We start from the raw sequence: 72,089 nt of genomic DNA on the forward strand, positions 1-72,089 counted from the left end.
TGAACATAATAGGAACATAACATAATCTATAATCAAAGCCAGGTAGGACTAGATATTCATACCTGAGGTCGGCCACAGATGCGCCGCTACACCTGACGCCTAAGCTGAAACGCCTCGGAAAATAGTATGTCTCCCTTAAACATATGTCTCCTTCAAACCAGAACATAGCAGCGCCTAACATTGCTGTTGTTAGGCAGAAATAGGTGTAGCGGTGGTGTCGCCGGAGTGGAATCACGAAGGGCTATCTTCTTCACAATATTCATTCATTGTCAACCCATTACTACCCAAAGGTCTCAGGGTGAGAGGGGCTTATGCCATTATCCACGATGGCCAAATGCGGATTAGTAGACTTATAATACCGTAGGGAATTTTGTTCGAAATCTTACGTGTTTCCTTAACATATTTTTTTCACAACACTGAGAAGACTTTGTCAGAAGCAAGTGTGATAATGTATTTCTAATACACACATAATTTCGAAAAATCATCTCTAAATTATCACTGCTTCTTAATTTTCAGCGACATTCGAGTGAAATCGGTTGTACCAATCCGGTTGACTTAACATACATTTGAGATTTTTTATTGTTTAAGACTTCTCAGGTATGCAGGTTTCCTCACGACGTTTTCGTTCACCGTTAAGGAAGTGATAATTGAAGCTCTTACCAGCATCGAATAAAGCTTGATACGTATGTTCAAAAATTTTTCTGGACGCAACATCCATGGCGTTACTGAGACGATGATACACTTTGAAAAACTGCGCGTCAAACAAATCCAGCCCTCCAACTTTTCCGGTTGCATTTATTACTTCAGGATAATCGACTTTCCAGCGAGGATTGTCTGTAGTCACTGGATTTTGCTGGTATAAAATAGTTGAAATATGAAAATATGAAGCGATTTGAAGTGTCTGAATGCCGGTTGACTCAAATATGAGGCGATCATCTTTGTTTTAAGTCCCAACGCAGTTAACTTTTGAAAGATACGATTTTAATCATCATCAGACAGATTATACCGATTTTATTAATAGAACAGTACATTATAAAAGTACATTCTAATAATGCATTTTTATGTAGTGATGGAGAGAACTGAGAAATATGTTTGGGTACGTTAGATACACTAGATTGGTTTAATGTAGGTATAGTCCGCGCCAAACTGCTAATCCGCTATAAATTTGTTGCGAGCACGTATAGTAATACAATTTGCTATGGCGACGCGATTCATTTCTATGTTCAGAGCGGACTAGCAGTTTAACGCGGATTATACCTAACATTTTCATAGCTTAAATATATCCAGAAAGAAGTACGTGTATGTTAGTGAGTATGTTATTAATGATTATATTCGAAGGGACATTTTACCTTGTTATACAAAATATGGGATAATTCCTTGACGTTATTGGCATTTGGGTATGCACCCGACATGCCGGAGATGACGACTTTGTCGCGGTTAGTGAAGCCTGATGCCATTTTGCGCTGGTTACCCTGAGAATATCGGAACTTGATAATTATATTATTTTTTACTATGTAACGGGTACTCACGTTATGCGATTTTTAATTTATTGCCGATATTTGCATAGATCGTAGTCACGGCGAAACTGCGGTAGCGAGGAGAAACCTTTGACAAGTACTATTGGTAGATTAATCTATCTACCTTACGTCTAGTTCGAAATAAATAAAGAAATTAAAATATCGCATATCATGAGTACCCGTTACACATAATTTTAATTGAAAGTTTATGATTAGGTACATTGTTGTCAACCCATTACTGTTCTACTGTTCTCAATTCTCAGCCCGAACCGCCCGGCCAGCGACCCCGGGAAGGCCGGCGGTATGTGTGGTCGCAGACCTTCGTACGCACCAATCGGTGTGGTGTAGAGATGTGCCGAGTCAGGTCGACTCGAGTCAGTACTCGAGTACTTACATAAACTCGCATACTCGAGTACCAATAGTGATACTCGAGTACCAGTAATACTCGAATACTGACGATACTCGTACACTACAACTACTACTCGTACAAGTAAAAACTTGTTTAATTTTGTGTAGTGAGTGGCGTTTTTTTTTTTTTTGCTCTACCGTGCTATTGGACTGTATGTTGTGCAAAGTACTCGAGTACTTTGTGATTACTTTGGACTCGAGTACTGACTCGATTCTTTTTTATATGAGTACTAAAGTACTCGATACCAAAAATGGCCGACTCGGCACATCATTAGCGGACCGGTCACCATACCGGTCTGACGCGCAGAAGGTCCCGGGTTTGATCCCCGACCAGAGAGAAATCTAAATGATGAATTTAGGTTTGTTTCTGGGTCTGGGTGTTTGTGTATTTGTCTTTGTGTGTATCATGGCACCACGATACAGGGAATCCTACTGTGGGGCTGTGAGTGTAGAAAGCGTTATTAAAGCGTTGTAAGTGAAGGTTTCTTAACGTTTTCCTTCACTGCTATAGTATAGCACTATATAGTAATATAATGTCAAAAATCTGACGTTGAGAGCCTGGGATCAAAACTTCAATTGAGAGGACCAGATTCAACTACTAGGTTGATTAATTCAGTCTATTATTACATGATATTCTCATTTGATTGAATTGGTATATCTATTTAAAAAACCTTTATCTTTATAGAAACTTTTTTAAAATACTAAACAATTATAAATGGTACCATAACTACCTGTATAGGGCATAGGGCAATATTCGTTCATATTTACAAATTTCTTTTTTGTGGAAATATTTTGTGAAAAATGAAAAAAATGTGGGCAAATACTTACTCGTACTTGTTTCTATAGTCACCTTAGAGCTCTGCACAAAAAGCACCAATTGAACGAATCAACCCGTTCCATAACTTATATTTACGTGAAATATTAGCATTTGCCATAACACAATGTTGAATTTATTTCAATAATTAATTACCGTTATGCATTCGGCATATTTCACAATGCAATGATGTTCATTTTTAGGGTTCCGCGACCAACCGGTTATAACGGAACCCTCTTATTAAGCCTCCGCCGACTGCCCGCCTGTCACAGGGTTCTATCTCCTGAATATTAGTAGACACTTGATTTTTTTTACAGATTAGTATTATTGTGGCCGCTGTGTATATAATAGGTATACAGTTTTAAGTCACTTCTATAGCTGCTATTATAATAAAAATATAATTGGTGGTACGGAACCCTCGGGGTGCTAGTTTGACTCACACTTGAACAATTATTATTCTTTATTCATTATTAATCATGAAATTATGATTTTGCCGAACCTGTATAATGATCATATATTCGTGGTTTTAATTACATGTAATTAAGTTAATTTTAGGATTCCGTACTAGAAAACAAATAACGCAACCCTTATTTGTTTTTGGATTTGTGTTTGGATCACTCGTGCCTCTATACGACAGTCCGTTACAGGAACTTAGCTCCAAAACTACTGAACCTGATGCGATGATTTTGTTATTGTAAAATAGGAGTATCAGTTGAGCATACAGTCCACCTGATGGTAAGTGGGTACTGTAGCCCATGAACATCTGTTATCACCTGAAGACTAAGCTGGAACGCCTCGGAAAAGTATGTCTCCCTTACCACACCCTTCGAACCAGAACATAGCAGCGCTTAACACTACTGTGATTCGATACCTGCATAGAACTTGCTGAACAAACTTCTTTTTCTTGTTGAACATTTTCTTTTTTAGATAAATGGGTCAGGACCAAATTTTTGACGGATTCAGAAAAACTGAAGTGTCCGACTCATAAGTGACAAAAACTTGCGTACTTTACACGCCTAAAAATAATTTGGCATATTTTATAATAATATCTTATGTTACTGTTAACAGTCTCATTCATCAAATAACTTAATTTGAAGCTTAATTTCTTTAAAAATAATATAATATCGAACTCTTTATATTTTTGCGCCATACAAAATACGCATGTCCTTGCTTGACTACCTAAGAATATTTTGGCCGAAGTTTTTGTTTGACGTAAGCTAGCATTCATACCTTGATATTATTAAATCCTTATAAACACCAGTAATCGTTTTCATTAACAATAGCACAATAACCATTGATAATATAGTTTTTACAATTAATTTTACATACGTCCCAAAATTCTTTCCATTGTAACACACCTGTTGTGCGACGCTATTATGTCCAAACCAAAAATCAGATTTAGGATTTAGTTGATTATTTAAGTATGGCAACATTGGCTTCAAGTATTGGCAACAACATTTTGGATAAACCGCCATGTTTTTTAAATGTCAGTTGACATTTTGTTTGTGTCGTCAGCGCGTGTCGTTAAGATTTCCGGACTTTAGGTGAGTAAAACTTTAATATTTTTTATGATTTTCTAGAAATTGAATTATATTTATTCATTCCTGTTATCTTTATTGTTAAATAGGAAGCAGAAGTGTTCAATTAATGGTTCAGTTTGTTAATTATTGCAAGTATTAGGTTATGTCGTGAACAATTTTCATTCCATTGTGCGATTTGTGACACGAAATTGTGCGACGTGTCACAAGGGAAATTTCTAAAGTTATGTTTACAATAATTCTTATGTCATTAACGAATTTAGTATTTTATTCGAAAATGTTTAAATATATTAACTTCCTACATTATTTTAAATTACTACGCCAGAGGCCTAAAGGAGGGTACCTATTGTATTAGTTGGTATGTTTTGAGATGCTACTGGGTCTTATTAAAATTCTCATAATTTTGTATTTTATTAATAGTTATTTTTTGCCACATTTGTTGTCACGTTATATTTCTTGCCTGTTCCGATGTTTGTAAATCTCAGTATTTTTTTCATCTCAAGCATGTTTATTAATAAATTTAAAATAGATAGGGTACCTACTTTTTGGGACTTGTAATTTAAGAAAAAAAGTTTTTCTATAAAAGGTTTTGCTTAGTCTTAGCTTTTCTTAGTTTTTATTTATTCTTAGCGAGCTTGCTCATGAGGCGATTCGTGCGATTTGCAATTTCTACTTACTAAAAATGAAAATTGTCCTTGCGTCGCGTCGGTCAAATTGCATCACATCGCGTCATCAGCAAGCTCGCTTAGGCTCAAAACTCAGTTTTATAATGCATTAAAGTATTAGACTCTTTAATTTCTTGGGAATATGATTTAACGCCTCCGCTGGCCGTCTGGCCGCTGCCTTTTGATGAGTTTTTAGCCTTAAAAGTATGTTCATTGCAACAGTGAAAATTCTTTTAAATAATTCTGATAGGTTTATGTTTTTTCTCGATTCTTCGTGTGAAGTTAAGCAAGTCAAATTAGCAGTTAATGTTATTTGTCAAGACCGAGTACCTTTTTCTTTTCAGATGCTGAGCGATGTCGAAAGTACCGGGAGAAACTAAAAAGGGAAAATCCCCAAAAATTTTAAGAAATGAAGAAGAAAAACTTGGAAAGAACGAAAGCTAAAAAACGAAAAATAGGCGATATGAGCGAAAATGAAAAACAAGATGTGAGAAAACAATGGAGAGATGCTAAACGTAAAAAACTTAACATAAATGAACCAGTGGCAATCGAATGTAAAAGAGCACGTCGTTGCTATCGTTTATATCGTGTATATCGTCGTTGCTATATTTTATAGGATACAATTAAGTAAGTAAAGTTGTTAATAAAAGCAGTAAATGGACCAATGACTATTTAATTGTATAAGAATTTTGAATGTTTAAAATTATTGTTGTAAGTGTAAGAAAAAACAAGCAGTGTTTTAGTTTTCGATTTATTAAATTTTTCTTGAAAGATGATGTTTTTTTTTTTATATTCCACTTTTCTTAAAATCTTATGACTATTTGCACACACCCTTATAATTCTATTGTGCTACATTTATTTTCCAGTGTGACATATTCCGTTGTGATTTCCGTTGTGCAATTACGTCAAAAATTTGGTCCTGACCCAAATGTAAAGCAAGATACTGGAGCTAATGCTTTATTAATTATATGTAAAAATGATGGCATTAAGAAAAGTGAATAATTATTATTTAAAAAAAGACAAACCCACTGAGTTTCTTACCGGATCTTCTCAGTAGAGGTCGCGTTCCGATCCGGTAGTAGTTTAAGAAAAATATTGTACCTGACAATTTGTAGGTGCCTTCGTTGGCCTATACAAAATAAATATATTTCATTTCATTTCAGACATATAAGCAATTTCCAGCTCCGTGTAACAATCTTCAAGGTAAAGTAAAACGCATTTATATAAAACACAAATTTATTTCCATTCTAAGCAACTTTGAATTACAAAATAACAACAGCTATACATATATTTTGCTTGCCTTAAAGTTATTACCTTAACACAATTAAAAATTATACCTCATTATGTTAGTTAATTTTAACTAAAAATAAATGAATAATTAATTTATTTTAATTTGAAACCCTGCAAACTATCTATCTATCTATGTAGACATAAAAACAAGAAAAGGTCAAATGCCTTTGAGAATGTATGTATTATTTTATTTATTTCATTGGTTGCTTATTTTATCAAAATGCATGAGAACAAAAATGCAATAAGGTTTGAATGATAACGAAATATATAATAGCGATTTCTTTAACCATATATATTTTATAAATATAGTAATTAATCATTTAATAGGACTTTGAATAGCATCTTGACATCCAAGTGCAATTGTTATTAAATGATTTTGGTAATTTCGTTGTACAGATACAAATACAATGTTTGAAATGATAAATGATTTGAACCACTATAATTGTCCGAAAGATATCTGCTATATCGGAGTCTATGCGTCAAGTGAATAGAAGGTTCTCACTGGGGTTATTTTTCTACCACATTATTCCAAACATTTGTTTAGTATTTTTAAGGATTTAAATAATTTGTAAAAAAAGATGCTAGAAAGAATTTTCTAGTGTTTTGGTGGAGTATGGTATGATGGACTAGAGGGATGGTAGTGTTAGGACTTGATGTGGTAAAGTTAGGTAGTATTTTGCCTTATGATTGACTACTGTAGTGTATGATAAATCATAGCAGTGTGTCAAGGTGCGGAGTAATAGTGGGAGTATGTTAGTGCATAGTGAAGTCGGAGTGGAAATATATTGAATTTGACGGAGCTTAGTATACTTTATCAGGCTGCCATTTATAGTGGGAACTAATTGCGGGGTATGTTTCGGTGTGTAACGTAAAGCTGGGTAAATCTGGTAATTTGTGAGGTATATTGGAGTATGGGAGGCTACGGAATTTGGAAGTATTATGGGGTATGCAGAGCGCTATGACATGGGGCTATCCAAAAAAGGTGCACAAAAGAGTTCTCCTTCAAAGCCGGCGGTGCATTGGCGACTCCTCTGGTGCTGCAAATGTTCATAGGCGACGTTGACTACTTTCCATCAGGTAGCACGTTCGCTTTATCCTTACGCTGTTTGTCCACCAACCACCGATACCGAGCCGATACCGATAATTAATGACTGCGCCGAAGTAGCGTACATACATTTACTAAGCAGCTTGTCCACCGAACGTCCTCAAATATGTATAAAAAAAAGTATGGTAGGATATGAAATTTGGAAGTATTGTGGGGGTACTACAGCATCGTGTGGGGTACAGTGTGGTACGGGTGTATTAAGGTGTGCATCGTTCCAGGAAGCGCGGGTAGAGGCAGACGTCGCGGATGTGGTGTCGCGCGAGCAGCCAGCACAGGAAGCGCTCCAGCCCCAGCCCGTAGCCGCCGTGCGGCACCGAGCCGAACTTGCGCTGGTCCGTGTACCAGTAGTAGGGGGACGGGTCGATCTGCTCCCGCTTGTAACCTGACACACACGTGATAGATTATAATAAATAATAAAAATAATAAACGCTTTCTACACTCACAGCCCCACACTAGGATTCCGTGTGTCGTGGGTGCCATGGACACACACATAGACAAATACACAAACACCCAGACCCAGAAACAGAAATCTTAATTCATCATTTAGATATCTGTCTGGCCGGGGATCGAACCCGGGATCCTTTGCGCGTCAGAGCGGTATGGTGGCCGCTCCGCCACGCGGGTCGTCATTATGCTATAGGTGTAAAAACTACAGCAAGATAGAGCAATAGGAACATGACACAAGATTTACTGACATTTCCAGTAAATTTTGATGGGATAATTTCATTGTTCTGATCTGCATACAATAAACCAAGTAATTTCTAAAAAAGTCATGATCGACTCATTACAAGGCGCCATTTATTTTTATTGAACGTTACTCATGTTGCCACAGACAAGATAATATTTTCTTATGCAATTTAATTAGCGTATTTATACATACATACATATCGTAACTCGGCTGCGCAAACACAGGCCGTCAATCATAATTATATCTAATAATATTATCTTGTCTACCATGGCTCAAGCTTGGTAAATATAAATGAACTTTAAGCGTAGTATTGTATTACAGTGCAGTCAGTGCATTCGTGTGCATTTGTATCCAGATACAGGTCCAATTTTAATAAGCTCGATCTATCACTATGCCAAACTAAACACAGCAGAAATTACACTGCTGTTATAAGAGAAACATAAGTCTTGCGGACATCACACGTTTCTTCCTAATATCCTTCCACCAACGTACCTTCCATAAGCTCCTCATGGTCCCATATCCTCATGGAGCCGCCCACGATCTCCCCGACGCCCGGCATCAGCACATCAACAGACTCTGTGAGCCGGCGGTCGTCCGCACAGCGCGACATGTAGAACGACTTGATCTCCGCCGGAAACTTGCACAGCAGGATTGGTACGCCGATCGCGTCTGTCATCTTACGTTCCGGCATCTCTGGGATGTCCTATAAATATAAGAAAATGCATACTATTTAATATTTTATAAAAGGTATGGGGTATCTGTTAAGCAATGCTTGTGTTAGGTACACCCCGGTCCAACATCGTACATTGAAATAAAAACTCATAGCTAAAATAATACATTTTTTTTTATTATATAAGAGTAGCAGACGAGCATGCAGTCCACCTGATGTTAAGTGGCTACTACCGCTCATGGACATCTGTAATCAACCCGAGATAGGATTAGATATTCCTACCTGAGCTACCCCTGAGGACTAAGCTGGAACGCCTCGGAAAAGTCTGTCTCCCTGACCACACCCTTCAAACCGGAACACAGCAGCGCCTAACACTGCTGTTATTAGGTAGAAATAGGTGTGGCGGTGGTGCCGCCGGAGTCGAACCACAAAGGATTCTACCACCTTATATGAAAACACAATATGAGTGCAAGTCTGCATGCGCGTATGTGTATATACAGGGTGAATTTTTAAAACGGGCCTTCAGGGCCAAATCCGAAACTATAAGGATTAGCGAAAAATGCTGAGAGGAGTTACGAGGCCGATTTTGATAAAAACTAAAACTGCATCATTACTTTTTTAAAATAACTTTTTCCCTAGCCGGGAATCGAACGAGTTCGTTTTGAAAAAAAATACACCCTCTATATTATTCCACTATCTGATAGTGTTGCTTATAAGGATCAAAATCTGGGAAGTAATGATAAGTGACAAACTAAAGGAAAAGCCTCAATTTTAAGAAAATACATATATTTTTTATATTAATTTGGCAGTTAAGTTCCCGCCATTCATCAATTTAAACATTTCGTGTATTAACAATTTTTTGGCTCAATGTTTCAAATCATTCGAAATGGACGTTTTGTTCTTCAAGAATTTATATTTTTATGTCCGACTTAGTTAAGGTTACTTTTAGGACCATTATAATAGATTTAACTCGCTATGGGCCGAGTATCGTTTTGTACAGATGTAAAATTGACAATTTGCGAGAATGTCTTTTTCGAGTCAAATCCGAGTGATAACTAAACAAAGAGATATAGAAAATTATATTTACAGTTGAAACGTAGTTATAAACAACAAACAATAACAATTTACTATTTAATCACTTATCTATTTTTATTAAAAAATAAATCCTAAAAACGGCGGTAATTTACTTGCCAAACTATTACTTACTCATACTAAGCCGTATGTCACGGTTATAACATCGAATAATTAGTTGATTAACCAACAAATTCTTCAATGGTATGACTTACGTATGTTTCTAAAGAATTACACATAAATCATTTGTTATGTATAATCCTTAAAGATTAGTATGGCAATGTATGGAAAAATATATATTTTCTTCAAAATTTTCCTTTTTCTTTAATTTGTCACATAACATTACTTCCCAGAATTTTATCCTTATAAGCGACACTATCAGATGGTGGGATAATATAGAGGGTGTATTTTTTTTCAAAATGAACTCGTTCGATTCCCGGCTAGGGAAAAAGTTATTTTAAAAAAGTAATGATGCAGTTTTAGTTTTTATCAAAATCGGCCTCGTAACTCCTTTCAGCATTTTTCGCTAATCCTTATAGTTTCGGATTTGGCCCTGAAGGCCCGTTTTAAAAATTCACCCTGTATACGTATTTATCCTACGCAATTAAACCTTATATCAAATTTTGTATTTCCTCAGTAGTAAGAGATTTTAACCAACTATTTAAAAGTTTTTTGCATTCATAGACTTTCGTATTATATTTTTTTTGGTTATCGTTAATTAAGTCATAAAGAAGATTTTCGAGTAGCATTTTTGCAAACAGGGTGTTTTGGTTTGACACATATAGTTAATTCAGGTTATTAAATAATGGAATTATATTTATAAAGTTACTAATACCAAATAATTATTTAAAAAAAACTTAGCCATTTAGGCTGCAGGATGTGTCAAAAAATGTGGACATACATCCTTGCTAATATTATAAATCCGAAAGTAACTCTGTCTGTCTGTCTTTGTTTGTCTCTTCTTCACGGCTAAACCACTAAACCGATTTTAATGAAATTTTGTACAAAGATAGTCTAAAACCCGAGAAAGGATATATGATAGTTTTTATCCCGGAAATCCTAAGGGAACTAGGGATGGCGATCTAAGATCAATTAATCAGAGAATCGATCTTTTGGATCAAAAAGTCGACTATTTTAATCCATATTAGTAAGGATTGCATCGTAAACTATGCATTTGATCAAGTGATGATCTTGAGCAAAGTTGTTGACCATGAGCTCACGAAGGTTTCAGAGTTGGTACGACCAATTTTCGCCAGATGGCGCCACTGTTACTCCAATGAAGGTACAAATTTTCAGTTTTATGTATGGTAGTATGTCATATTATTTTCTTTTAAACGCGGGCGAAGTCGCGGCCAAAAACGAGTACATAATATGGTAGACATAGTAACTACTCACTGTATATGAACCTATATTAATCGTAGATATACTTTAACCATTATAATATGCATATTGAAGGTTATTATGTCATTATTTCGTAACTTAATTAACCATATCAATTGTGTCAATACTTTTCTACACGTTCTGTACAAAAATTAAAAATCTTACGAAATGTAGATAAATAACTGAAACAATACAGAAACAAATATCAAGTTTCGTATAGTTTGAACAGTTGTAAAGAAATGACGTCAGCACTGAGTGACCCACAGATAAGCTATAACAATATCAACTACTAACTGTTAATATTAAAATAACTGAAAATTAAATCTTTGAAGATTTTATTTGTAAGTTTTTTTTAAATAATAATCGTTCATCATGTACAATTTAAGTATGACAAGTACAGTTGAGGAAGGAAAACGAGAAAGAGAAAGAGATTCATAAAAAAAATCTCAAAGGTATGTGAAGTCTACCAATACGCACTTGGCCAGAGCGGTGGACTATGGCCTAATCCTTATCTTTCTGAGAGGAGACCCGTGCCCAGTAGTGGGACAGTATTAATGGGTTGATGATGAAGTACATTTGAGTGTAGGCATGTATTATTAACTTGATGTATGGGGATAAAATTTAAATTTTGATAATAATCAAATCAAGACATACCACAGTTGCCTAAGTCTGGTGTGCATGGCTTGCTAAGGTATTTTCAATTTTATTGTCATACTATTAAGTTATAATTCTATATGTCACATAAAAGTCCACTCAGACACAACAATTACAATACTACTATAAAATAAAAGGAAGAGTCATCCTGCGTGGTAGACTATAGTCCCAGCTCTTTTCATAATAAGTCAGTAATCAGTGAGTAACAAATCCTTACTAATATTATAAATCCGAATGTAACTCTGTCTGTCTGTCTGGTTGTCTTTTCTTCACGCCTAAACCACTGAACCGATTTTAATGAAATTTTGTACAAAGATAGTCTGAGACCCGAGAATGGACATAGGATAGTTTTAGTCCCGGAAATCCCACGGGAACTAGGGATGGCGATCTAAGATTGATTAATCGGAGAATCGATTTATTGGACCCAAAACATCGATTATTTTAATGTAAGGATTGAATCGTAAACTATGCATTTGATCAAGTGATGATCTTTAGCAAAGGTGAAGGTACGAATTTACAGTTTTATGTATGTCAGAATGTTATATTATTTTCTTTTAAACGCGGGCGAAGCCGCGGGCAAAAGCTAGTAGTTCATAAAACACTTATCTCACCTCTCCAAATTCATAATAGGAGCCATCATCCTTTGTAATGTTGTTGGCGCGCAGGTACTCTATCGCTTCCGTGTACTCCATGCGTTTGAATGGCCTCTCTGGTTTCTGGAAATCCATTTACATCTCGTTACATGTTATATTCTCTACACTAGATACATAGAGGCTTGAGGGTATCAAAAAATTGCGGCAACAATGATTCCGACACATTGTCAATTTATAATTATTTTTTTTATGATCCTCGTCAATTAAAATACATTGGGGTCATAAATTTATTACAGTAATTATCCTAAGGTAGCTCATTATATATACTAAATTCGAGGCTCGACATATACAGGGTGAATTTTTAAAACGGGCCTTCAGGGCCAAATCGGAAACTATAAGGATTAGCGAAAATGCTGAAAGGAGTTACGAGGCCGATTTTGATAAAAACTAAAACTGCATCATTACTTTTTTAAAATAACTTTTTCCCTAGCCGGGAATCGAACGAGTTCATTTTGAAAAAAAATGCACCCTCTATATTATTCCACTATCTGATAGTGTTGCTTATAAGGATCAAAATCTGGAAAGTAATGATAAATGACAAACTAAAGGAAAAGCCTCAATTTTAAGGAAATACATATTTTTTCATATTAAGTTGGCAGTTAAGTTCCTGCCATTCATTAATTTGAACATTTCGTGTATTAACATTTTTTTTGGCTCAATGTTTCTAATCATTCGAAATGGACGTTTTGTTTCCCAATAATTTATATTTTTATGTCCGATTTAGCTAAGGTTATTTTTAGGACCATTATAATAGAGTTTCGTTTAATACAGATGTAAAGTTGACAATTTGCGAGAATTACTTTTTAGAGTCAAATCCGAGTGATTACTAAAAAAAGAAATATAGAAAATCATATTTAACGTTGAAACGAAGTTGTAAACAACAAACAATAAGAATTTACTATTTAATCAGTTATCTATTTTCTTTAAAAAATAAATCCTAAAAACGGCGGTAACTTATTTGCCAAACTATTACTTTCTCATACTAAACCGTATGTCATAGTCATAACATCGAATAATTAGTTGATTAACCAACAAATTCTTCAATGGTATGACTTATGTCTGTTTCTAAAGAATTATACATAAATCATTTGTTATGTATAATCCTTAAGGATTAGTATGCCAATGTATGGAAAAATACGTATTTTCTTCAAAATTTTCCTTTTCCTTTGATTTGTCACATAACATTACTTCCCAGAATTTGATCCTTATAAGCGACACTATCAGATAGTGGAATAATATAGAGGTGTAATTTTTTTCAAAATGAACTCGTTCGATTCCCGGCTAAGGAAAAAAATATTTAAAAAAACTAATGATGCAATTTTAGTTTTTATCAAAATCGGCCTCGTAACTCCTTTCAGCATTTTTCGCTAATCCTTATAGTTTCGGATTTGGCCCTGAAGGCCCGTTTTAAAAATTCACCCTGTATATCAACATATCTTTGAAACCATATTTTTATAATCTGGCAACTCTCTAGATAGATAGGTAGATAGATAGAAGAACGAAAATAATAGCTAACCTTGAAGTCTGGGTTGAGTTCGTAGACCAAGTGTCCTTCAGGTGAAGCCAACACCCTGTCCACTACATCCACTACCAGGTCCTCTAACCTGTTCAGCAAGTCTTCGAATGTGATGAATGGACATTCCGCTTCTACGTGGCTGTACCTGAACACACAAAAATAATACTAATTTAGAACCATAATTATAACTCAATTTGACTTTAATACATAGAATTTGCTATAGATTTTGTTTGAGGCTTTCAGGCAGGTAGGTTTCCTCACAATGAGTTTTTACATCACTGTAGGATGCAATAATTAATTCCTAATATGTATGTATGTATATGACCGAGAAATTAGAAGAGCATTTGGAATAGATTAACCTTGAATCCACAATTAATTAAATACAGATGCATGATATAATATTATATTACATACTATCTGTACCTTGCGTATGTTGCTACACCATCAACTGAAATAAATCAGAAGGTAGTGCAATCTATTGAAAATTGGTAGTACAAACTCGGAAACCTTCTGAGCTCATGCACAACAACTTTGCTAAAGTTCGTTACATGATCAAATGCATAGTTTATTATTCTATATAGGACAGACATACAGACATCAATTTATTTATTAAACATTATATTAAGTTTAAGTAATTTTTTATGAGAAAACGCCGCTTCTTCTCCATAACGAAACACCTTGTGAAGTGGTGGTAGTTGTATTGATATTCAAAAAGAGATGTGTAAGGAACCTATTTAAAATTAAAAAAAACAATTTGATTTGATTTGACCATGATCATGATCTTAAGGTGTTGTAAATGCACTCACTCGGCGAGATGCCGCCGGGTGCGCGACTGCTCCGCGCGGTAGGACTGCGCGATGCAGTACACGTCGCCCAGCGCCGGCAGGCACGTCTCCAGGTACAGCTGCGAGCTCTGCGTCAGGTACGCCTGCTCCCTGGTAACAATACATTGGAAATAAAATACCATCCCTGCTCGCGATTAACTCCAAAATGCAGAGAAATTGTCGAATAGTTTACGGAATAATACGTGCGTATTTTTAGTGAATACAAAATTTTTGACATGGATAACAATTCGCGACTAAGGCATGGGTATGATGATCCTTTGAGAAGCGCAAAAATTTGAAATGAGCGAAGACATGCTTATTCGTATTGAATACAAATACACAAGAACAAGTTGCTTACAAGTATTCTTGTTTATTATTCTCTACTCAGCGAGTATCAAGCACGAACACGGCCACGACTACGTTCGTTTATATATTCGTCTATATTCAATATGTAGGTTCGCGCCAAAATACCGATACTGTGCGGCAGAAAAACGAATATTAGTGATAATAATATTCCTTTTTCTGCCAATATGATGTTCATATGTATGGATGCGTATTCGTCAATATTCGGTGAGCAACATACCCGAAGTAGCTGAACTTGAAGAGCGTGCTGCCGCCCTCGCACTGCGTCTGCACGAGCGTGGGCGGCGCCACCTCGCTGTAGTGCCGCGACGCGAAGTGCTCGCGGAACGCCCGAGTTACTGCGGCACGTGCTCGAAGCACCTTCGACGTGTTCTCGCCGCGGATCATTATGTGCCTGGTTGGGAACATAATTAATTACAGTACAACACTATGAAGTTGCTATTTGATATCTGAGGGACCAAATGTGTGCTCAGGAAACTTGTAGACATTTGGAGGCAATTGTCTACAAGTTTCCTAAACATCAAATCAAATCATACCAGTCTATCATGCCACTATGTTCTGTAATCATTTTCCAGCTAGATAGATATATAAATAATGAATTTAGTTTACTGTTCTATATCTGGGTGTTTGAATGTTCATTCTATTTATTTTTTATTGTTGTTATTATTGTATTAGTGTTTGCATAATGGTCAATATGCATGATGATTGTTGAAAATTTAAGGAAAACACATGATTTTACATGTCACCAAATTATTGATTACAAAAAAATATAAGACATAATAGAAAAAGAACAAAATATAATCAAGAAGACAAGAATTGGTGTTTATTAAGGAATTAACCAAAATAATCTGTTTTTTATGAGAAACAGACAGAAAGTTTTGTTTCAAATTATCAAAGAAAAATTACCTGTTGTCAAGTTGTACATCAGGCAAAGCCTCCTCGTTAAGTATAGCATCAGCACCACCGGGTGGGGCAAGTCCAATCAGCTCCCAGTAGTCTGCTGTTAACTCATGACCACCTGGAGCCTGGTCAGAAATAACATGTCATATAAAAACACAGTTTTTAAGCTATTGCATAGCTTTTATCGCGGGCTTTGAGCGCGGCGACCGAATCGAGAAATTCCGTAACGAAAATAAGTAACACCTTTCAACAACTCGGTTGCCTGGAGACTTGATATCCAACTATCAAGTCTCCAGGCAACCGAGTTGTTGACTGTCAATAGAAAAATATGGATATAATTGAATAAAGTATTATTTTACATTCCTTATTATTTTATTTGATATTGGCGACGAGATGTCGAATGAACTAAAAACAATAAGGAAATACGAGCCACATTACGTGGGTTAATGAAACGAACCGAAAATTACATTTCGGGAATAGAAAAAATTGACATTGAAGAAATAAATATACGACTGAATTCTTTACAAGAAAATTTGAACAAATTCTACGCGATTCAAGAAAAAATTGAATGGCTTACAGAAGAAGAAAATTTAGAAGACGAAATAAAATACAGGTACGAATTTGAAGAGATATATACAAAGCTAAAATTTAAATTTTTGAATGTACAAAAAGAAAATAATCGGCTAATACCTGAATGTTCTTTTATATCAGCAAGAGCGGAAGTTTATTTGATAAACTGTTAACTGTCAAGGCACGCTTGAGACGTACACCTAATACAAAAGAGTTATCACCTTATCAGTTGATGTTAGGCAGAGAGGTAAGAACCTATATGCATGCCTTATTTACGAAATCCGCCCCACTATCCAGATTACATTACAATGCACCGCCAACGCAGGAGTTCGGACAAGGTGATAAGGTACAAGTCCGCAGTTACACCAACCCAAGAGTTAAATGGGAGTTCGGAGTCGTCATCCGAAGATTAGGTAGACTCCATTATGAAGTCAGAACTGAAAATGGCATACTGGTGCGCCGTCACCTTGACCAAATGCTGCCGGCGCCCCTGGTGGTGTAAGTGAAAATAGCGGTGGAGGACTGTTGGATATCAAGTCTCCAGGCAACCGAGTTGTTGACTGTCAATAGAAAAATATGGATATAATTGAATAAAGTATTATTTTACATTCCTTATTATTTTATTTGATAACCTTAATTTTATATTCCCATTATAAAATTCAAAATTATATTACCATATTATCCAAATAATATGTTTTATCAACATAAGCTATGTTGAATTCTGGATTGATAAAATAACGTAAAAGAGTGTTTGTTATTTTTAAACGTACAATTACAACTGACAGACTTGACAGCACAAAATAAAACGCCATTATGATTTATGATACAAATAATTTGTGTACAAAGTGTTTTAAATATGAATAAACAAAGTGCATTTATTAATGAAAAATGCGATGTACCTGTAACATTCGGCCAAATGTCACAGGCACATCGCATTGATCCATTTATATTGCTGGTTGTTAATACTTTATGTCACTTATTAAATACTTTTCTATTTTATATTTTAGAATGTTCAGTCTTGCTTGGAGTTATGAAATGTCAGCTGATATTTGCAATGTCTTATATAATAGAGATATGATAAAATAGTGGATAAAGATGTATTAATGTAAATGTTGATGATTATGGAAGAATATATTGTATTTCTGGAATTCCTTCTGAGCGTTTTCATAGTATAAAAAATGCTATGCAATAGCTTTACCGCGGCAGTCTCCGAGTGCCACACGTATTTTTTTAATATCATAGAAGTAGCAGGCAAACATGTAGTCCACCTCCATGGAGTCGAACTAGAAAGGGTTTCTATCACCTTCAAAAAAAAAAGGTGTATTAAAATGTACTTGAGTTATTCACTGATCAGAGTTCTTCTGTTTCTCTGTTCCTCTAAAAATATTCCATCTGAGTATCTTTCACAGTTCATTATGAAAATGTAAGGGGTAACACATTAGTTAAGGGACTACATTCTAAACCTTTCTCACTCTGAAAGGAGACCTGCGCCCTGCAGTAGGACAGTATTTAAATTAACATTATAATGAAAACTTACAGTCTTCCCTTCAGGTACAGCTTCTAATGTGCCATAGATCACGATTGACGACTCCGTAGACAGCACCAATGCATTGTATGTCTGACAAAGCACACCGTGCAGAACACATTGTAGGTATCCGGTGCCATCACGAATTGTGATGAAGGTCAGTGCCTTCCCTTGTCGTCGCAGCCGGTGCACCCAGCCTCGGATACATATTCTATCACCACGGTGTTCAGTTGCTAAAATAATAATGCATAGAATAAGTATAGTCCACACCAAACTGCTAGTCCACTCCGAATATAGAAATGAATCACGTCACCATAGCAAACTGTATGACTACACCTGCTTGCGACAACATCAGAGCAGACTAGCAGTTTGGCGCAGACTATAACTATCTATTAGTATTGTAGACTAACAGTTTGTTGAATTAAATATTATTATAAATATTGATTATTCATATATTGTAAGTTTAAAAAATTGTATCACATATTCTTTTATATTGAACTGAATAATTAAGATATACAGCTAATTTGATTAAAAATGATTGCATGGCTATGCAGAGAATAGCTTCAATCTAGGCAGTATGCTACAAGCACACTTATTGGACAGATGTTATATTTATAAATGTTTTTATTATTAAGGTTCAATTTTATAAATTTGGTTTAGCTTTTCTATTTAATGTTAATTTTGATTTTATTTATTATATAATACAATTCAGTATGTATATACATATCATTAAATTAAATTATTGTTAATAAAAACATATTGAATGCCAAGTGCCTTTTTAATTAACAAATACTAATAATTAAGTGATGTTGGAAGTATAGGGTAAATATAAAATACTTATACAGTTCTAATCATAATAAATTATAGTACATAGTAGTAATATTCCTACATTTGCTCTATTACTTTAATGTACAATAACTATATACCTATTTATTCTAAACTATATCAAGATTGGTATTTCCAATCAATAGAATGTCCTCTAAGTAATTACCCATACCTACTTAGTGCAAACATTACAAGCATTGCATCATACATTATAGATGACACATATGGAAAACACCTAAATAAATACAAAATTGAATATTAATTAATTGAGTTCTCTCTTAACCGAATTTTTCAATTGTAAATATACTAATTCAATTTCATTTTTAAATATACTAATTCAATTTTAAATATACTAATTCAATCTAATTCGATTTTATAATCATAAGGTACAAAAATTCGTGTATAAATTATTTATTCCAAAATTTCCATTCTTTTTCCATTCTTCACAGATACCTTTATTTTCGATGTATATAGGTAGTAATTTGGTTATTTTAATTCACTAAAAAATTTTTGCACTTTACTGAACCCAATATACCAAAAAAATTAAGTATGAAGGCATAAGTAATAGCAGGAGCATTTAAGCAGTACTCATAGTCCATTACTGGAAATAAGAAAAGACGATGAATTACAAGAATTAAAGGGACTTACCCTGAAATATTTTAATAACTTTTGCTTTAGGTAAACTGGGGTCCTCTTGAATGACAATTTTCTTGGCTTCCTCCAAGTTCTGCTGGCGTTTCTCGTTCAACTCCTCCTCAGCCTTGGCCTTGTCGGCAGCTTTGTGGTGCTCTCTCACCCAAATTTTCTGTATTTTCTTCAGTTGTGACTTTGCAGCTACATCATATATTTTTCCCTCTTCCTTTGCATCTACATAAATAGTAGGAAATGGTTCCTTTCCGTGGTGTCGCATTGCCTGAAGAATAGTTTTAAACGGCTTCTCCTCAGTTCCATCACCGGTGTCGTCAGATCCATTTTTTTCCGATGTATACAACTCGCCTACAACATATTTATCGTTATTGCACACGTAAGCTACACGAGGCGATCATTACTAACACTGCATATAGGTTACTGCACACACTTACCAAGGGATAATTTCTCAAGATCCGGCATTGTGAAGATATTTTTCAGAAAGTTACACCTTTGAAATTTTTATACACCGACTTCTCATTTAAAGTTTACAAAAAAATGAGAAAAATACAATGCAGATTGCAGATACTTCGGACAGAATAGTAGATTAGTAGAGGACCAAAGAGTAACGTCAAAAGTCAAATGGGATGGTATGGTCCATAGATGAATGAAGAATAACAGTTACGAATACGATCCTGCGTCAAAGAAGTGTAATATAGTGCGACAAATTAAAATATTTCTTTGCCTAAAGGGAAATCACTAGCGACCTTAGTATTGCTAGATTTTATTAAACGATATTTTTTTTTTACATAAAATACCGCCTATTTATAAAAAACATGTTTAAGTTACTCGACAATGAACATGAAATTTAGTTAATAGGTCTTAATTTTTAATCGATAAAATGAAAAAAAAAATCGATTATATTGGAAGAAGATTTGTTCATTTAACATTCGCTTTTAAGGTGACATCCATAATTCCATAGACTAAAAACTTAAAAAGTTTAAAAACTTACAAGTTTTGTAAATAAAGTAGGCATTTGATTGATTTGTTTTTATATTTGTTAATACGGAACTCAAGAAGAAAATAAATAAGAGATAAAAATGATTAAAAACGTGACTATATTAAAATTAAACAATGGTGGTGCTATGCCTATAATTGGGCTCGGAACATATGCGGTAATATAACCTTTGATTTGTTTCAATACTTTCAATGAAACCTTAAAAGTTTTAATTACAATACTAATTTAACCATTGAGAAACGTACATAGTAGTCCATGCATGCTAGTTTGACATTTAATGCATAAAATTAAAAAATGCATGTTCTTTTATGACAAAGTGGTTAAACACCGCTGGGAGGACTATAAGTTAAAACTTTATACTTGCCGCACATGAAGGTCACCTTGCCTTTTCTTGTATATCTCGGGTAGAATTTAAATGAAGGTGGTAGACCCCTTTGTGGTTCGACTCCGGCGGCACCACCGCCACACCTATTTCTACCTAATAACAGCAGTGTTAGGCGCTGCTGTGTTCCGGTTTGAAGGGTGTGGTAAGGGAGACAGACTTTTCCGAGACGTACCAGCTTAGTCCTCAGGGGTAGCGGCGCATCTGTGGCCGACCTCAAGTAGGAATATCTAATCCTATCTGGGATTGATTACAGATGTCCATGGGCGGCAGTAGCCACTTACCATCAGGTGGACTACATGCTCGTCTGCTACTCTTAAATTATAAAAAAAAAATATTCACGATCAGCCTAATACTGTTCCAATGCTGGGCAAGGGTCATCCAACAAAAAAGTGGATTAGGCTCTAGTCCATCGCACTGGCTAAGTGCGGATTGGTAGATTTCACGTCTTGAAGTACTTTTTTTTAAAGATTTTTAGGCGTTATAGGTTTGCACGCAATGCTTGCCTACTAATTGATTTCTAGTACATAATTTCGAAAAATTGGAGAATCATGTGCATTTATCTCAAGTGTCCCAAGTTGTAAGGAAAGTTCTTTGCCCAATTAGGGGACTTAAAAGTATGTATTATATATAATTTTATTATTATAAATTTTTATTCTGAATTTACCTAGAGGAAGGCGATATCAGGACAGTACAGGCAAGCAGTGGAGTGGGGCATAGACGCTGGCTATCGTCACATAGACACTGCATCCTCTTACCATAATGAAGAGGAAGTTGGTGAGGGCATAGCAAATAAGATACAACAAGGAGTGGTTACTAGGGACCAGCTGTTTATTACTACCAAGGTATGAAGGTTATCATTTGTTATCATTAATGAGTATAATTAAAAATAATGTATACTTAAAATCCAATGTCTTAGTATCAATTATGTAAGTTTAAGCGTAATAGAACCCTTTGCAATTCAATCTTGGGGTCATCACAATCAACCATATCCATCATATTGTTGTATTTGGGTGTGAGAGACTTGTTTCAAACGTAGGTAATATACGGATGTTTGTGGACGACAGTGGTCATTTCGTAATGGTGCATACTTGTTTATTACTCCTGTATTATAAAAAAAATAGGAACACATTTCCCTTATATTCATGGTAAAAAACTAAAACTTATGTACTTATCAAATAACATATGTAAAATATATCTATTTCTAGCTGTGGAATGACCAACACGCCAAGAAGGATGTAATACCAGCCATAAAACAATCCTTAAGCAAGTTGAAACTAGATTATGTGGACCTTTACTTGATACATTGGCCTGTGTCTGTTAATGTAAGTATTTTTATTAATCCCTAAAAACATCTTAGATCATTAGTAACTGGGTCGAAATGTGCGAGCTAAATATTAAACAATGTTTTTGTTTTGAGATTTTTTTAATAAATGAAGTTAAAATAATGAAAAAAAACAGTTTACGTAATATTAGTTATAGTCAGAATTGCATATACATAGTTGTTTTTGACGACCCGCGTGGCGGAGCGGTCACCATGCCGGTCTGACGCGCAGAGGGTCCCGGGTTTGATCCCCGGCCAGACAGATTTCTGAATGATGAATTTAGATTTCTGTTTCTGGGTCTGGGTGTTTGTGTATTTGTCTCTGTGTGTGTCCATAGCACCCACGATACAGGGAATCCTAGTGTGGGGCTGTGAGTGTAAAAAGCGTTTAAAAGCGTTTTTGCTAAGCAGTGTTGTTGTTAGTACCTGTTAATGATTGAATTTCGTGATAATCTTAGTCTCCAATCATAATTTAATATTACTAGAAATTGTTAATCAATATTTGGTAGTAAACATTTATTTGTAACTTTAGTATTGCCCATCAACGAAGATATCTTACAAGGGGTGTTACATCTATAAAAATACATTAACAGGAAAAGGGTGACATGAACATAGATTACATGGAAACATGGAAGGGAATGGAGGAGGCATTGGAGTTAGGGCTTACAAAGTCCATCGGGGTATCTAACTTTAATGAGCAGCAGTTGACCAGACTGGTGCAAAATGCACAGATCAAACCAGTTTGTAACCAAATTGAGGTCAGTTTTATAAAATACAAATACTTTTTATAGTGTTGATAATTATTCCATACTTACCAATTATATTATAATTACTAATTACTAACTAGTATCCGTAAAGTAAACTAGTAGTAATAATAGTAAGTAAAGGGTAATGATTTTGATATGTCCTTTATCCTTTCTTGGTTGTATAGTGCCTGTATACACCAAAATTAGTTTAAATAATAGTATTTATTTTTAAAACCATCTCAAGTGTATTATAATATTTACATGACTTTATGACAGTACACATATTACAACTCTAGAAGCATGAAATTTTACATGACATCTCTTATAAAACTTGCATAAGTACTAAATAAAGATTTTTAGTGTAGTAACTGACTAGTGTGTGATCCCAAAGAGGCTTTTTGGAAAGAGGTTTCAAATAAAAAAGTTTTAATTGAATTATATTCTATTTACAGATAAATCCAACACTCACAGCACACAAATTAGTGGAATGTTGCAAGCAGTTGTCCGTGACTCCGGTGGCGTATACACCGTTAGGACTCATCTCCGAGGCCAGGCCGGAGTTCATTGGCAAGGATGTAATAAAGACTGATCCAAAGTTGGGGAGCATTGCGGAGAAGTATGGAAAGACTCGCGCACAAATTGCATTGAGATATTTGGTAAGAAAATAAAATAATATATTCTGTTAATGTTCTTTCAGATTATCTGCCTTAATCACTTGTATTAGGTACAATACAGTCCTGTGGCCTTAATGTTGAACAGTGTTGTGGTACAATATATGTAATTGTTTTTCTGTGTTTCCGACTATAAAATAATAATTTACACCTACAGGATGTCCCAAAATCACCATTTTATTTTAAATTAGTCTCCACTAATCCAACGACAACTCATAATTATGTTAAAATCCGTCAAGCCATTAGACCGTTGTCAAAGAAAAATACATACATACTTACATACGCTCGAAAAACATTACCTTCCACAGTTTGGTAAAAAAAAATTACAATTCCAGGTTCAGCGCGGTATCGCAGTCATTCCAAAATCGTTTACAAAGTCGCGTATCGAAGAGAACATCAATATTTTCGACTTTGAACTCAGTGAAGATGAAATGAAAATAGTAGACAGTTACAACATCGATCACAGATGCGTTCCCGGGCTTGCTTTTGAGAAGTTGAGCAATTATCCATTTTAGTGATGTTACCTGGGGGGTTACTACCATCTCTTAAAACAATATTATTTTAACCATACTTTTACTTTTTTTTTGCAAGAAATTTAACTTTTTATGCAAAGTATGAGAATTTCAGTTTATACAATGGATAAGCGAAAAATTAATAAGGGTTTAGGTTTGTTCAACTGTGTATGACGGAATATTTTACTGTTTAAGTAGGACATAAAACTTTCCTTATCTATGATGGTTTTTAAAAGATGGTGGTAGGCCCGCTGTATGCAATAACTTGAGACCTGGCGTGATAACCTCACAGTGGAATGTTTCTATAATATGAAAATGAAAACTGTTATCAGATGAAACGGATACACATACTCGTATATTCATGTGATATTTTATGATGGTTTTTAAAAGATGGTGGTAGGCCCGCTGTATGCAATAACTTGAGACCTGGCGTGATAACCTCACAGTGGAATGTTTCTATAATATGAAAATGAAAACTGTTATCAGATGAAACGGATACACATACTCGTATATTCATGTGATATTTTATGATGGTTTTTAAAAGATGGTGGTAGGCCCGCTGTATGCAATAACTTGAGACCTGGCGTGATAACCTCACAGTGGAATGTTTCTATAATATGAAAATGAAAACTGTTATCAGATGAAACGGATACACATACTCGTATATTCATGTGATATTTTTCTATGTAGGATAAGTTATTATTATAAAAATGTTTGTCGCAAAGCGATTGTTATTATACTTGTATATGTTTGGGGTTTGTTTACATAATACTGTTACTATATATTTTATTATTTTTTTATGAATTGTGTTTTATTTAATGAACTTAAGACCTTTTAACCTCTCTATTGTATAAAAAAATATCTATCAACGTCGAAAAAAGCTTTGGAGTTAGAAATCAGTTCACCATAAAATTTCTTGAAGTAAAAATAACATAAATAAGTGCTCTAAAAATTATGAAAATATGTTTAAATCCTTATCTAATTTTAATAGTTGTATTATGCTTTGGAGAAGGGATTCACAAATAAATAAGTCACAATTATTGTTTGACAATATTTTATTCAACTGAAAACAAATAAAAATAAATAATGCAACCATGTCAACGTTAAACGCGGATCAAAACAATAATAAAAATAAATATACACTTAGCGTCGTAAAAGCAAGTATCTGGTCAATAAACGGAATGTCCAATTAAGATCTCTCCGAATATAGGCATTTAATATAATTAACGTATATAATTATTATTGATAACGTAATTTTTGTTATATTTAACGCATCTTTAGTTATAATGACGTAATACAATAAAATTGATTTGATTATAATACACTCTTAATCAGGGCTGCTGTCTTCAATCACCTTTCAATATTACTATTGTATTCGTATTACAATTCGACTATTATTACATCCATATAGTGGAATTTACGGTACTAGTATCATAGTAGTAGTAATATCATATTGCATCGGACAGTCTGGCACTATAATATAAAGTGTTTTTATAAAACACTTTGAGAAAATTTTGCACTTGAAAGTGCGTTGTAATTCTAAAGATGCGTCACAAAATTAAAAGTGTTTTCAAATTTAACGTCACCGAGAGATCTTAAACAGGATCAACAAAACAAGAGTATAAAATGGAAATGCAAATAAAGGCAATTATAATAAAATTATAAGAATTTGTATACACTTTGACTTGAAATTTGTATATATTTTAAATATTATTTTAAATATAGTGCGCGATAAGATTTGTACATTTTGAAAGACAATATGAAGCACATATTTCAAAATTATTGTATGTTTTCGTAATGAAAATTTCAGTTTAACAAAATTGTATACAGGCCCTTATAAAGCGAAATGTTCTAAGCAATCTTGCTTACGCTTATAAATAAACTATCTACGCCCAATAACAATGTTATATTGTTATAATAAAGTATTATCAAATGTTGTCTTCTACTTGGCAACTCAAATGAGATATTTTATGAAATTGACGTTTGCGAGAACTACTTATGGACTTTTAATCAATCAGATAGAATTGAATTTATCCTTGAAGTCGGATATGTTACCCCGAGGACTAAGTTACCCTTCTTGTTACATGTCATCAAACCCTACACATTTTTGTGGGGGTGTCGTCTATTAACTAATAATATACCATATTTTGTGTGATTCAATTGATGAACACGGATCTTGCTGTTGAAAATAACGGCTAGTTTGCGCTTACTCTATGGTGGAGACAACGAGCAGTAAATGCAATCTACTCGACTAAGAAGTAGACTACTCTGTATATACAACCAATCCACCGCTATCTACACCCACGGTCGAAACGTGGATTTCCTATAATCCAATCACGCAGTCATAAATCAGCAATCCAGATCACGCGACTTCTAAGAAGCTTCTGTGCAACTAAAGTTTATAACTACAAGATCCGTGTGATATATAAATTGTATTTACTACGTTCATAAAACACCAGTGCATATTCATCTACACCTATATACAATGTTTTACAAAAATTAATTCTAGCTCACATGAGAACACAGCCTATGTCTATATTTTTGTATGGGATATAATACATACAATGTTTTCCTAAATCGATTGAAAATTTTATTTCACATATATATTTGATACGACTATATCAGAAAAAAATAAATCTGAGTTATTTCAATGTAAACATTGTATGTATTATATTGTGTGCTCTAAGTTACTAGTGTTGTTTTATACATAACAATATAAATAAAAAATAAACAAAAATATAATCAATACCAATTCCAATAATTGATAATTTTAACAACATTCCTAATTGAAAAAAACAATTCTAAATACAAATTGGAATAAATCAACAATGATTAATTAGAACCCTGAATTGTATTAGAAATAAATAAATCCAATAAAAAATGTACAAAATAAAAAAAATGGATGTCAATATATAAAATGTTTCATATAAATAACAAAACAATACTGCTTACATATGTAAGCCTACAAAAATATATATTCGATGTTGCCTTTACCGCCTATTTTCAAGCATTTTTGTACATCAACAAGCATATATCAATATTAAGCCGAGCTCAAACATCTGGAGTAATTGCCTCATTAGTTGGATCTGAACAATAAACTATGAGATTTCTCAATATTTATATAAATTATTGGGTATTAATATACCTATTGTGTGCCAAAGCCAATATTAACCCATACAATATAATTTATAGTATTATAATACAATCATTTCTATTTGATAAACCTGTTTAATTTAAAAAGTTTTTCATAGTCTACATATGGTCCATTATACTCAACTTTATATGAATAATATTGTATGTGTATATATGAACTTTGGTGTGAGGGCACTCGGTATAAATATGTATATTCAATTTAGTAAAGTGCATATAAACAACTTGCGAAATAAATGTATTCCAAAGTTAATTACCCGATTACATTTCTCTAGTGTAGAACCACAAACATTACAGAAATTACTTTTTAATGAGGCCTGCCCCATTATCCATTACAAATCACTTACAGTTGTTCGTTGGTTCATATTCGGTGTTGACTTACTGACTAATTGAAATCAGGCATCACTGACGTAAATTAAATAGTTTAGTAGACGTTTACATATCTTAAGATATCGCTCTATGCAATTACAACGAAGCACATATTTTATCAAACGTTTTCTTAGGCTTAAAATTATCTAAATATGATGTTATTCAAATACCGACAGCACGAATGCAATGTACATATGCATTAAGTGCAAAAGCCTTACACATATAAATATATCAAACATCCCGTGTTAAGATCGCCAATATGCACATGTGTATAGCTCATTGAAAATGTGATAAAAACTGTATAAAACAATTAGTAAAAAAACCTATTTATACCAATCGTACGAATAACTCTTAATATTATGAAATAGTTACAAATTGTAGTCATATTAAAAGTCAATATTATTGTCAAAAATCTGTTGTTTGCTGACCGTACATATTGGGAGTCATTACGTCATTCAGTTATGAAATATGTTGCGAGTATTACGTCACGAGTCATGTGCAGCTTTGGCGTACGTCAGTGACCGGTTTACCATCAGCTTAATATACACTTACTTCCACACATAGTTGAACACGTCCATTATACTGTCGTATATAGTGAAGGTGATGGCCACGTCGAAGACGACGCGACTGAGCCTCGGCACGGTACCTTTGTAGAAGGCGAGAGGCCCTTCGTGCTTCCAGGTCTTGATGAAGCAGTCCCAGGTGCTCCTGTACTTCGCGGCTTCGAGACCTTGCATGCGGGTTTTGACCACGTCTATTGGTGTGTTACCGAATACTGACGCAGCGCCTGGAAAAATATGTCTTTTTGATAAAAAGTAACAAATAAACATAATTGAAGGTGGTAGAATCCTTTGTGTTTCGACTCCGGCGATACCACCGCCACACCTATTTCTGCCCCATAACAGCAGTGTTAAACGATGCCGTGTTATAGTTTGATGGTGTGGTAAGGGAGACATACTTTTCCGAGGCGTTTCAGCTTAGTCCTCAGGGGTAGCGGCGCATCTGTGGCCGACCTCAGGTATATCTATCGTATCTGGGGTTAATTACAGATGTCCATGGGCGGCAGTAGCCACTACCATCAGGTTGACTGCATGCTCGTCTGCTACTCCTATATTTTTAAAAAAAAAGTTTGGATGTTGTTTGTAGAATAAAGTATACCTACTATTACCTACGCATGGGTTTGCCTTCTTATCATGGGTAAAGTAAAACACAAGATTCGAGTTACTTGGCCTCGTCCTAATAGATTATCATTCGATTAAATAATTACGTGTCCTTGATTCTATGGAGCAGCTGGCTTCTAATACGTAGTAAGTAATTGTTCGTTTGTTGTTTGGTGATAACAAAAATATACTCGTTTTTGGGGTTAATGAGATGCTGTTCGTCTTCAGTATACATATTTGTAGTTTGTACAAACTATTACATTTAGGTCTTTAGATGCAAATGATTTATAGGTACTTATACATACTTATACAACGTCATTATATTTCAGATATGAATATATAAATAACTAGCTGACCCGGCAAACTTTGTACCGCCTTACAATCTATTTATCAAATATATTTCATATAAAATATAGCCTATGTTACTCGTAGATAATGTAGCTTTCGAATGGTGAAAGAATTTTTAAAATCGGTCCAGTAGTTTTTGAGCCTATTCATTACAACCAAACAAACAAAGTTTTCCTCTTTATAATATTAGTGTAGATTACATACAACCGATGTCTGAACCCATTTCCAGCAAGAGAAGTCAATTAGAATAGGTTCATGACCTGCAGTAATTGGCCCCAAGTGATCCTCTGTTTCGCTACTAACAGTTATTAATGTCTTCTCAAGATTACCAATCACAAAATAGCTGGAAGGCTCTGTGCTTCTCTTGCCACGGCAAGGCAAGCCACCGATTATTATTTCCAATCTTTGTGGTTTGTGAAGTAAGTACTAAAACAATCTATTTTATCTTACTTTGTATCAACCGTTTTTTGTTTCATGTATATTCCAAAAAGTTTTTTTGGCGGCAGGTACCATAGCTTGGTGATTGAGAAATTAAACATAATTCATTAAAAATCACTTACCAGCAATACCACCAAAGAGACCCACGATGTACTTGGGTACCGGCTTGTCGCGGTCGCCTCCCTTGTACCAATCCCGAAGCGACTCCATCACGAAGAACCGGATCGCCTGGTTGCTACCCTGCTTCATTATTGTTGCTGTCACTCCTTTGTAAACTCCACCGATACCTGTAATACATTTGGTGCACTGGTAACTGACATCTGGCTCGAAGGACCAAAATGTATGTTCGCTATTTTAATCCCAAATCTTAAGTTTGATGTGTATAGTACATCCAGGCTAACCGGACGTCTGTAAAGCTAGAAAGGTCAAGTCGGCAGAATCACTCGTTTTATATCTCAAAATTTAGTGCTCATTTAGTGCTAATTTAGTGCTGATAACAGATATTTGGTGCTGTAATAGGGGGACTAAAAATGAGAACACTGCTAACTTTTCATTAAGCTAGCAGTGTACCATTCGTGACCGCCCTATGATACAGTTGGAGCGAGAGGCACATCAGCTAATAATTTAGTGCTCAATTAGTGCTGCCTGTACAACCAAACAGATTTAAAAAAAAAAGTTTTTCAATTTTTAAGTATAGATAGTTAAGTATAGAGTCGTTATACTAGCAGTAGCTGCTTTGAAAAAAAAATAAAAAAAAAAATATTGTCTAAAACTCCTTTACTACAACGACAGCACTAATTGAGCACTAAATAGTGACGTCATTTGATTCCATTAGTTTCCATTTTCGAGTCTTCTTCTAGCTCTTAAGACTGCTGGCGTCGTTATACTAGCAGTTGTTGATTTGAAAAAAAAAATAAAATATATATTTAAAAAATCTCTAAACGATACGAGCAATCATAGAGCTGAACGATGACTTTAAAATCGGTATTGGTGAAATTGAAAGGAGTTACAAATTAGTGCTAAATTAATGCAACCGGTGAACCCAGATTTTTTTTAGGAAAATCATTATTCAACTGCCCGCTAAAAAAATCGAAGATTTTCAATAATCGAAAAGTTATAGGTATTATTCTGTATTGCAAATATCGAGTTTTCATCAGATCTCAACGTTATAAGGTCACAGGAAACGACCCTGACTCATCTAGCGATGGAGCCGCTGTGTGTGTGTGTGTGTGTGAAAAAAAATTTTTTTTCAAATCAACTACTAGCAGTCTTGAGAGCTATAAAAAGACTCGAAAACGAAAACAAATGGAATCAAATGACGTCACCATTTAGTGCTTAATTAGTGCTGTCAGTATAGCAAAAAAATTTTTAAAAATATTTTTTTTTTATTTTTTTTCAAATTAACTACTGCTAGTATAACGACACTAGCAGCCTTAAGAGCTAGAAAAAGACTCGAAAACGGAAACTAATGGAATCAAATGACGTCACTATTTAGTGCTCAATTAGTGCTGTCAGTACAGCAAATAATTTTTGAAATATATATTTTTTTTTATTTTTATTCAAATCAACAACTGCTAGTATAACGACGCCAGCAGTGTTAAGAGCTAGAAGAAGACTCTAGAACGGAAACTAATGGAATTAAAAGACGTCACCATTTAGTGCTCAATTAGTGCTGACAGTACAGCGAAAGATTTTTTAAATATAATTTTTTTTTTTTTCAAATCAACAACTGCTAGTATAACGACGCCAGCAGTCTTAAGAGCTAGAAGAAGACTCGAAAATGGAAACTAATGGAATCAAATGACGTCACTATTTAGTGCTCAATTAGTGCTGTCGTTGTAGTAAAGGAGTTTTAGACAATATTTTTTTTTTTTATTTTTTTTTCAAAGCAGCTAATTAAATTAAATCTGTTTGGTTGTACAGGCAGCACTAATTGAGCACTAAATTATTAGCTGATGTGCCTCTCGCTCCAACTGTATCATAGCGCGGTCACGAATGGTACACTGCTAGCTTAATGAAAAGTTAGCAGTGTTCTCATTTTTAGTCCCCCTATCACAGCACCAAATATCTGTTATCAGCACTAAATTAGCACTAAATGAGCACTAAATTTTGAGATATAAAACGAGTGATTCTGCCGACCTGACCTTTCTAGCTTTACAGACGTGCTAACCGGGCTGAGGTATCCAAGTAATCAAAATAATAATTTCTGATTAAACCAACGACTTCAACGCATAGATAAGTTTCAATTTACTATATTAGAAGCGAAGGCGTGCAGTATGCATATTTTAGAAGTTATCGAGCGAAACTCTGGTACACAATTTAGGTAAGACTTGCCGAATGTTCAGAGCGGTAGATATAAGTATCGTAGTAGTACCTACTAAACATATCCATGCTAGTAGGTACGATTGTTTTTTTTTTTTTTATAAAATATTGGAGTAGCAGACGAGCATGCAGTCCACCTGATGGTAAGTGGCTACTGCCGCCCATGGACATCTGTAATCAACCCCAGATAGGATTAGATATTCCTACCTGAGGTCAGCCACAGATGCGCTGCTACCCCTGAGGACTAAGCTGGAACGCCTCGGAAAAGTCTGTCTCCCTTACCACACCCTTCAAACCGGAACACAGCGGCGCCTAACACTGCTGTTATTAGGTAGAAATAGGTGTGGCGGTGGTGCCGCCAGAGTCGAACCACAAGGGGTTCTACCAACTTCAGATTGTGTGTAATAAGTTGTAATTATTCAAAAACATTAGTTGGATTGGCATGTAATGTAAGTACATTGCTTGACAAGCAGTGACAAACGCTCTAAATAATGAGACCGATAATATTCGTAACATGCGTGACTAAAGATAAATTAGTGTGTTAACAATAAGTAGCGCATTTAGTTATATTACGTATGTATGTCCAAATAATACATGAATAAAAGTTGAATGATGTCCTTATTTTAATCCCGACCTTTCGATTTAAAAAACATATTATTAGATGTGGTATTATTTTTAAAAGAGAGAACTAAGTATACAATAACAAAATTTAATTAATTTATGTACATTTTTAATTCAATATAGACAAATTCAGTATATCTATATCCAGTTAATAATAAAGTTCCTTGATCCCATAAGCTTTTGCTGTAGACTTTATCCTTTTTATGTCATGACCTACGATCGAGAGATTATTGCAATATCGCAAGCAATTTACCGTTCTTTTACGAAATTGATGGCACGTGTGCAATTGTTTTGTGTATGTGTTAAAAAGTGTTTTAAATGCACGAGTCGTTTTAAGACGTTACTACATATTCAATGTTGTTTCGTGTACCTATTGGCGTTACGAGGGGGGAAACTTGACGGAAAACTAGATACTTTTTCGTTTAGGTAATTGTAGTAGTATATGTAAGAAATGTGTTGTGCATTCGAAGTAAACAAACTATAATATGATAACACCTATTAGAAATATTTCTTCTAATAATTATAGTTTAAAAACTAAAAACCACGCTAAAATCGCACAAGGAAACTCGTTAATCCTGATTTCTGACGATCCTAATGAGGTCAATGGGATAAAATGATTAAAATCGTGTATTGTCATCGTTCTTAATAAGTGTTCAAAATTTCAAATTTACCGGACAGTCTAAAGTGGGTAAAAATCGAGTACAAAGATTCCGTTACATACATACAGGTCCAAAAATGAATCATACAGGTACAAAAATGAATTGAATGCCTAACTAAATGACGTGACAAATTATCGTTTATTAAATAATCTGTAATGCAAATCGCTGGGCTAAATTACGTAATTGCTTATCTCATAATCACTCATCAATTTAATGAACTCACCTTCTTCTCTAACGATGGTCCTCACCCCATGGAAGAACCCCTTGAACCTGGGCTTCTCCATGCGCATGTCGTTGATGAACTTGACCTTGACAGTCTCCATGGGGGTGACGGCGAAGATGGCCTCCGCCACACCAGCCGCCAGCCCGCACGCCAGCTTGCCCGTGTTCGAGAGTGTACCATTCTCATTCACCATGTACAATTTCGCTTGTTCGAAGACACCGAATCTGGAAAGAGGAACATGGTATTCTAAAAGAAGTTTATATAAAATTCGACCTTATTCCAGGGACGTGCCCATAATCTGGAATTCCGGGGACGTGCTTTAACGGGGACGTGGGTCGGGCACATACAGAAATATTGGATATCTTTACATATGGCATCGTCACACTTTTGCGCAAAGTAGTATACTATGTCTTAGTGATTCGTGTATTTGTTACTAACACTAGCTATATAAGTGAAATTGTTACTAACCCATCTATGGACACATATCCGAAATAAACGATTATTATTTTTGGCATATATTTCTTTTCTCTGGGTTAACCAGGTTATATGAAATAACACGGGCACAGCCAGGTGTTTATTCAGAATGATAGTGTTGGTTTCATGTAAGGTGTTATTTATTGGGAGGAATTTTCGAACTATCCTGCAATGTATTTAGTATTGCAGCTTTCTGTAGTGTAAGGTATGTGAATTTCGGGAGGTGTAACGAAATAACCTATTATTATTATTATTGTTAAAGGTGAAGAAAAGGGAGGTTTTTAAGAAGTATACCAATTGACACTTGGTCAGCTTAGTGGAGAGAGACACTCTGAGAGAAGGCAGCAGTGGGACAATAATAGGTTGACAATGACTACACAATCATAACAACCTAATCAAATACCTAATCATATAACCTATACTATTACTATTATGAAATTGTTACAACCAATATAGTTTGATTGGGAAGGTGCCACCGCCACATCTATTCCTAATGTACTCGTAAGTTCTTGCGTTCCGGTGGAAAGGTGTGCAGGTGGTTTTACATATGAGGCGATCATAGGTAGCCTTCCATCTATCGCTCGCCCTTTAATAGTCCACTGCCTGACATATGCCTCCCCTAATCTGCGTCACTCCGACCGGTCATGAGCCGTCTGAATCCAGCGGTTACCCGTCCACTTCAGTCCATCAGTCCACCTGGTCGGGGGGCGGCCTGTACTCCTTTTTCCGAGACGTGGTCTCCATTCAAGGACCTTACGTGCCCTTCAGGAGTAACACTTATCAGGTAGGGTTTTTGCTCGTTTACTATATAACCAAAATGACAGCAAACAACTTTCAAATTGTCAAAATACAACCGTAGCATGGATTTCTATTAAATTTTACAGCCGAATTATTGAGAGATAACTTCCGTATAAAACGTGTTAGAGTTAAATATCACGGAAGCCTAAACATTATGTTCCGTAGTAATAAATGCACATAAATTATCGCTGGCTATTTGTCAAACATTCTTACTATTTTTATATAGAAGCTTCTTAATTATAGTTTACTAGAAAACGAGCATACAGTCTATTTGATGGTATGAAGTTACTGCCGCCCGTGAACTCTTGAAAGGATTAAGCTTGGCCACAGATGCATTGCTATAATCCGCGCGAAACTGCTAGTCCGCTCGGAAGTTGTTGCGAGCAGGTGTAGTCCTTACAATTTGCTATGGCGACGCGACTCATTTCTATATTCAGAGCGGATTAGCAGTTTGGCACGGACTATACCTTTGAGGACTAAACTGAAACGCTTCGGAAAAGTATGTCTCCCTTACCACACCTTTCAAACCGGAACACAGTAGCATTTAACACTGCTGTTATTAGACAGAAATAGGTGTGGGGGTGACACCTCTGGAGTCGAACCATAAAGGTTGTACCATTTTTAAGGCTTATAGACTTTGACAGCTGCCATACGAGTATATACAATGTTAATAAATAATTGTTAAATACCTTACGGCGGATTTTGGAATAGAGCCATAAAGAAGGACGCTGAGCCCTCGATAAAGGCCCAAGACACCGTGGCCTTTCACCGTTTTCTTCACACAGTCGAATATTCCGGTGTATTTCTTAGTTCCACCTGTAGAAGAAAGTAAAATAAAAACCAATTTATATTAAGTTAAACCCATACTCTAGTTGTAAAGTGTGGTAAGGGAGGCATACTACTGCACCTACTCAACTGAGGCGTTCCAACTTAGTCCTCAGCTCAAGGAGTAACCCTCAGGTCACCAACTCATCTATGACCGACCTCAGATAGAACTCTTATCATGTCTGGAGTTGATTACAGATGTCCACGGATGTCAGTTGGTATTTATCATCAGGTGGACAGCTATAGAAGTAGCTTACGTAAAACGTATTCAGGCTGATTTTAAACAAATTATGCACAATAATAAAGAATCAAAAATAGGTCATGATATTAAGCATGTAATGACGTAATCGGATTGAAAAACACTCTGGAAATACCTCCGGTAATTAGCTTACGTAACAGGAAAAGTAAACAAGAGACGTCCTGATATATATGTACATACGTAACTAACTAATGAATCCATTGGCTATATTGATTTACATTTGCACGGAACTTACATTTCAACATTATAATGACTTGGGTGGATGAAAAATCTTTGTAATCGCACCGTACTAAGCAAGGCTTTTTATTTAAACGAATTTATTATACTTTGTTGCTTATTTCTCTACGTATAGTATATTGTCTTCATAAGGTTGATTAGAGCATCGTAGGACCGCGATTTAATACGGTGCTTCGACCCAAATCTTACCGATAAGTCTCTTCGGAAGGGTCGAAAATGACCTGAATGGATTCGAGTAAAGAATGAAACGGTTGTGCCCTCTTTTTTGCTTTGCTCGACTTGGCAGCGGCACTACCTTCCCCTCAGATGTAATTCCACTTGCGACCTTGAACACGGGGAATGAAATAATAAAAATAAAATTGTGATATTCTTGCCCGATCCTTGTGAACAATTGCGAAAGTCTGTGAATTAGAATATCGGACAAGTAAATAAGTAAAACATTCAATATAATTTTATAGGTTCTCCCGGGCAAAAAACGTTACGATTCCCACATATACTGAGGCAGATATTACATTACCGTCAAGTAACCTTCCTGGTATCATATTATGTCATTCACTATACCGTGCTGTGACCGTGGTCAAGGTGAAAGGTGATCGCTGAGGTCAGTTGCGCTGATAACAACGGATTACATTAACGCGATAGGCTATAGAAATTATGTGAGAGTCATGATTGACACAAATAATTTTGTACGAATCATCGCGTACCAAAGAGTAGGTAATATTTAAGACTAAATCATGTGTAGGGATGCGACGGATTTACTAGCTATTAGATGAAGCATTTTTAGCATTTCCGAACTTGTTAATATTTACGTCAAAAAGTTGTTTTATTGAAGTAGCAAAAACCATGCACTCCACCTGATGGTAAATGGGTACTGTCGTTCATTGACGTCAGCGGTTAAAACAGCAGTTTTAAGCACGGGGTAGCTGGCAGAAATAGATGTGGTGGTGGTGCCACCGGATCCAAACCAAGTTCTACCATCTTCTAGCTACACATACCACACAATAGTTTAATGAAATAGAGGCTTTTTCGACCATATGTATTTTATATACTCCACAATCTATATATGAAGATCGCATCTATAATAGATTCACATTTGAGAGAGTCGAGAAGCAACCTGCTTCACATTTATTTTAATCGAACTATTTTGGTGTTCTATTTTAGTAATTTATCGATATAGGCGAGCTCACTGCTCCAGTGCCCCAATAAAACGGCTAAGGTCATATTTCGATCACTGATTTAAACTGCTGATGTAATACATTTTATTCACCTTTTCAATTAGATATTATTGTAGACTCTATATAAACTATAGTTATTGCACGGGTAGGAAAGCGTCGAAGCGAATTTGGATACAAGGGAAGAAAAGACATGATACCAAATCAAGTAATTGAGCGAAGTATCTCATTTGAAAGTGCCACTTACAATATGCGACAGTAGTAGGTTATCAATTGCTCAGAATAGTGTTCATTAACGGCACTTAAGCATAGACTAGATTAATACTAGAACCATTACTTATTAGGAATATAACAATGCAGATATTGCGCTATATATTAAGAATATTTTTCTGAGAGAAATGAAATAGAAAACTAAATCGAAAAATATGTAAAATGAAAAATACGAGTGGATTTAAGATGAGGAAATAATTAACTTTATAGGTATACACTTGAAATACTTATACTTAACATATTTATTACTGAAAAGTTGAATGTTATGCAAATTTATAGTTTTTTGCGCCGCTTTTTCTCCATTGCCTTCGTAGATTGATGACGTTCAAAGTAAGATTTAAAGGAATTAATTTTGAATAGTTAAATGAGATTTGAATACGTGAACTCATCATGACATTTTTTCAGATAAAATCCTGTAGTGTTAACATTCTCAATAAAATCATTTAGATATAGAAATTCACAAGTTGACAGATTGTACAGCGACCAAATTTAAACGGTAAATAGGTACAAACGTTGTAGTCACGTGAAAAATGTAAGTACGTGGAGATAAATAGAAAAGACAGACTCATAGAAGGGGTTTAATTTAGAAGTTATTCGATTACCAGTACGAGAGCAGTACCAACAGCATCCTAGAGATGATTGCACATAGGCCAGATGACGAAGCTCGAATATATTATTTAGCTTCTAATATAAATCGCTTAGAGTTCCACAGATTGAGCGACTTTAAACGCACTTCAACATGTTTTCCTATTTCCCATTACGTCTTTGCATAATGTAGGAGTTAAATTATGTGTCAAACAATTTAAGGAAATGCCTAACTGTGAATCATAACCAGTTCATAAGTAAACATAATATCAAAGTAAATGTTTTAAAAATGTTATCACAAATTACATTATCTAAGGTACTAATACTACATACTCGTATACTTGTGTAAACGAGCAAGATCCGCTTAAACTTGCCCAAAAAAGGTGCTAAAATTCTTCATTCTTAGACTCTTGAAGCACAATCGCCTCACCTGTTTCTGCGTTATAACAACAGTGTTAAGCGCTGTTGTAATCTGGCTAGACGGTATCTCTCCCTTAGGAGAGACACTTATATGAGGCATTCCGAGTTAGTCTTCAGAGACTTTACTGCTATCTGAGGTAATGTCCATCAACAGTTACCGTTTATTATTAGGCCTTCTACGTCTTCATGTAATTATTAAACAATTATACTTACTTCGGTATATAAATTGATGTCTGATGTAAACGTCTCCACAAAAAGATAGATTATATTTAGGTATTAATTGATAGTAAAGAGTATAATGAAGCAATGGTCCTTAATTTATATGCTTTTAGAAGATTATTTTCATGCAAATTAGATATTGTTTTATTTTAAAAGAATATAAGAAGTAATACATTAGTGGTTCTATATCTGGGTCAGGCATGTCGAGCGATATTATTGAGCCGCCATCAATCGATACTCCCTTTTGTGCTCCCTTCCCTTTCCAGGGCTGAAAATGTTGTACGGCTTCCTGCAGTGTTAATAGTTTGTGATTTGTTCCTTTATGGTCCAATTTTATTTCGAAGGAACGCGGAATGATTCAAAAACGAAGTCGTGAAATCGTAATAACAACTACTTCGGAAAAATTCTGTCTTATGAGCTTACTTAAAAAGCAGTGATAGCCTAATGATTAAGACACTCGGCCTCTTGATCGATTGGTCCGAGGTTCAAATAATCCCAGGCATCTCTGATTTTTCAAAGTTATGTGCATATTAGAAACTAATTATAAGTTGCTTAAACGGTGAAGGAAAACATCGAGGAAAGCTGCATACCTGAGAAATGTTTAAAAACCTTTAAATAGCTTTTTTTTAATTATTGACTATAAACTAAAACTATTTAAAATTATTTCAATTTTTAAACGCGGGTTAAACACGAGTAAACCTAATATAATTATAAGACATAAAAATCTGCATAGTATATTTTCCTTGCATACTACATACAGCTACTAGTATGAATGAATAACGGTATCATATATTCTTGTATTACACCGATTACACGTAATGTCTGAGACGGTTGATAATGAAACGACATTGGGTGTCTGTTAACGGTGCATCAAGTAATTGCTGTATTTTATTACATACCATTACATAATGTTATTATGACGGCTGCGTAATACGTAGACAATGAGTTGTTGTTAATACATACGAGTAGAAAGTGTGCATACAGTCCACCTCACATACTTCACAGTTTTAACGTGATAGAACCCTTTGTGGTTCGACTCCGGCGGCACCACCGCCACACCTATATCTGCCTCATAAAAGCAGTGTTAAGCACTGCTGTGTTCTAGTTTGAAGGGTAGTGACAAATACGGGAAAGGGACAAATACTTGCCCAAGGCGCTCCGACTTAGTCCTCAGGGGTAGCGGCGTATCTGTGGCCGACCTTAGGTAGGAATGTCTAATCTTATCTGGCGTTAATTACAGATGTCCATGGGTGGCAGTAGCCACTTACCATCAGGTGGACTGCATGCTCGTCTGCTACTCCTATATTATAAAAAACCTCATGGTACGTGGTAATGCCGTGCATGAAAATCTTTTATCAGTTCTAGATAGGATAATCCTACCTAAAGTCAGCAACAGATACTATGCCACTCTTGAGGAAACCCCGTTATTATTACGCAATCTATCCAAATTTTGACTACCAAGATCTAAAATCGAGATATTCTGGTATGTGGATATTGTCAAAAACCGATCTTTGGAAGACAAAGCATTTGGATACATTGGTGCAATTAATAACAGGCGTAAGTTAGAACGCTTCAAAAAGTGTGCCCCGTGTATAATACCATTGAAAACAAAAGACAATAGTTCTTACTGACGCGCAAAGGGTCCCGGATTCGAGCCCCGGCCAGACAGATATCTAAATGATGAATTTAGATATCTGTTTATGGGTCTGGGTGTTTGTGTATTTGTCTATGTGTGTGTCCATGGCACCCACGACACAGGGAATCCTAGTGTGGGCCTGTGAGTGTGGAAAGCGTTTATTTACACTGCCACTGCAGTTAATAGGCTGGAATAGATGTAGCAATGGTGACTCCAGAGTCGACCACGAGTGGTTCAATTACCTCACTGTTTATATAACATGAGCAAATAAAATCGCTGCCATAAATTAAGCAAATATATTAAAGGGCTATTTATAAACCAGCTAAGTAAGTTTGTTTTGCAATCTTGAACCGAATAAGTAGGTTAACGGTGTTGTTCCAGAATGGCGGGTGTATTTGGTAAATACTCGTCATATTATAGTATTGATCATGTCACCTTATACTTAGATACTTATTTAAATATTTTGCATGCTTAATAATCTGGGCATTTAGAAAAGGAGACGTAGTAGGCTAATATTTTTTTCAAAGCTATGCATATAGAGCACAGCAGGAACAGACAAGATGTGGAGAGCAAAGAGAAATACGTCATTGACGAGATTTTCATACATACTCGTAAACTTTCATCTAAATTCATAGGAACTGTGACTAAGTTAAATATATTTAAGAATAACTTATTACCTAATAACTTATTTTAAGTATTAACTTACGGTAATAAGTTATTATAAAGGCAGTAATAGCCTAGTGGTTAATAAACTCGGCCTCTCGATCGAGGGGTCCGAGGTTCAAATCTCAGGCACGCACCTCTGATTTTTCGAAATTATGTGCGTATTAGAAATTAATTATCACTTGCTTAAACGGTGTAGGAAACCATCGTGAGGAAACCTGCATACCTGAGATTTATAAAAAAAAATCAAAGGCATGTGAAGTCTGCCAATACGCACTTGGCCAGCGCGGTGGACTATGGCCTAATCCTTCTCATTCTGAGAGGAGACCCGTGCCCAGCAGTGGGACAGTTATGGGTTGATAATGATGATGATGAATAAGTTATTCTTAAAATGTCACCTACCTCTTTAATAAGAGGTAGGTGACATTTTTACACCCTACTACTCTACCACGACTATATAGTCGAATGTTTTAATTTGCCTGCCACAGCCTCTACATATAAATGAACTTTACATTGAAAATACCATAAAAAATATATTTATTTCATTAGATTTACCCATTTATCGTAAGTGAAGCGGCAAACATCACATCGTTCCGACAGATTGTTTACTTAACGTCAAAGATTGGTGAATAATCTCTGACAAGGCATGTTGCTTGCATCGCCACTAGCAACAACAAACACATTATCTAGTTGACACGGCCGATAAAACTTGTGATACGAGATATTACTAGCCCCGAACACAAAGATTATTCTGTTTTGCAGTAGAAAATCGTCATTGCATAAGAAAATGTTTGAGTATGACGAAATTGTACTCGTGCTCTATATTAATATTAATGTATTTTAAAAAGTTTTACAATTTAATACGGCCAACGGTATATAGGAAAGCGCCGAGTGACTCGTACCTAACAAGGCACACAATTTCCAAAAAATGTCATAAAACCAACGTTTTATAAGTTTAATATTATTTAGAAGCATGAAACTAAATTTAATATAACCAGTTAAATATTTATAAAAATGAAAATAACTGTTCGCTCAATATTATCCCCATGGCTCTCACTCTCGGATACTATTGTTCCCCACAACTTAAACAAAACATACCGATTTCGACCAATCTGAAAATGTTTGACGTTTTCCCAGCGTCGAACGTGTTAATTTACGCATAGAAATTCTAAATATTTTGTGCGTAAAATTGTGGATAATGCTCGTTCTAAAAGCATCTCTATCTTTGCGCAATCGTACCGTCAAACAAGATACAAACATATTTAACTAGGATGGAATAAAGGCTATTTTCGTAAAGTGAAAAGATTGTACAGTTGAATAACAGATATAAAGATAATCATGACAATAATTATTATCGCTATGCGCCTATCAGTTAAGGTTGCGGATATTGTAGATATTTTATATACATTATTTATAATGTAGGAGTAGCAGACAAGCATGCAGCCCACCTAGTGGTAAGTGGCTACTGCCGCTCATGAACATCTGTAATCAACGCCAGATAGGTTTAGATATTCCTACCTGAGGTCGGCCACAGATGCGCCGCTACCGCTGAGGACTAAGATAGAACACCTCGGAAATGTATGTCTTCCTTACCACACCATTCAAACCAGAGTAGAGCAGAGCTTAACGTTGCTGTTATGAGGCAGAAATAGGTATGGCGGTTGTGCCGCCGAAGTCGAACCACAAAGGGTTCTATCTCCTCCACATTATTATACATAAATGGAATTCTATGGAAGTATCTACGAATCATATACAAAACACGTGTAATAATAATTGTACATGTGATTTTAAAATAACCGCGATTTTCAAATTGAGAACGTTAACACTCGTAAGATGGAGTTTTGTTTTTATTTATCTTATTAATGCTATGTACTAATATTGGAAATTTGTTTTTGACGAGCCTCTTATACGAAGTACACTCAATGGGTAGATATTTTATACTTCAGGAATATCATTTTTGAACAAGAATTTGATGCTATTTCAAACAAAATAATTAACTTAGTAGTGCGACCATACTTCATTTGAAAAATGGTATCTGTTACAGATAAGGTATTAAGTATTTTAAGGATATACGATACAATAATAATAATGTCCTAGGTCCTACTGTAAACTAATAAAAATCAAAAATTTTTTTGCAACGCAATGCGTTCGTCACCATTCTACATATGTGCGTTAAGCTTAATGATAGGTATGTTATCGATATCAGCGAAATATGAGACTAAAATGAAGCCAAGTCGTATGAAATACACCGTTTTCACACCATAAAAATGATACTTGAAGTAGAATAAACTTCCGTTGTTATGAAACCTTGAATTAACTGGTAAACCTTGCTTACACATACGTTTTTATTCCGACACGACCAATTTAGTGCGACCAAAGTCCAACACGGTGTCAAATGAAATAGAATAATATTTTCGACCCACAATTGATTATATCCATGTGTGAATTAACAAATAAATACGCCGTGTAGTCATTCGTAACCTCTAAACTCACACGCTAATAACGTTAAAAGATTCCAATTAGAATTAATTGGACTATAATGAGATTCTTATAAGAAAACAGAGCTACTATCGTTTTCAAGTTCGTAGAAATAAAGTAGGTGTTTAGGCTATTTTCGTACTACAGAAATTTACCCGATGTTTACATTTTTATTGATAACACTGCACAAGTGCAAAATATGATAACAAATAATAATGGTTGTGAATGAAACAAGATGTATAGTTAATGATTAAGCATACACAAACCTTTCTCGTCTAATTGAAGTTGTGTTTTTACATATTCGGTTGGGAATGTAATACAGATTTCAATGCCACCAGTAATACCGCCGGCCACGACCCCTTTTAGACCGACCGAGCCCGTGCCCCCAGCCGCAGCCGCTGCGCCTGTTTCAGACATCCATGGCCTCTGGAAGGGGTTCTTGAATTGTCTTGGCCGTGTCGACATTTTTACTTATTAAACACTTGTCGTTAGCGACAACGACTGCGGCGCGCGGCAACAACCTCCTTCTACGACAAGAAAACGATGACTGACGGTGAGACTGACAGAGCGGCGGTTGTCGACGGATGGGGGCGGGGCCTATGTGATGGCGTGATTGTCTCTCTGTCACTTACAAATTTAACAAGTTGATTGTCACAATGACAAATGACAATGATCAATGACAACTAAGACCAATGAATGAACTATAATTTTATTTACATATCCTACTTATTGAAGTTATACCAAAGAGTATAGTAACCTATATACTTTGTCAGGCGCGTTGAAATAATAAGTGTAATTTTGAAAAAAAAAAACATGGAGTTCATTATTGTAAACATTTTATTTCATAAATAGTAAACGCTTTTGATTTACATGAAATATTTGCCTGTTTAATTAAAGTTCTATTCATTTATGTACCAAAATAGCTATAATAATTTCTAATGCGCCTTCCCTTTTATAATCTGTCTCAATGACAACGATATTATAATAGAACGAACAATTGAATGATATATTGTTTATTTGAGCCATCCCTACGCGCAACGCTCGCGCATTAGGGTTGCCATATTATGAAGAATCATAAATGAAGCTTTGCATAGTTACATCCACAATACTATTTACGGATTTCTCCCGCAGACTTTAAAATTTATTTAAATAAAAGTCTGAAGAATTCGAAAAAAAAATGGACTAGTAAAATAAAATTATCTTTCTTAAAAATCGATTTCATTATAATGTGTCTTCCTTGCATCCCAGAAATTTGGTCCACATAAATAAGGAAAAAAAACAAGAAACTAATCGATTCACTTGATTGCTTTATATTGATTAACATTTTCATAAAAATCGATTATTCGATTAACCGAACTATGATCCATCCCTAATGGCATTTTTATTCTGCTTTATCTATGTCAAACATAGTTGACGTTTTTGTTGCCTTAAAGGAAATGTATCAAGAGCTTGTTAACCGTATTCATTTGTTTATTGTGTAAATTGATTATATTTTATTAGGAAAGTTGTGAATCTTGTATTGCAGTTTGTTTTTAGCGTTGTGAATAGAAATCAAACAAAATGGCTCTCCGAACATACGGCGATAAGCCGATAAGTTTTCAGATTGAAGAAGGTGGCGAGTTCTACTGTGTGGGTTCAGAGGTGAGTAGCATTTTAAACTAGCATCATATCTACTTTCTGTATGAAATGTTACTATCTACAAAATGATCGTAATAATCACATAACTATATTCTAACCTGCAAACTAAACAAACAGCATCAGATCCATTTGTGTTATTAGTTTGGTATATGTTATATATGTCAGTTTACGCGTTTCTTTCTTTTCAAAATGAACTGTAATCTTCTTTTCAAACAAATTGGCATTACAAAAACTGAAAATAATGTGTTATAAATACAAAACAACGCTTTCTACACTCACAGCCCCACAATAGAATTCCTTGTGCTGCGGGTGCAATGGACACATAGACTAATACAAAAATTCAGACCCAGAACACATATATATCAAAATTCATCATGTAGGTATGTGGCAGGGGATCGTCCTGGTACTTATGCACCATCTGTCAGATCACTCTTCCATGCAGTTGTAAAAATAGTGTCGACTCGCATAATTATCTATTTTGAAATTGTTTAATATTTAAAAAATAAATTCCAGGTTGGCAACTACCTGCGGTTATTCCGTGGGTCTCTATACAAGAAGTACCCTGGCATGGCCAGGAGGACCCTCACAAATGATGAAAGGAAACGCCTCGTTGACAATGGCCTAGGTTCCCACGTGCTGTCAAGTTCTGTTTCTCTGCTAAAAGCTTCAGAAGTTGAAGATATTATTGAAGGGAATGATGATAAGTATGTTTTGTTATTGTAATATCTATATAATTAGGTAAATTGTAATATATTATAGTAATAGTAAATGACACACCACCTAAATTGTAAAGGACAACTGTTGGTCATGGACGTTTCGCAATTCTGAATAGGATTAAAATGCTAACTGAGGTCGGGCACAGGTGCATCACTAGCCCCGAGGACTATGTTGGAATTTCTCATATAAAAATGTTTCCATTATCATATTATTCAGACCAGAACACAGCAGTGCTTAACACCTCATTATAAGGCAGAAAGCAGATGTGCAGGTGCTAGAGTCACAAATAATTCCGAAACTATTTAATTAAAATAGTCCTTATTGGATTTATATGTTCATAATGATCATTGTGGTTGTATGGTGCATCATGAAGCACACTTAAGCCAGGTGGCTTATGAAGTTAAGTAAAGTTATAGAGACTTACGCCCCGCTATGGGGTTTAAACATCACATCAGAAACACAATAGAAATATATTTTCAAGCTAATTTTGATTACACACTATTAATTATGCCATGAGGCATGATGTTCACATTTTTAAACCCTATTTTTTATTGTTTTTAACTTAATTTAATAAAAAGTAATTAATTTTAGATACAAAGCTGTGTCGGTGAGCCAAGAGCTGGCCACTCCCCGGGAGAGTAAGAGTAAGAAGCCACATAATCCATCATGGTTGCCGGTTATGCCAAACTCCTCCCATTTGGATGCAGTACCACAAGCTACCCCTATTAGCAGGAGCAGGGTGCATAATAAAAAGGTATGTTACGCAAAGTATTTAATACAAAATTTTAGGGGCTAACAGTTGTTATCAATAATCAATCTATCCAATCTAGTAAAGATCAAAACGTGACAATTTCCAGTAGGCATACATTTGTAATTAACAAGCAAAAAACTACTTACTATAGCTGTATAAAGAAACTTGAAAGTTTAATAATGAAATATGTATACACAGAAGGTTATGATACTTTCTAGTCTGAAAATCATTTATAACTAAATATTTATTGAGTAAGTGAAAACTAGTGTGTGAAATAATTTGAAAGCACCATGGCCTCACGTTTTTCTGCATAATAACAGCAGTGTTCAGTGTTGCTGTGTTGTGGTTTGACATATTTTACATTTATTATGTTATGTATTGCAGGTGCGGACATTCCCCCTATGCTTTGATGACACCGACATGACGGCGATGTTGGAGAACGCATCACAGAAGCAGATCCTGGTACCAATACGTCTCGACATGGAGATTGAGGGGCAAAAGCTGAGAGATACATTCACGTGGAATAAGAATGGTAAGTCAAGGTAGCTTTTTATTCGACTACAGAGGGTATAGTTATCAATCATATGTGATTATTTATATATGTATGTCTTACTGTCTAGCTAGCCCAAATGGTTTTAAAACCCTATTATTTTACTTGATACGTGTATGTTTAACCTGATATTCAATATCTATTTTTCCTAAAAATCAACTGATTTTCACAAGAAAAATTAACTAAATATTAATCAAATTGTACATATTTGCATATCCTTTTTCTCACTTCTATCTTCTGGTCTTCATCAAATAAGCCATATAGATCCATAATGAAATTCAAATAAATATTTTCCATTCGTATTTTATAGTGACATAGTACAATAGAGAATTCAAATTGTATCTTTTTATTAATATTTCAGAATCAATAATAACACCTGAGCAGTTTGCAGAGGTGCTCTGTGACGATCTAGAGTTGAACACCAGCACTTTCATACCAGCAATAGCGACGTCCATCCGTCAGCAAATTGAGGCCTTCCCGAGTGAACCACCAGCGATCTTGGAGGAGCAGTCCGATCAACGTGTTATCATCAAGCTTAATATACATGTCGGGAACACATCTCTTGTCGATCAAGTGAGGGTTGAAATTGGATATATTATTTTAGATGAATGTTCCAAGGTGAATAGGAGACTTTAGTAATCTGGAATTGCAATATAAGTAAACTTTAGTACGATAAAGTTTACAAATTACAAAATTTCACGAAGTTATAGGTAAAAATGTACTGTTTTCCATCTAGTGTTTGGTTATGAGGATTTTTTTTAAATTTAATAATTTGAATTTATTTTTTTATATTATTTAAGGAATTCGAAAAGTAGTACTTCATTGGGGCAAATATTTATCTAAATGGTAAGATAGTCTTAACCTAAGACATGTTCGAATGTATTTTATTATTATTTCAGTTTTCCTAAAACCATGGTTCCTCATTAACTTTTTAGTCCGTGTAAAACTTCTAGTCCGCTCTGAATATAGAAATAGATCGATCGCGTCGCTATAGTAAATTGTATGCTCGCAACAACTTCAAAGCGGACAAGCAGTTTGGCGCGGACTATACAACAATAGAGATTAACTATAGATTTGATTAATGTACTGAAATTTTTGTGATATACAAAAAGTTCTGCTAGGTTCTAACTTTGTAAATTTGTTCTATAGGATAAATATTATTATTTATTTTTCTTGTTTATAAAATAAAACGTGTTTTCTAGGTGGAATGGGACATGTCGGAGAAGGAGAACAATCCGGAACAGTTCGCAATGAAGCTGTGCTCAGAACTGGGGTTGGGTGGGGAGTTCGTGACCGGCATCGCGTACAGCGTCCGCGGGCAGCTCGGCTGGCATCAGCGCACGTATGCGTTCAGTGAGGCGCCCTTGCCTGTTGTCGAGGTAATTAGAGATTGTTTTGCCTGTACCCCCATAGATTAGTAAAGATTACTCACTCCTAACAAGAAAATGTAACCAGTTTTGACAATTTGCAATTGTCACTGTCATCTATTTTCGTGTTTAAACAAATATTTAAAAGAATTTAGTTTTTAGAGCATTTACGAATAAAGCAATATTTTTCCGCACTTTTTCTTCGATTTCGTGTCTTTGTACCACTTAACTGCACATGTCGGTATTGTTCTGCGTAAATTACACCATGACAGAACTATGACTGAACCAAACAATTTGTAATATTAATATTAAGGAATGTCTAGTGATAAGTCGATGGTGTATCTAAATCAATAAATAATTGACTTGATCACAGACGCCGTACCGCCAGCCGTCCGATGCCGAGCAATGGGCGCCGTACCTGGAGACGCTCACTAACGCGGAGATGGAGAAGAAGATCCGCGACCAGGACCGCAACACGCGCCGCATGCGCCGCCTGGCCAACACCACGCCCGGTTGGTAGTACACACGACACTACACGACACTCGGTGTCCGACACCTGACACTCGTTACACTAGACACTCGATACACGAGCGATACCCGGCACTTGTGTCACACCAGACACCTGATATGCGACACGACACACGGTGTCCGACACCTGACACTCGTGGCACCCCAGACACTCGAGTGACGCCAAACACCCGATACAAGAGCGACACCCGGTCGTCGACACCTGACATCAAATGTTCGATATATGAGCGACAATCGGCACGTGTGTCACATCAGACACCTGATACACGACACTGCATCTAAAGTGCGACACCACATACTCATATCACACCAGACGCCCGATACATGAGTGACACCCGGTGTCCGACACCCGACACTTGTGTCACATCAAACGCCCGATACATGATACGACGTGCGGTGTTCGACTCTCGACACTCGTATCACACCACACCAGACACCCGATAAAAATGTGACATCCGGTATCCAACAATCGACATTTATGTCACATCAAACACACGATACACGATACGAGTTGCGGTGTTCGACTCTCGACACTCGTATCACACCAGACACCCGATAAACAATACGACATCCGGTATCCAACACTCGACATTTATGTCACATCAAACATCCGATGCATGACACAGCATGCGGTGACCGACTCTCGACACTCGTATGGTCTGATACACGACACGATGCCAGGTGTCCGACACTCATCGCTTGTGTCACCAGACACCCGATACATGACACGACACACCCGACACACGTGTGAGACGCTCGTATAGTCTGATACACGACACGACGCCACGTGTCCGACACTCATCGCTTGTGTCACCAGACACCCGATACATGACACGACGCCCGATGTCCAACACCCGACACACGTGTGACACCAGGCGCTCAATACACGACACGAAACCCACTCAAACTCAATTTATCAAAATAAAGAGATAATTAAAATCCTCCGAAATACTATCAGTATTCTCATTTTTATACTAAAGAATCACTTCTTTGCATAATCTAAGTATTATTTAAAAGTACAATATGTTCATAATTTGGAGGCTTAATTAATATAACTTATTTATTTTGAATTGGTATTCTTTCATAAGTTATTCTATAAATATATTGAAACATGCTAACATAGATATATCTTAAATTATTTCAGTATTTTGTCATTTCTGTAAATTCATTATTTATTTTTATTTATTCATCTAAATAAGAACTGATCCTTTTTACACACTAATTAGTATACACATACAAATAATCCTAATCATAAAAAAATAAACATGAATATGTCATGGTGGATAAAGAATTTTATTAGGAATGAAAACATGTGTTCTTTTATTTAATAAGTAACTGTATGTTATTGAAAACATCGATAAAAGTGGGACATTTCTATAAGCAACTTGCTACATGAGCCAGATAGAAAAAGGCCTTATTACAACATTTTAGATGCTGCCGTATTCTGGTTTAACGGGTGTGGTATGACATAGATATGAGTGTTTCCAATAAAATATTCTGAGGAAAAAAGGGATTTGAGACAAACTTCGTGTAAGGCACCTATTTAATTTGGAATTGATTTAACAGATGACTGGCTAAAAGTGTGTACACTTATGTATGCACGTAAGAAGTTAGACTTCTTTGGCGTAATTAATTAAATTTTTCGTGCAATAAAACTAATAAATAAACCAATAGAAATATAGCGCTATGTCAAAGAAGACAGTAATAAATAAAAGTCCTGGGATTCCTCAAGAAATAGTTTTTATACACTGTCTGCGATGCATTGGCGACTCCTCTGGTGTCACAAACTTGTATAGGTGACTGTACTTTCCATCAAGCAGACTGTCTGTATTATCACCAGATTTAATTAAAAAATATATGTGTAAAAAATATGTGTTACTTCCGCACTCGCAACTGCGATCGACGCAAATTTTATTTTCTGATTCCAAACACGCCTAAAGAAGTGTAACTTTAATAAAATATTTAATTATAAATAAATTATTTATATTGTTACAATTAATTTTATGGTGTTATTTAAAGTGTGGACTAGGTAATGGCTAGCTCAATTATATTATTTAAATTAAACGGTTTTTAGGAAGGTATTATTATTGTATTCTAGTTTATTAATTATTAAGAATTAAAAACGATTTCTTATATCATTATTAAGAATTACTTAAAGAGTACTTAAAAAGTAACTTTTGGTACTTCAATATACAACATTTTTATAGCAAAATCTTATATTTTTAATTTGTTGTAGCGAATATTATACAATTTTTAAGAAGTCATGTTAATAAAATGCTTATAATTTATTTGAATTTTTATGAATCGATGTAAAATATGGATGCTATTTTGAGTTTAGTATAGTAGAGTGGGTTCACGAAATCAGTTGTTTTTTTGAACTCAGAAAATGAAAAAAGTGAGTCTTTAAAAGTACGTTTGTGGTTCGGCGTTGAAGGTATAGTCCTCACCAAAGTGCTACTCCGCTCTGAAGTTGTTGCGTGCAGATGTAGTCATACAATTTGCTATGGCGACGCGATTCATTTCTATATTCAAACGGACTAGCAGTTTTACTATACCACCGCCACACCTACTTCTAGCGTCACGTAGTTCTGCGTGTAGATGGAGTGGGGGTGTGGATGCAAATTGACTTACATATGAGGCCACTTCTTGATCTTTAAGCCCGCTCAACATTCTCACGAGAATCTCATGAGAACGCTAGAAAAGCTCGAGAAACAAGAATGTGGAGCCGATACGAATCGGGTTTTTCTCGCGTTCTCGCGACATTCTCGCGAAATTGTAGAGCGGGCTTTAGACGTGGCAACGCATCTATGTATTGTCCTAACGAACCCTATATTACTAGTTGTTTCAATCTTTAAGTCACAATGTTTATATGAAATTTCAAAGACTCAAATAGTAAATGACATAAGTAAATTATTCTGAATTATCGGACCAAATATCACTGTGGTAATATTTTGAACGACTTCGGTTATTTATTATGAACATCTGTTGTATAATACAGGCTCATATGCACTAGCGGACTATAGGGGGGCGGGAAGGGCGGTTCGCCCAAATACAGTTGCTAATTAGCTAAAAAAAAGGTCGTCAGAACAAGCAATCTGTGAAAATATGTCCCGGACTCATTAACATCACTGAAATATGCATTTGTCGGCGAAGTATACGTCTATGAGACATTTGTAACTTGTAAAATCGAATCAACTTTTTAGACTGGGGGCCCCATTAGAATGGAGGCCCCATTTCACTTTCAATCCCGGGGCCCCCGACGATCTTAGTCCGCCACTGCTCGTATGAATTTTATACATGAGTGGTTCAGTACAAAGCTGATCTCATATCAGCTATTTATTATTAAATAAAAATTGTAATGCGTAAGTTTGTTTATAAAGGTGAAGTGTGCTTTATTTGCATGGACATTACATTAATCTATTAAGACTACTTTTCGAATATTTAGTTGAATTTTACAGGTTCTTCCAAGTATCAATTGATAGATTAATAGTTTTATTATTTAAATAATTAGTATTGTGTAGTAGAATATATTTTGGTTCTTTCCACGATACAAGTACCATCGCCACGCTATTTTAAATTATATGGGTTTACGAATGCGCGTTACAAGTTAGTCTTCCGGAGTCCCGATAGTATGCTATAATTAATAATATTAATAATTATTTCTATTTTTATTGTTAATACATTAATTAGTTAGTATTAATCTATGTCTGAATTTATAAATACCGCAATTTTCTGACTTTAATAACGTTGATTTTGCGCGTAACTCATTACTATTTCTACTTTTCTACCTCTTTGTACGGCAGCTATATGGTGCATTTATCTAGAAAAACGATTATGTCTGACACGACACGTTGACTGTCTGTACATAAATATGGCGCCTACACGTGCACACGGCCTCCGTGTAATGGGAGAGTACGTTAAACCTTTGAATAAGCCATTATACCCTCTTAAAGGCTTTATGGAATTGAAAATATCGGCACATGTAACGGCCAAATGGCGTGGTGAGGTACTTTTCGTCGAATTTCTTAGTCGAATCCTGTACTGATTATAATTTTATAGTAATACTGTCTAAATGGTTAAAATTGCATGTTATTACATTTATATGTATGTAAAATCAAACCGTGTGAGACTGTTGTTAAAATGATACTGATGTGTCAAGGCTGCCTTTTGAAGTACAATTGATATTTAATGCAAATAAAGCTAAGGGTATGTTGTAGAACTTGTATTAAAAATTAACTCACATCAGTTATTATTGAAGTTGACGTCACCGAGTAAGTTAATTTTTAATACAATATTTATATTAATGATTTGTAACAAAGTAAGTGGACTGTTAAATTTTTATCACATTAAAGATATTTCCAAAAATTTTCTTTTATTTGCTACCATTAAATAAATATTAACATTTTAGTAACTTAATAGAAATGGGTGATTAAATTGACACATTCTGCTTACAGTCATTATTATCGTTTAATATATGGCAATACTTGTAACTAAATATGTAAAATTGACGCGAAAATTAATATGACTATTACAATATTTTTTTATTGACCTATTACAATAGGCAAATAAAAAAATAGACTTTTCATAATCTTGCCGCTGACGGCAAAATTTCCCATTTTGCCGGTGACGGCGAAATCTCCCATTTTGCCGATGACGGCAGAATCTCCCATTTTGCCGGTGACGGTGAAATTTCTCATTTTACCAAGTTTTGCCATAAATCAAACGTGTAAATGTCGTGACTGAAATTGACTGTAGTATTTTTTGGTGACAGATGTGTCGTTGAGCCGCGCCGTCAACCGGCTGATCCGCGCGGACGAGGCTCTCTTCCAGAACACGCCCGAAAAGCGGAGGAAAAAGATTTAATCACCCACGCACACCCATCCCTGCGGTTGTCAACCGGCAACGTTATTACTAAGCTTAGAATTCATGTGATCAATACCTATAATAACAATTTGTCGCAATTTGCCGCAAGATTCCGTATATTTAGTAATTGCCGCAATTTGCCGATTACAGAATAATTCTCGTGAAGAAGTAATTATGTGAAGAATTTCTTTTAATTTCTAAAATTATATTACAGTAAAGTTAATAATACCGATGACATTATTAATTAATAATCAGTAGTTTAACTTAAGATTAGTTATATTATTTGTAACAAATTAATAATTTGTAATAATTACCAATTAATGTTATTTGGCATCAATGAGTTCACCTACTGATCATATTAATTAATTATATGAACATTTGCCGCAATAAAAATAATTATTTTATTAAGGATTCAATATTACGTTATCAACATAAATAGTTTCCAAATTATTACTTTGCATTTTGGAATACAACTATTACTAATTCCTAATCGTAGTGACTATTTTATATGATCTGAATTAAATATTAATGTTTAGGATTTTAAAACAGTAGTTAGGTAGTATTAGGACCATGAACAATAGCAGGTAAGTAAGAAAATACAGAAATTACTCAAAATTTGATATAATCCGGCATGGATTACATATATGGCATTTTTGTGAAAGAATAAATATAGATTAGGAGATCCTACGAAGGAATAATAAACGGAGTTGTCAATTTTTATTTTTCTACCTCTAGTTGTCTAAGAACATAATACCTTTGATACTTTATTATTACATTTTGGCAATTTGTTAAAATATGCACAAAAGGAAACAGTGCTGTATTTTAATGCAATAAATACTAACGCACCTACATTTCCTAGATCGTTTCTACATTTTTGGAGTGAGGGAACTCTATTCATAAGATTTTTTAATTAGAAAGAGAACATATTGAGTATCACGAGTTCATGGCATAACATAAATAGGTTAGGACATTGTTAAGTCTCCTCTATTTTATATCGACTCGAGAATGAAGTCAAATTATTATGTCAATAGTAATTTAAGTTTAGCATTTATTCAGCTGAAAGACAATTCATAGGTTACATATGAGTGAAAAATATCTTTAAATTTACGATAGGTATTTGTAATATCGTGCAGGATAAAAATGCCAATAAAAGCTTAATAAATAAACTGATTTTATTTTTTACAACCTCTCTTTTTTTAGTTTTTACCCTATGGGTACGCCCCATAGAGTACAAACGGAACCCTATTAGTAAAGGGCGCAAAGGGCTCTTATCTCCTGAATTGTAAGACAGACGCTTGAAATTACATCTATACTAATATTATAAAGAGGAAAACTTTGTTTGTTTGATTGTAATGAATAGGCTCAAAACTACTAGACCGATTTTAAAAATTCTTTCACCATTCGAAAGCAACATTATCCACGAGTAACATAGGCTATATTTTATATGAAATATATTTGATAAATAGATTTTGAGGCGGTACAACGTTTGCTGGGTCAGCTAGTATTGTATAACGGTGGCCGTTATTACAACAAGTACTAAAAACAAATAAAAACTTAAAAAGGGTTGTCAATAGTAGTTATAATAGTTGTACAAAAATGAGGGTTGTCATATAGGAAATTATAGCTATTTTTTGGCGCTTTTCCACTTCTACATAATAAAAAGTAGATAACAGTGTGAAACAAGGGGCGGTTGGATCCAGAGATACTATTGTGAGACAGGAACACATCTTGTCTAAGTATAACGCAGTTTTAGACGGGTTAAAACTGTTTGTGGGTAGTTGTACCTACTTTACATTTTACGACATAACTTAGTAAATAATTTGAAGGTGGTAGAACCCTTTGTGGTTCGACTCCGGCGGCACCACCGCCACACCTATTTCTTCCTAATAACAGCAGTGTTAGGCGCTGTTGTGTTCCGGTTTGAAGGGTGTGGTAAGGGAGACGGACTTTTTCGAGGCGTTCCAGCTTAGTCCTCAGGGGTAGCGGCGCATCTGTGGCCGACCTCAGTTAGGAATATCTAATCCTATCTGGGGTTGATTACAGATGTCCATGGGCGGCAGTAGCCATTTACCATCAGGTGGCAGAACCCTTTGTGGTTCGACTCCGGCGGCGCCACCGCCACACCTATTTCTACCTAATAACAGTAGTGTCAGGCGCTGCTGTGTTCCGGTTTGAAGGGTGTGGTAAGGGAGACAGACTTTTCCGAGGCGTTCCAGCTTAGTCCTCAGGGGTAGCGGCGCATCTGTGGCCGACCTCAGGTAGGAATATCTAATCCTAACTGGGGTTGATTACAGATGTCCATGGTCAGCAGTAGCCACTTACAAACTACTTACACTTAAAAAAAACATGAAGTTGGTAAACATATATATTTACGTAAAATAGGTATACTTTGGGGTTGCTATCACCCTTATGACAGTCGCTGCAAAGCTTAATATCAATCTGTTAAAGTTTTATCAAAAACGGTTCACAAGTTTGCAAAAGTAAAACAAAGAGAAACTGTATTACCTATAAGCTTTACTTTTATGCACAGTAGGTTGTTCGAACCTCGGACCTCATGGGGGCTTTCAATAGTTATTAGCATGTACGATATTAACCCCAAATAGTATTATATAATAAACAAATAATATAGCAATTAGATGAACATAATCACAATATCATGTTGAGTCATCATCATTCATAGCTTTTCCATTCTGCCCGTTATCTCGAGTTGCGTAACCAGAGGGCTTTCGGGCGTACACTATTGAATAGCCCTTATTTATTACGAGATACTCCTGAGATTATTCTGTTCCACTGGCTTTAATTGCTTCGCCCGATTTCGTAATGTTTCGTGGAAATATCATCGTGGTCATTGACTTTTTTATAACTAAGTGACAATATTTATAAGTAACAAACACATTATGCCGTGGTTTTAACAGTTACATTATTTACATAGCCTTACCAGGTATAGCAGCTGTTTACGATATTAAGTTTGCTTGTATGTATATAGGTATATGATGATGAATAAATCTTTGAAATCTTTTTGTAAAATAGTAGCAAATAAGAGTGCATAATGTAAATCGGAAGGTAAGCTGACATCGCCGGATGTGAAAACCTTTACTGAACCATTAATGAATAATTAAAGGTTTTCATTTAGTATTTGAATAATAAATCAAATGAATCATGTGTGTTACATGAACTATTGAACTTAATTGAAAGGTTGCTTCAGATAAAAAACACTTACGAAATATTTTTTCCGTACCAGTGGTAACTAATAAATATTCTTTACGTATTCAAAGAAACAAACTCGAGTAGCTAAACGGGATGGATTTTCTTCAAGTACTATATACATTATATTAATGTTGATTTATATGACATTTTGCTATACCTATTATTTACTTACCTTCAAAAGGTACCCGACGACGTGGGAGCGACGCCGGGTTATGTGGGATTTTTACCGCACTAAAACCCCCACGGTGGCCGTTCTCAACGCTTGTTGGAGAACTCCGGGATCTCCGACGGAACACAACCGGAGCCCTCCAAGCGCGATGCCCAACGGGCTCTACCCTGGGGGAGCAGTTTTCCCACACCATGTAGTGTTTACGACGGTATGCGACCACACATACCGCCGTCCTTCCCGGGGTCGCTTGCTGGACGGTTCGAGCTCCCACTCTTGCCGCCTGCAACCCCGGAAGCCCCCTTTTAGTCGCCTCCTACGACAGGCAGGGGATACCGTAGTCCTATTCTAGTCCCGGAACAACAGAGACAAAGTAGATCTACCTACTACGCAAATCGACAGAACTTGTTTCGAAAAGTTCGAGAAGTTTATTTGTTCTTTGGTGTGAGGGGTAGCGACAAATCTGTGAACGAATTCGGCTGACACCAATAATTTGGTAGTCAATTGAGGTATTTTAAATACTAAACATCGGGCATAGCGAATACTGCAACGTTTAATTTATACCTACCTATCTATTTACGAAAATTTGGAATGGGGATACGCGATGCGGCTCACGCTTGGCGGTTTTTATTCAATTCTGATAAATTTGTGTTATAATATAAGAAATGATAAAAACACTTATTAATCTTTTACGAAACCAGCATATACAATACAATCTTTTCAAAATCAAAGCTTTTTAAAAAGAGATAGTTGACCGGAGGTACGGCGTATATACGATAGTTACTAGTTACTACCTACTAAGTATTTTCGTAAAACATAATCTACTAAAATAATAGACAAATCTACATCTTGTACGTTTACATTTATCCGCAAAAACAACGCGTCTGCAAAACTTTTCAGACGCAGAACTTTAAATCAACACTTATTTACGTACCTCTTGTTAGAGATCGGAGGCCTACTTGCGACAAAATGTGAAACTTAAACGTTACACGCCCGTCTTTATTTGTCGTGTTTGCCATAATCTGCGGCGTCTAACAAATAAGTCTCCCCTGCTATGGTCGAGATTTATAGGCTTGCCTCGACGTTAAGATGTAAAGATGATTCAAGTTTGTGTCCTGAAAAACACGAGGGGCGCATGCGTGGACCGAGCCAACGTTCTGCCGCGTGCATGACAGCGGTTCGGAATCGAGAGCTAGGAATGTACTAGTGTCGATATTTTTTTTGGATAATAATTAACAACAATATCATAAATTTTATTATGTTAAAACATTAAGCCCTCACAACTAGATCTTTCATTTGGTATTTCACAAAATGTAGACTAATTTTTTTTTTTTTATAAGTCTTATTGTATATTAAGGTTGCTATTAGTTCCTTCCCGGGGATAGGAAGGGGTTAAACATACGACGCGCATATTAGAAAGAAGAAGCTTAACCGGAAGTTTGACTTAAAGGATGGAAAGGATTTCACGTTGTCCAATTTAATATAATTAGAGAAAGTTTTTATAAAACTATGAAGTGTTTGCCTATCAATTATTTCTTAGGCTTACTTTTAATCATAAAACATTCCCATGTTTGTGCCAGTATATAATGAAACATATTTTAGAATAGTAAAAATTTACCACACCACTTGCGAAAAAATTAAATAAATTCATACAACATAAAAGCTGATCGCCATTTTATTTAAAAGTCATAGACAGTTTTGTAGTCGCAGCCTTATCCGTAACGATATAAAAATTCAACGTGTAAGTTAAACAGATTAAATGACGCTGCAACGTAAGTATAATGTTATCAGCTCCCAAATGCCATTATCGGGAAATAGCGACGTGCAGTGAAGTCGACGTGCGCACGTCCCTACGTCGGATCTCGGCAGCATTCAGTGCGATAAAATGTTCGACATGAGCGGTGGGAACGCTCCGACCTCGCGCCATCTCCCGCCAACCCGAGATTCGAATCAGCACAACGGAAAATTAATAAACATCGTTTTCTACTAATCTTACGTTTTAATAGTTTTGTGTCTAGACGGTTCGTTTGTAAAGTTTCTCGCGTTTTCGGAAGTTGGTTTCGTTTTTGAGCGATAAAAAAAATAGTTTGGATTGAAACTTGTGAAGTTACGTGATATTTATTGAGTGCCACGCTACTTTGGAGGGTAAACATTTTGAGGTAAGTTTTTTTGAGTTTTATTTGACTATTATGATAATACCTGTGCACTTCAGTGCAACTAAACTACAATAGTACGACAAAGTTAAGCGAGTATATTCTTATATTTTCTTTTAAAACTAAAATTAAAGATGAATTTTCGAATGCTATGATACACTAAGGACATTTGTCGTTAATCAGCTGTGCTCGACCCTCTTTGACCTGGTCCGAAAGGTTTGAGTGGCAAAAACCTTCCTAAGCTTTTTACCCTTGTACTTCTAAATCTAGGCAAGACAGCTCAAGCAAGGTAAGCCAATCCCTCTATAAATTCTGGAAAGTTTCCAATCTTAACTACTACTAGATTAGTTTATATATAATAAGATTTTAAGCGGATACCTTTAAATGTCAGATGAAATTGAAAATTTTGTCATTGGCTGACTTCAATATAAATACAAATTATCAGTATCATGTAGGACGTGTAAGAGGTTTCCGGTGTTACTGATTTCTAGAAGGGTGGAAAATAGGCAATCAGTCCAAAGTCTACAGTCTCTTAAAGTCTATAGAATCCTAGACCAATCACTAAACGAATTGGATTCGGATACTAATCCTGATACGATCACACATGTATTAATTAGGTACTTAGAGATTTTTTGTAAAATTGGGATATATCTTGTAGCGATCTGGCATGTAATAGCATGTTTTCGGCCCGTGGATGTCGTAGATGACTAAACAATTAATCGTAGGAAATAGGTAAGCAGCGATTTTCTCCTAAGTTTTATCTTCAGCAGTAATTAACACGCCAAGCAAAGTGATTACCAGTACCCCCTTTAAATTCTCAATGGTTGGTGAATGGATGGATGGATAGATGGATGAATGAGTTACTAATGTACTAGATAGTACCTACTATATTTTTAGAATGAAAAACCGTTTATGCGTTCGTCAATTCATGTCTCAAAGATATAAATGAATAATATAAGATAATTTAAAAAAGTATGTAGAACTAGATTGTATAAGGTACAATGGGGTTGACATGTATAATTAGCACCCGAACCCCGAAATAAATAACGAAAAAAGAAGGGTTTTATATGAAGACGATCACAGATGGTCGCCTCTAATGTAGGTCAGCCAGCACCCACACCCTTCCACTGAAACGTAACTACGAGAGCTTCACACTAGAAAAAGATGTAGATGTGGTACCCCTTCTACCATCCTTACTGATACTGATTCTACCATCTTTCGAAACTATATCTTATATATAAAATTCTCGTGTCACAATGTTAGTTACCTTACTCCTCCGAAACGACTTTACCGATTTTCACTTAATTTTATATGCATATTCAGTAGGTCTGAGAATCGGCTACTATCTATTTTTCATACCCCTAAGTGATAAGGGTTGTTCACCCTTAACTTTTTTATTTATATGCCAACACAACGTTTGCCGGGTCAACTATTTTCTAATAGATGTTCTATAGATGCCTGCATACTTAGAAACATACTCAATAATAACGAAAAAGATCCAACAGTAGAACTTTTTGATTCGATTTTGTAAACAAACAAGGGTCGTAGAAGTAAATAGTGGGAACCCATCCAATTAAAATAAGACGAGAACCGGATGCCATTTCAACAAGACTTGTATTTACACATCCTTTTCAGCGTCCGGTCAACCTAATAATCGCGTGTAAGAAAAATAAAAGGCTTTAAGGATATATTTTCTATCCGAATATTGGGAATATTAAAGTATAACAGCAATGTTAAGTGTTGCTGTATTCTTGATTGTATTATATGGTATGGGACATGTATTTGTCTGAGACGTTCTAACTTAGTCATCAGGGGTAGTAATGCATCTGTAGCCAACCTCATGTAGGACTCTGATCTTATCTGTGGTTGATTACAGATGTCCATAAGCTACTACTACGTACGCATTTTCGTTAAGTGATTAAAATTTCTACTATTCTCTTATTGCAAAACTTATTTAGAAATTCATCCTGAAATCATAAGATATATTTTACTACAGGACATTATTAATAATTACTTTAATCTTATCCGTAATCCATTCTGTCAAAGATATCTACAGTTAGGGAGTTGTTTTGTAACAATATATAAACGCGGGTGAGGCAGCCAGCAATTACTGTTTTTTAAAGAAATATATAGGTACCTACTTACAATGTAGATAATATAAAGTGTGAACATATAATCGTTACCTAAGTATTACATTTCTTACAGACAGTCTTAAGGCATGCGCCTTCCTCTTCAGGGAAACTGGGCCACGAGTATGATTATTGGAAACCATAGGAAGGATACGTCGTGTAACAACTATGTAATCGTAGGCTAGGCGTACTCGCTTGTTGATAGAGATATGTATTTAAGAATATTACTTAAAATGTATTTTTTATAAGCTGAAATTTGAAGAAGGATACAATTACGCAGTAGATCTAATGGTATGTGGTCACTGCCGTTTATTTATATTTGCAAACAACTTTAGTATAATATAAAAGAGGGCTTCTGTCTGAACCGATCACAGATGGTCGGGTCATATGTAGGTCAACCGGCATTTACACCTTTCCATCGGATCTACCACTTTCCGTTTTTTTACTGATTCCGATCTGAAAGGTTTTGAACCAGTGTACTTAGTTCTGTCGACGAGGTAAATCGCTAAATCTTTTTTGCTCTGAAGGAGTTTTTGTAGTAAAGTAAGGCTATTGATACCAGCTAAACTAAAATATGCGACGATTATCTTAGATCTCGCAAGTGGGAACACATCGGTGATCGATTTCAAGTACAACCCTTATTCTATATGTTAGTTGGTTACAGATTTCTACGCATAGTAGTGACCGATGAAATGGCCTGCATGCTCGTCTGCTACTTTAATCTTTTAAAAAATAGTCTATGTGTAACGCATATTAAAAGCCTGCGTATATACTTGGAGACTAAGTTACGATACCTTTTATGACTATCTTTTTGTTCTAATTAAACGGGATATTATCATTATAATTGTCAAACAGCTTTAATTCTATAAATGATAGTCATCTTGAAGGTCTTGAAGGCGTGTAATCTTATAGTCACATAAAAGGTACAGAGTAACGATATAATAACTATACGTAAGTAAGTTCACACTAGTGATTAGAAGTATTATAACTACACAAGTATCTCCGTTATTCGACTGTTTTTGCTGAAGTCTCCGACCAGAATGTCGCTCTCTGTTAATTCGAGCGCCGCCAAGGTGTCGTCCCCACTTTACCTACCCGCATCTGTTTTTAAACTGTAGTGTCAAATGAGTCACATATTACTTTAATGTAACGTTATAAAAATGTGATATCGTTAATATCCAAGCGTCTTATTAACGATGATAACAATTCTGTGAACACCTGTGTACAATTTTATAATTACATACAATATGCGTAGGTATATAATATTTTTACTCCGAACTATACTATTCTTCAAATTTTAATTTCAAATTAATTCCACGAAACCTTGCTTTCATATAGAATTTTACAAGTTAACTACTATTAATATTCGTGGAGGTAATTTTTCTCCGTATGCGGACAGGATCATAAATTAAACCATTATCTAAAGCTTACCCATTTCATGCAAAGGGGTCACAAATAGGTAGATTAAAAAAACTGGACGTATAATTTCAAAAAGATTAACTAAAATTTAACATTAATATTTTGGAAGAGTTTGGTCAAGTAGGTCCTATAATACATTATTTTTTATTCGTACAAAAACACGTATTAATTAAGAAAAACGTTTATTATAAGGCGCCCACGTTTTGGCAATAAGAGAGAATTAAATTTATATACAACAATCTTTCAGTATACGAATATTCCACTTACAGATTAATTGTAATTTGTACTAATGTTATTATACATAATTACTAATTTGGGTGATTGAGCTAGTTAGGTCATTGAATCTCTTGAGATTTCATTCATAGTCATTATACGATAACATAATTTAGTAATTACAGTAACATATCTTATATCTAAAAGACCAAAGGATGTAAAATTTGGTTTTAGTTAGCTTTCAAATTGGATGCTTTCACTAGAGAGAGCTCACACTCGTTAAATAATATTGTTCTGTACCTACGTGGTGTAAAATAACCCAAAAACTTTTTTTATGAATTGCGGTTGAACTCTGTCATCGACGGCAGTGACCACTTAACTTCACATGAGCTACAGTTTTGTTCCTATCTGTTATAAATATATATAACTCAAAGGTGACTGACTGACATAGTGATCTATTAATGCACAATTGCACAGCCCAAACCACTGGACGGATCGGGCTGAAATTTGGCATGCAGGTAGATGTAATGACGTAGGCATCCGCTAAGAAAGGATTTTGATCAATTCTACCCCCAAAGGGATAAAATAGGGGATGAAAATATTACTTCGTAACGCGAGCGAAGCCGCGGGAAAAGCTCGTCATTCAATAAAATCAATAAAAAAGAATAAAATGTGCACAGATAATGAATCCACATAATAAACATGAATGGCAGGTCTTTCGCGCTGTATTATTTTTATAGTTTTTAAGCGAGTGGTACTCGTATGGCAAAGATAACTTTATCCGTACAGCTAAGTTTGTTTCAATATCGTGACAAACTTTTAACTGGAGTAATACCAACAACGCTAATAACAGTCACAAACTCAACAACTTATTTAATAAGGAGTCGTTGGTAAATTATGGTTTTAAACATTTTAATGGCGTGTTCAGTAGCATCATTACGTGAAATATGTTACTGTTTGTAATACCAATTTATTTCAATGTTTATCTGTATTCGTCCAGTGATCGAAATTCAACCATAATCGTAATTGTTTTATTACTGACAACACTAACTCCTGTAATAAATAATAAATGTATCAAATGATTTGCCTACCCAAGATTGGAATATGATCATTTCTACCTATTAAAAATAGTAAAATTTCATTCTTTTATCGCAAAAATTGGATAGTAAAAACTAAAAAGAAATTCTGTTCAACAGAAAAAAATAAAAAATCTAAATTAATTAGACTGTTTTGTTCATACATTAGTAAATATACTTCGCCGCCTTGAAATTGAATGAAGCCACAAACGGCTTATTAGTAAGTTCTTTTTTTGAATTCTTGACTAATAAAAACATTTTTAGAGAAAATTTACGAATAAATAACTAAAACTGCGTAATTTACATAATAAATAAATAATTATTTCAAATATTTTAGGGACATTTGAGCACGGAGACGTGGCAAAACTTTTTTACGCAACTATGTCAATTCTCAAAACTGGGTACATTTTCTTGTTAGGAGTAAGTAATCTTTACTAATCTATGGACAACACCAACGCCTGTAATAAATAATAAATGTATCAAATGATTTGCCTACCGAAGATTGATGTATGATAATTTCTACCTATTAAAAATAGTAAAATTTCATTCTTATATTGCAAAAATTGGATAGTAAAAACTAAAAAGAAACTGACTAGAGATACTGTTTTGTTACACACGATAGCTCCTAAAATAGCATAAACTAATTTTAAGATAATCACATATATCGATAGAGTAGTAAAATAAGTAGGTACCTAATATGTTCGAGAGGCGAGGTCGCACGACAACCTTATAAGTGCTATTTTGGGGTCGGATCGAACTTGATTCAAATTACGCCCTGGAAATACTTCCAGTGATATGTTTCTGTATTTATTCCGGATATCTAATTTTATTCAAATCTAGGGTGATTTCGTTTGGTAGAAATAACAAACGTGTGTGTCGGCTTGATCTTAACTTAAGTGGTTACTATCTTTGTCCCTGTAGTTTCGGGACCAGAATAGGGCTACGGTATCCCCTGCCTGTCGTAAGAGGCGACTAAAAGGCTTCCGGGGTTGCGGGTGGCAAGAGTGGGAGCTCGAACCGCCCAGCCAGCGGCCCCGGGAAGGACGGCGGTATGTGTGGTCGCATACCGTCGTACGCACCAGACGGTGTGGCGAGCGCCAAGCTTACCTGGGCGGAGCCCGACGGGGCAACGCGCTAAGAGGGCTCCGGTTGCGTTCCTTTGGAGATCCCGGAGCCCTCTACGCAGCGCCGAGGACGGCCACCGGGGGGGTTTTAGTGCGGTAAGAATCCCACATAACCCTACGTCGCTCCCACGACACTGGGTACCTTTTAAAGGTTTCCCCCTCGTAAACAAAAAAAAAAAAAAAAGTGGTTACTATCTTGCTTTTCTCTTCTATGGTTCTTATAGTTTTTTTACAAATTGCGGAGATTAATGTTTTTCGAGCGTGTGTAATATGTATGCAATAATTTTATTAATATTAATCAAATATACTTGTATGTGTGTTTGCATACTTCTTTAATCCAAATTGCTTGAGGGATTTTAACATATGATTTCGTTTAATTGTGGGTGGTTCCGTTTTTAGTTGATATTTATTTTTAAGCAGTTGTTTTTTTTTTGTTTTATTATTTATTTACAGTAATAAAATTTAAGTAGCAAACGAGCAAGCAGTGTTTTTGACGGTAAGTGGTTACTGTAACCAATTACTTACAGAACTGGGCTTCTATCTGTAGATAATCATATGAATTGCCACTCCTGAGGACTAGATACGCTTTATATAGGTACTTATAATTTAGTTTATAGATACGAGTATGTGCTACAAATTAGGTTTTAGGGTCTCACGAGTCTTACTCGAAGTTGTTTACAAATGTGTTACTACCCCAAAGATTAAGCCCTTATGTAAGTATCGGAACCCTTGCTAAACCACAACCGCAAAAGGCTCTATAAGCCTCAAAATTTAATAGGATTCTAGATGAACGTAAATATGTAGGTGATGTAAATATGATGCATTGTATATTATCATCGTCAGTAATTTCTATTGATTCGAATTCGAATCGGTTCTACTCTTAATTTATTATCGACTAACTTCACGTGTTAATACTCTAAAGATTTAATAGGTTTATTTTTATACATCATCATCATCATCAACCCATTACTGTCCCACTGCTGGGCACGGGTCTCCTCTCAGAATGAGAAGGATTAGGCCATAGTCCACCGCGCTGGCCAAATGCGTATTGGTAGACTTCACATACCTTTAAGATTTTTTATAAATCTCTCAGGTATGTAGGTTTCCTCACGATGTTTATTATTATTTTTATACGGAATCCAATTATTTTTCTTAGATAAAGTAATCTAAGTTACTTTTAATAACATCAGGAAACTTTAGTACTTTTAGTACTGTCAAAAGTAGTGCAGCCGTTTCAGAGATAAGCTAGAACAAACATACACACAGACAAAAAAATATAGTTGTTTTTTTCTTGTAAGTATTCGTAGGCAATGCGTACTTGTATGCAATTTTTGAAAAACTGTAAGGTATCTTGACATTAAAAAGACGACGAAGACGCTTCAATTTCCATTATTTATACAGAAGTATTTTGGCCTCAATGATTCCTTAAATTAAATGGACCATAAGCCCTATTTCGTCTCGTATTACGTAAAATATAAAACTAAAATATACATTCAAATTTGTAAAACACTTGACGTTTTGATCCCTGGCAAAGTAACAAAAAAGTTTTGTGCCAAATATGTCGAGAGGATTGCAGTTCCAAATACTGCATATGCAGTCTAAGTTTTAAAAAGTTAGTACAAGGCATTCAAATATTTTAAGATGGTAGAACTTCATATTTGGAGTACGTATGCCATACCGTATACCATCTGCGCGGTGGTTCATCCCTCATAAAAAACATTGCACTCTGCTTTGTCGTTGCACTCTTGGCAGAGCGGTCGTGGTCATCATGTTTCTTGTTTTTCTGGGGGCCTGATGTAGTTCGCCTCACGATGTCTCGTCATTTCTCGCGGCAAGCCGATTTTCTGGTGCACTCATGCAATGGGCCGCCCACAGTTGATTTGATTTGGTCAGTCCATCGCGTGGGTGACCTTCCTCGTGATCTGGTGCCTTCCACAGTTCCTTGCACGACGAGACGCTCAATAGCATCGCTATTTCTCCGCGAGACGTGTTCGAAGAACTTCAAAATACGACGATGCACTAAGTTCGATAGACGCTGTGTGATGCCGAGTTCCTGTTGGTACGGAACTCTTTCCATGAAAAAACATATTGTATTGCAGTATTCTGAATTTTGTCATCAATCATCATAGAGTTACAGGGTCTACATAGTCTACCACGCTGGCTAAGTGCAATTTGATAGATTTCCGTGTGAAATCTATCTCAGTGTTTTGATTTTTTTTGGAAACTCTTAGGCGTATAGATTTTCTTACGATGTTTTCTTTTCGCTTTAACAACAAGTAATACATATGTTTTAATGTGGACTGTTTAAAAGTCGTGGATGCAGTACAAGAATGCGAATCTGGAACCACTCTAGTACGAATACTCGATTCAATCACATGAGTATCACCGCTTATTCTGGATTGAAGGGTAGGGTAGTTTTTAGGGTAATAAATTCAAGTGGAGTTTTCTTTCTGGAGGCGTAGTAAAATATTTGACTTCCGAAATTATGTTAAATCATGAGGATTATATACCCACTTTCTACTTCTGGTCTGTATCAAAAACCTCTTACTGTGTCAGTGAAGAGACTTCTAACATTGCTCTATACTTCTCCTGATTTGCTGGAACTAGTAACAAATTGGCCTGCAAAAAGTTTTAAAGTTAGAAGAAAGCGTGGATACAAAATTTGTGGTGCCTATGATAGCCATCCTGGAGTTAAAAAAATTAACGATCAGGAAACCAACTTTAACCATCAGGTGAATCTAAATAATCATCTTTAGGTCCAAGATTAACTGAATAGACAGGAAAAACTTATAAAAATTGCTCGATAAATTGTTTTTCCTTGATAAAATCGAATGATTCATAACATGCCATGCGCATCACGGAAACGCTCATGAGAATTCGCTTCTAACGATCTTCCATCCCATTAATATTCATGAAATGAAAAGAGCTTGTCAATTTAATTGAAAAGGTACTTAAATAGATTGTGTATAAACTTTTGCCATTTAGCTTAATAATAAACTTCCAGTAAAAGTCAGGGCGTGGGTGTAGAAAGTAGTCTAGTCAGATAATAGTCGCCACGCCCATCCTATTGGGCGACCGCGTGGTGGAGCGGTCACCATACCGGTCTGACGCGCAAAAGGTCCCGGGTTCGATCCCCGGCCAGACAGATATTTAAATGATGAATTTAGATTTCTGTTTCTGGGTCTGGGTGTTTGTGTATTTGTCTATGTGTGTGTCCATGGCACCCACGACACAGGGAATCCTAGTGTGGGGCTGTGAGTGTAGAAAGTGTTTAAAGTGTTAAAGTGTTTATTATTAGAGGATCAGTTGATACAGAAGCATTATATTTATTAAAACTAATTATTGACACCTACACAAGATTATTTCATCGCGGTTTTTTATTAAAATATAGGATCAGTTGATCAGTAGATCAGTTGAGTTAGCCGGCGCCACCGGCACTTCTATTTCTGGCTAATAACAGAAGTGTTAAAGTGTGGCAAGAGAGACATATTTATTCGAGGCGTTTCAACTTAGTCCACAAGCGTCGTAACGCATCTGTGGCCGACCTCAGACTGGACTCTAATCTTATCTGGAATTTATTACAGATGTCCATGGGCACTTACCACTTACCATCTTTTTATTTATTTTTTTGTTATTGAGGGGGAAACCTTCAAAAGGTACCCGACAACGTGGGAGCGACGCCGGGTTATGTGGGATTTTTACCGCACTAAAACCCCCCCGGTGGCCGTCCTCTGCGCTGCGTAGAAGGCTCCGAGATCTCCAAAGGAACGCAACCGGAGTCCTCTTAGCGCGTTGCCCCGTCGGGCTCCGCCCAGGTGTGTACGACGGTATGCGACCACACACACCGCCGCCCTTCCCGGGGTCGCTTACTGGGCGGTTCGAGCTCTCACTCTTACCGCCCGCAACCCCGGAAGCCCCCTTTTAGTCGCCTCTTACGACAGGCAAGGGATACCGTAGCCCTATTCTAGTCCCGGAACTACAGGGACAACCACTTACCATCTGGCGAACTGTAAGCTCGTTTGTATATTATAAAAAAAAAGTTCGTTTGCAAATCGAATTTATGAAAGAGAAAATAACTTTTATACCTCCTAAAAGTCAACATACCTTTACAAGTCCACCTCAAACAGCCTCCTTGTGCCTCTTGAAGACAATACCCCTAATCCAAATCGTTTTTGTATGTAAATTGGGCGCTCTGGGAATTAAATGGACCAATTCAAGTTACCCCGTAATCAACGACACGCGATCTCCTAAACATTGAGACATTCCGTTTTTATTACCCGACATAAAAGCTTACAACTAATTGCATTCAAAGCTATAAGAAGTATAGATAGTAACTGAGAATTGTTTTGCTTCTTAGATTTCTTTAGAACACTGTTCCCACGAGTAACGGATTAAATGTAAGTAAATGGATTTTCTTGCTTTTTTACAATATAGAAGAAGCAGACGAGCATGCTGTCCACCTGATCGTAAGTGGTACTGACGTCCATGGACATTTATAATCAACCCCAGATTGTATTAGATTTGTAGTAGATATTAATTGTTTATATTGATCAAATTACAACAATACCCATATTTTTAAATACGTCAAGTTTAAAAAAACATGCGCCATTAATGTCTTTGTTTCATCATCATCATCATCATCAACCCATTATTGTCCCCTTGCTAGGCACGGGTCTCCTCACAGAATGAGAAGGTTCAGGCCATAGTCCACCGTGCTGGCCAAGAGCGAATTGGTAGATTTCACACCTTTGAGGTTTTTTTTATAAATCTCTCAGGTATGCAGGTTTCCTCACGATGTTTTCCTTCACCGTTTAAGCAAGTGATAATCAATTTCTAATACGCACATAATTTTGAAAGATTAGAGGTGCGTGCCTGGGATTTGAACCTCGGACCCCTCGATCGAGAGGCCAGGTTCCTTACCAGTAGGCTATCACTGTTAATATGCTGCTAATGCCTTTGTTTGGTTCGATTATATTCTTATACCCCGCTACTTATTTTATGTTTGATTAAAATATTTGAAACCCCACTTACAAATATAGAACATTGCAAAACCCACACACTCTGTACATTAGTGGAATAACATTTGATTGAGTTGATTTAATTATGCAATGCCGTAACTATGAGCATGATTAGTCTTTTGACGAATTCATTTATAAATTAGTCTGTTATTTTGTATATTTGCTTACTATTTCTTTGTTAGGATAGTAATGTTTCTAAACGTATACATGTATGTAAGTATGTATATACATAGGTATGATGTTTATGTAAGTATTACGCTTGGATGCGTTCTACAACCTAAATGGTTTGACGGATTTTTACATATACGAGTAGTTGCTTTGCAAGAATAATTGCTCAACTCAAAAAATATATTTTTCTAGGAGAGCCAGCTAAAAATTAAACAATGTTGTTTATTCGAGATCTTTTTTAAAAATTAAGTTAAAATAAAAGAAAAATAGAGTTACAATTAGTTATATATAACCGTAGTGTAGTTAGACACATTAAAATAGGTTTTTTTTTGGATTTAATTCCCGTGTCAAAAAGTAAAATTCTGATCAGGGAGTAATGTTCCATACCATATAATGGGCAGCAGTTATCATTTACCGTCAGAGGGGCATGCTCATTTACTACTTCAATCTTATAAAAAAACGGAAAGATCAGTTTTATAACAACCGATACGACTAACGATAATCATCACTGATATACTAGACCGGCGGATATTATCATGCTCTGACCCAACGACACGACACCGATGCGGTGGCGATTACAGAATTCGTGTCTCACTGAGAATGGAACGGCAAATTGAAATGACGTGACAATGATAAAATGACATGTCAGACGAGCCGGTGACAGAATGAGAATGCAAGTAGGTTTGTTAATTAGGCTTTGCGACTAGTAGGTACACATGCGCCACATGATCCTTGATTTTATGGACAAATGAGTCTATGGGGTACGTTCAGAAATTGGAAAGACATTTCGTATTTCGCGAGGCACCACCTAAGAGCCTACTAAAAGTAGTTTTAACCGCTGCTGTGTTCTGGTTTAAAGGGAGGCTTGTCCGGGGTGTTTCAACTTAGTTCTCATGGGTAGTAAGTTAAGATAATGAATATTTAATGGTATTGTGTCGGTTAGTAAAAAAAGCAGCCGCGCCATAGATCACAGATGTCAGTGAGTTTGTGTGAGCGATGATATGTCATGTTGGCCTATAAAAACGCTTCAACTTGACAAGACCTTCTATTTCTATACACATTTTAGTGTCCCGATATCGATAAGCTTAAGTCTTTTTTTATAATGTAGGAGTAGCAGATGAGCAATCCACGTGATGTTAAGTGGCTATTGCCGCCCTAGGACATCTGTTATCAACCCCAGGTCAGATTAGATTCCTATCTGAGGTCGGCCACAGATGCACCGATACTTTGAGAACTAAGCCGGAATGCCTCGAAAAGTATGTCTCCCTTACCACACCCTTCAAACCAGAACACAGCAGCGTTTAACACCGTTATTAAATTAGAGACAATATGTTGTATCGGCTAATAAAAAACATCTCTAACTTGTTAAGACCTACAAAAGTTGAAGCTTTGAACACCGGATTCCCACTGGAGATTATTG

At 35.6% G+C, this 72,089-nt stretch overlaps 4 protein-coding genes across 5 annotated transcripts; 2 read left to right on the forward strand and 2 right to left on the reverse strand.

Annotated features, from left to right (window-relative positions):
* Positions 1-6,160: 6,160 nt before the first annotated feature.
* On the reverse strand, positions 6,161-20,228 carry AsnRS (asparagine--tRNA ligase). Its single transcript, XM_073078484.1, has 10 exons — positions 20,059-20,228; positions 19,625-19,972; positions 18,164-18,384; positions 16,063-16,181; positions 15,377-15,550; positions 14,776-14,904; positions 13,970-14,114; positions 12,412-12,516; positions 8,518-8,728; positions 6,161-7,719 (listed from the first exon to the last, which is right to left on the reverse strand). The coding sequence occupies exons 1-10, from the start codon at positions 20,084-20,086 to the stop codon at positions 7,535-7,537; spliced, it is 1,665 nt and encodes a 554-aa protein (XP_072934585.1). The 5' UTR covers positions 20,087-20,228; the 3' UTR covers positions 6,161-7,534.
* A 366-nt stretch (positions 20,229-20,594) lies between these two features.
* On the forward strand, positions 20,595-24,338 carry LOC140746366 (aldo-keto reductase AKR2E4). Its single transcript, XM_073078487.1, has 6 exons — positions 20,595-20,778; positions 21,675-21,848; positions 22,212-22,328; positions 22,921-23,085; positions 23,526-23,729; positions 24,080-24,338. Exons 1-6 carry the CDS (start codon positions 20,704-20,706, stop codon positions 24,257-24,259), a joined length of 915 nt encoding a protein of 304 aa, XP_072934588.1. The 5' UTR covers positions 20,595-20,703; the 3' UTR covers positions 24,260-24,338.
* A 2,055-nt stretch (positions 24,339-26,393) lies between these two features.
* sea (mitochondrial citrate transporter scheggia) lies at positions 26,394-44,158 on the reverse strand. The gene is made up of 5 exons (XM_073078486.1): positions 43,849-44,158; positions 35,508-35,634; positions 33,547-33,770; positions 29,844-30,008; positions 26,394-28,562 (listed from the first exon to the last, which is right to left on the reverse strand). The coding sequence occupies exons 1-5, from the start codon at positions 44,045-44,047 to the stop codon at positions 28,324-28,326; spliced, it is 954 nt and encodes a 317-aa protein (XP_072934587.1). The 5' UTR covers positions 44,048-44,158; the 3' UTR covers positions 26,394-28,323.
* Positions 44,159-44,977: 819 nt separating this feature from the next.
* Snr1 (SWI/SNF related, matrix associated, actin dependent regulator of chromatin, subfamily b, member 1) lies at positions 44,978-55,162 on the forward strand. 2 transcript variants are annotated; one of them, XM_073078481.1, is made up of 8 exons: positions 44,978-45,223; positions 45,734-45,924; positions 46,529-46,691; positions 47,073-47,220; positions 47,600-47,811; positions 48,441-48,617; positions 48,979-49,117; positions 53,905-55,162. In XM_073078481.1, exons 1-8 carry the CDS (start codon positions 45,143-45,145, stop codon positions 53,994-53,996), a joined length of 1,203 nt encoding a protein of 400 aa, XP_072934582.1. In that variant the 5' UTR covers positions 44,978-45,142; the 3' UTR covers positions 53,997-55,162. The 2 variants fall into 2 exon arrangements, with proteins under 2 accessions (XP_072934582.1, XP_072934583.1); XM_073078482.1 differs by lacking the exon at positions 53,905-55,162 and having other exon boundaries at positions 44,979-45,223; positions 48,979-49,328.
* The last annotated feature ends 16,927 nt before the right edge of the window (positions 55,163-72,089 follow it).

Source organism: Epargyreus clarus, unplaced genomic scaffold, assembly GCF_041222505.1.
Source record: "Epargyreus clarus isolate Ecla_fem2 unplaced genomic scaffold, WU_Ecla_fem_2.2 ptg000012l, whole genome shotgun sequence".
NCBI lineage: Eukaryota > Metazoa > Arthropoda > Insecta > Lepidoptera > Hesperiidae > Epargyreus > Epargyreus clarus.

What these genes read in the sequence shown, in the direction of transcription:
- AsnRS (XM_073078484.1), bottom strand. Translation starts at nt 20,086, where the DNA reads ATGCCGGATCTTGAGAAATTATCCCTTG. An exon ending in TCTTGAGAAATTATCCCTTG is followed by an intron (nt 19,973 to 20,058) that starts GTAAGTGTGTGC and finishes AATATGTTGTAG; the next exon opens with GCGAGTTGTATACATCGGAA. An exon ending in TTCAAGTTCAGCTACTTCGG is followed by an intron (nt 14,905 to 15,376) that starts GTATGTTGCTCA and finishes TATTGTTACCAG; the next exon opens with GGAGCAGGCGTACCTGACGC.
- LOC140746366 (XM_073078487.1), top strand. Translation starts at nt 20,704, where the DNA reads ATGATTAAAAACGTGACTATATTAAAATTAAACAATGGTGGTGCTATG. An exon ending in ATTGGCCTGTGTCTGTTAAT is followed by an intron (nt 22,329 to 22,920) that starts GTAAGTATTTTT and finishes ATACATTAACAG; the next exon opens with GAAAAGGGTGACATGAACAT. An exon ending in CAGTTTGTAACCAAATTGAG is followed by an intron (nt 23,086 to 23,525) that starts GTCAGTTTTATA and finishes TTCTATTTACAG; the next exon opens with ATAAATCCAACACTCACAGC.
- sea (XM_073078486.1), bottom strand. Translation starts at nt 44,047, where the DNA reads ATGTCGACACGGCCAAGACAATTCAAGAACCCCTTCCAGAGGCCATGG. An exon ending in ACTTCAATTAGACGAGAAAG is followed by an intron (nt 35,635 to 43,848) that starts GTTTGTGTATGC and finishes TTTCTTCTACAG; the next exon opens with GTGGAACTAAGAAATACACC. An exon ending in TCTCTTTGGTGGTATTGCTG is followed by an intron (nt 28,563 to 29,843) that starts GTAAGTGATTTT and finishes ATATTTTTCCAG; the next exon opens with GCGCTGCGTCAGTATTCGGT.
- Snr1 (XM_073078481.1), top strand. Translation starts at nt 45,143, where the DNA reads ATGGCTCTCCGAACATACGGCGATAAGCCGATAAGTTTTCAGATTGAA. An exon ending in GCAGGGTGCATAATAAAAAG is followed by an intron (nt 46,692 to 47,072) that starts GTATGTTACGCA and finishes TATGTATTGCAG; the next exon opens with GTGCGGACATTCCCCCTATG. An exon ending in CGCCCTTGCCTGTTGTCGAG is followed by an intron (nt 48,618 to 48,978) that starts GTAATTAGAGAT and finishes ACTTGATCACAG; the next exon opens with ACGCCGTACCGCCAGCCGTC.